This window comes from Odocoileus virginianus, unplaced genomic scaffold (assembly GCF_023699985.2).
Source record: "Odocoileus virginianus isolate 20LAN1187 ecotype Illinois unplaced genomic scaffold, Ovbor_1.2 Unplaced_Scaffold_5, whole genome shotgun sequence".
Taxonomy (NCBI): Eukaryota; Metazoa; Chordata; class Mammalia; order Artiodactyla; family Cervidae; genus Odocoileus; species Odocoileus virginianus.
In genome coordinates, this window is record NW_027224267.1 from 897 (window position 1) to 69,794 (window position 68,898).

General features: G+C 56.7%; 2 protein-coding genes across 2 annotated transcripts; both read left to right on the forward strand.

Annotated features, from left to right (window-relative positions):
- Window positions 1–2,512: 2,512 nt before the first annotated feature.
- On the forward strand, window positions 2,513–33,922 carry LOC110152652 (huntingtin-like; the record flags this gene model as incomplete). The annotated part of the gene is made up of 28 exons (XM_070462540.1): window positions 2,513–2,610; window positions 3,337–3,541; window positions 10,121–10,262; window positions 12,031–12,210; window positions 12,573–12,749; window positions 13,038–13,114; window positions 14,159–14,297; window positions 15,152–15,274; window positions 17,017–17,230; window positions 17,602–17,747; window positions 19,029–19,206; window positions 20,130–20,225; window positions 20,618–20,805; window positions 22,085–22,211; window positions 23,994–24,094; window positions 24,907–25,061; window positions 25,336–25,475; window positions 25,995–26,077; window positions 26,511–26,641; window positions 26,743–26,872; window positions 28,238–28,393; window positions 29,359–29,549; window positions 29,791–29,905; window positions 30,035–30,248; window positions 30,504–30,609; window positions 32,011–32,173; window positions 32,274–32,434; window positions 33,193–33,922. Coding segments are annotated over 28 exons (4,150 nt in total), but the record flags the coding sequence as incomplete, so codon positions are not given.
- An 8,676-nt stretch (window positions 33,923–42,598) lies between these two features.
- On the forward strand, window positions 42,599–49,418 carry MSANTD1 (Myb/SANT DNA binding domain containing 1). Its single transcript, XM_020916435.2, has 3 exons — window positions 42,599–43,184; window positions 46,701–46,976; window positions 48,497–49,418. Exons 1-3 carry the CDS (start codon window positions 42,931–42,933, stop codon window positions 48,735–48,737), a joined length of 771 nt encoding a protein of 256 aa, XP_020772094.2. The 5' UTR covers window positions 42,599–42,930; the 3' UTR covers window positions 48,738–49,418.
- The last annotated feature ends 19,480 nt before the right edge of the window (window positions 49,419–68,898 follow it).

Genomic DNA, 68,898 nt, shown 5'->3' on the forward strand with positions numbered 1-68,898 from the left:
GTTGGGAGGTTAATTAAGCCATGTGAAGATCCGTTGTTTTTAGCACGTTGGTCACTTTCGTACTTGGCCATCGTTTGGTGTGGATCTGACCCCAGTTTACATCGGGGGCTGCTCTCCACCTTCTTTGGTAAGAGCGGTGCATTCCGCGGCCTTCGCCACACCCAGGGTTTTCTGTGCCAGTCAGGGTGTTCACTCCCCTGTTGTTCTAACCTTCTTCCTTTTCTCAGAAGCCAGGAAGGATATTTTTATCGTCCGCCGCAGTGCCGTCCAGCCCAGCTCCCTGCGGTGTGCAGGTGTCTGTGTCTGCATGAACCCAGCCGCTTCTGGTTGCACGTGGCCCGTGGGCTCTGGAAGCGTGACTGCTGTGGCTGAAGTGCTTTTGTTTGGTCTAATTTCGGTTAAATTGGAACAGCCATGTGTGGACTGGAGTGTGAGCGGCTGTGCCCTGCTCAGGAGCCCCGGCCGGGCATTGGGGCACCTGGGTTTTGCAGCTCATGTCTTTGGAGATTGTTCGGTTGGTCCTTATTGTTCCTTATTCAGTCACTCAGTCACGTCTGACTCTGTGACCCCATGGACTGCAGCACGCCCGGCCTCCCTGTCCATCACCATCTACCGGAGCTTGTTCAAACAAGTCCATGGAGTCGGTGATGCCATCCAACCATCTCGTCCTCTGTCGTCCCCTTTTCCTCCTGCCCTCAATCTTTCCTGGCATCAGGGTCTTTTCCAATGAGTCAGTTCTTCACATCAGGTGGCCAAAGTATTGGAGCTTCAACTTCAGTATCAGTCCTTCTAATGAACTGGTTGGATCTCCTTGCTGTCCAATGGACTCTCAAGAGTCTTCTCCAACACCACAGTTCAAAAGCATCAATTCTTTGGCGCTCTGCCTTCTTTATGGTCCAGCTCTCACATCCATACATGACTATTAGAAAAACCATAGCTTTGACTAGACAGATCTTTGTCAGCAAAGTAATGTCTCTGCTTTTTAATATGCTCTCTAGGTTTGTCATAGTTTTTCTTCCAAGGGGCAAATGTCTTTTAATTCATGGCTGTAGTCACCATCTGCAGTTATTTTGGAACCCAAGAAAATAAAGTCTTTTTTCCATTTTTTCCCCGTCTATTTGCCATGAAGTGATGGGACTGGATGCCATGATCTTAGATTTTTGAATGCTGAGTTTTAAGCCAGCTTTTTCACTCTCCTCTTTCACCTTCATCAAGATGCTCTTTAGTTCCTCTTCGCTTTCTGCCATTAGAGTGGTGTCATTTGTGTATCTGAGGTAATTGATATTTCTCCAGGCAATCTTGATTCTGGCTATGCTTTCTCCAGCCCAGTGTTTCCCATGATGTGCTCTGCATCGTCATTTACGACTTGAAATAGCTCGCTCGAATTCCATCCCCTCCACTAGCTTTGTTCGTCGTGATGCTTCCTAAGGCCCCCTTGACTTTGCATTCCAGGATGTCTGGCTCTAGGTGAGTGATCACACCGTCATGGTTATTTGGTTCTTCAGGATCTTTTTCGTACAGTTTTTCTGTGTATTCTTGCCACCTCTTCTTAGTATCTTTTTTTTTCTTAGTATCTTTTGTTTTCATTAGGTTCATATCGATTCTGTTCTTCATTGTGCCCGTCTTTACATGAAATGTTCCCTTGGTATCTCTAATTTTCTTGAGGAGACTCTAGTCTTTCCCATTCTGTTGTTTTCCTCTATTTCTTTGCACTGATCACTGAGGAAGGCTTTCTTATCTCTCCTTGCTATTCTTTGGAACTCTGCATTCAGATGGGTATATCTTTCCTTTTCTCCTTTGCTTTTTGCTTCTCTTCTTTTCTCAGCTATTTGTAAGGCCTTCTCAGACAACCATTTTGCCTTTTTGCATTTTTTTTCTTGGGGATGGTTTTGATCACCGTGTACTGTCAGTATTTGTAAATAAAGGTGATGGGTGTGTATAAACGCCTTGTTTCTAGCTCCTTGTGTATTTTGACACCATTTCTTTTAAGCACACTAGGGGGCAGAATTACTGTGTTAATTGGTTTTGAGATAAAATTACATCTTGTACTTTTATATAAATAAGGTGTCTTTAGCATCTAAAGTTGGTAATTTTTGTTTTTGCGTTGGTTAAACAGTGACGATAATTTCACCCCTGCCCTGAAAATTGAAACCTTTGAATTTGCCCATTTCAGGTGTTATTTCTTAAAATAGGAACCAGTCTCAGTAAGGGCCTTGTGTTCTCGCTGTTACCCCTCGTGTTGGAGGAGGGCTATGAGCCCCACAGTCATTGGCCTGTGTTGGATTCCATCTGGCGCAAACAGACAAGAAAGCACCTGCTCTCCACTTTACAAACGCTGGGAAACCAGCTCCCCACATGGAAGTGGGGGGCGGGGGGGGCGGCAGCGGGCTGACAGTGTGCATCGCTTTGCCGCGGGCAGGGCTGGGTCTGGCCTGTGGCCACCGTGAGGCTCCCTGCTGCTCGCCGAGTTGTCCAGTCGCCCCGTTGCCTGCCCTTCCCCACCGCCCTCCAGATGCCTGCCCAGCTGCGGGCAGCACTCCTGGCCCCCTCGCTGCCTTCCTGCAAGCAGAGCTCGCTTCCCGGTGTTCCCAGAAGGGCCTGTGTTCCGCTGTATGTGTGCGCCCAAGTGGCATTTCTACTTTGTGGAGAAAGTCATGTCCTCACGTCCCTGGGGTGGGTGCGTCTGGGACGGGGCAGGGAGATGGCTTGTGGAGCTGGCTTCGTGTCCATCCAGAGGTGGGCTAGCAGAGAGCGTGAATCCACTCTCCCCTGGGGGGATCTTCCGGGCCCTAAGGAGGATGCTGTGGGGAAGCTGGAGCAGAGCCTGCCTGGGTCTGCCGCTGACGTGCAGGGCTGAGCGTGGGTGCCTGCCTGCCTGGCCACCCAGGTGGGTGTGCCATGGTGGGCGTGGGGGCCACCTGGCCCTCAGCTTGCTGAAGCCTGCAGACGGCCGTGCCCTGCCCGCCTGCAGGGCTGTGGCTCGGGCTGTCCTGGCTGCGGTGACCTGACTGCAGGCTGCATAGGGGCTGCTGCTCTTTTGTGGGGCCGCGTCCACTGTCGGCACCAGCGAGGCTTCCTGCTCAGAGCCTGTGGAGAGCCTGGTCTCTCTGGGGAGGAGGGGACGGTGGGGCGCCTGCTTCCATGGCCGCTCGGTTAAGGAAGCGAGTTGTCGGGCTGGAGTTTCCTGAGTGCCAGGTGCCATGAACGTGTGAACGTAGGAAGGAGCGCTGCGTGCACCCCTCTGGTGTAAAAGCTTCTCGTGACTGTGAAGCGTTGGGCCGCGGCGAGCAGCGCAAACGTGTCCCGGTAATCCGCTCTATTCCGGGTTGTTTCCAGGGACGTTCCGGAGGATCACCGCGGCGGCCTCGAGGCTGCTGACGGACAGCGCGGACGGCGGCTTCTACAGCCTGGAGAGCCTGAACGCGCGGGTGCGCTCCATGGTCCCCACGCACCCGGCACTGGTGCTGCTCTGGTGTCAGGTCCTGCTGCTCGTCAGCCACACCGACTACGGCTGGTGGGCGGAGCTGCAGCAGACCCCCAGGTACGTGCGTGCTCTCCCCGGCAGGCCCGCCCGGCTCCTGCGCCTGGCTCGCGGCAGCCGGAGCTCGGCTGGTCTTCCCCAGGCGTTGAAAGGTTCTGCTGCCCATTCCTCTTTCTTTCCTGGACACCATTGCAGGGAAATGTGGTTTGACTGCAGGCATTCAAAGCAGCCGCTGCTTTTCACATGTGATTTCCTCCACAAGCTTTTGACACTGTTCCGTCTTATGGGCCATTCTTGCCATGCTGTGTCCCTCCTGCTGGGTTCTTGTTCTTAAATTGGTTCCACAGCCAGACATGTTGCAACGTCCTAACTTTGTTATAAGTTAAATGTGGTTCTGCTTATTCTTAGATAATGCAGTCATTATTTAGCAGCGTTTCAAAACTACCTTATTTTTTGTCGTTCAGAACGACTTACAAAGTATGTGATTATGGGTGGCCCTTTCTTTGTAAAAAGTTTTCAGGTCTGACTCTCTTGCCCAGCCACGAGTGCCTATGTGGAGATAAAAGCTTTGATCTCCACCCCTCCCCGCCCCCACCCAAAACTGAGTCCCCAGGGCAGTGTTTCTGGAAGACTCTGGAGGCCCCCCCGCCCTCAAGGAGAGAAAGCTCTGGGAACAGAAGGCTGCAGGGCCAAGGTTAGCCCCTCTCCGCTCGGCCTGTGAGACAAGCCCTGTGCAAGCACACCGCCCTGTGCTGTGAACCGCGGGGTGTGCGGAGGAGGAGTCAGGTTTCCGGCCTCCGCGTGCTCACGGCGAGCTGGGGGAGCAGAGCCCTGCGTGTCTGACCTGCTTAGAGGACAGTGTAAGCCCGCCACGATGGCTTCATGCCATCAGAGTGAGGAACAGAGAGTCAGAGTCCTTCCTTGAGAGCTTCGCCAGGGGGGCTCGTTCAGATCAGGTTCGATTCACCCCAAGAGCGGGGGCCCGGGACTCTGCATTTCTGCCCTGCTCCTGGGGTGGCCGGTGTCTGGTCTGAGGGGCCTGCTCTGTACCGAGGCCGTATGTCCTTCTGAAGATTGTGCCTCAAGAGTAACGAGGGCTTGTTCCAAGGACCAGGCCCACTGTTGGACCTGATGGCCGGGTACTCAGGAATTGGGGTGCTGGCCTCTTGTGTTCTTGCCACCTGCCCAGAACGAGTCTGGGGAGTCTCACCACGACCTCCCCGTCATACCAGGCAGACCTAGGTGGGGCGGGCCCTGAGCTAGCTGTGAGTACCCATGGGTGCTGGGCGGGCGGACAGAAGTGAAACGGCACCCACCACCGTAATGGACCCGTCTGCCCCTCTGCAGAGCTTCTCAGCCCCCCGACTCTCTACCTCGTCTTCTGCCTCCTCTTGACCTGTGGGGCGTGGTGAGGGCAGAGGCGGACCCAGAGCGGCTTCCGGAGGAGATGGGAGGGCTGACCCCGGCCTGGTGACATGGACAGCCTTCCACAGAAGGCTCATGTGGGCTCTCCAGCAGTGTGGGACAGTGTCGTGGGCTGTGTGGAACTGAGTGTTTGGGTGAAAAGACATAAGGATGTGGGACAGACAAGTGCAATTCTGTGATCCTCAGTTGCGTTCCAGATCTGGGGGATGAAACCACGAGAAAGGACAGTATTGGGACAACAGAGTGCATTCGAATGTGAGCTCTACATAACCTGCTGTTGCTTTGGGTTTTGAGTAGTTCTTACACCTGCCGAGGCATTTAGGGGCGCAGTCTCTTGACCTGCAGATGACTCTTGAATGGTGCAGGCCCCAGAACTGCATGTATGTGGAGTGTACATGTGTGTGTGTAGAGCATGTGCACGTGTAAAGTGAGTATGTGTGTGTGTGCGTGTGCCTGAGCACAAAAGTGGTGACTTACTAGTAGTTGAATCTAGGTGAAGAGTATGTGACTGTTAATTGAATTTTTCTTTCAGTTTTTCTGTTGGCTTGAAAGTTTTCAAAATAGAAGTGAAGGAAGAAAGATGGGCCAGGGCCTTTAGAGAGCAGCTCCAAACAGTGGTGGGGAGGAGGTCTGCTCTAGAGGGAAGTAGAATAACAGGAAATGGGGACACAAGAGTTTCCGGGTGAGAGGTTGAAGGTCGTGGGCCACCCCTTATGAAACAGCATTACCGAGAATTAGCGAGAGTGGATGGGCTTTGAGGCACAGACCTCAGCTTTGTGATGCTGATTTGGTTTTTGCAAGATTTTTACAGTCGAACTTACGTTTTCCTGGTTTCTCTCCATATGTTAGCAGATACAGGAAGCTAGTCCATCCTTGGTTCTTAGCTCAGTCACTGCTTCCTTGGGCAAGCTTCCTGATTTCTCTTCGGTTGCTGAAGTCTCACACTGTCTGCTCTCACCGCAGCCTTTGCCTCTGTTTTTAGTATATGTGCTGCCGAAGCGAGCACCCTTTGCCTCTTTTTTGTGGCATGTGTTGAGACTGTCATTTGATATTTATTTGAGTGGCAATTTGGTTTCCATCTCTCTCTCTCTCCCCCTTAGAATATAATCCCCACAAGGGCCCTTATTGTATTCCCAGCACTAACATGAGTTAGTGATTTAATTACCCTGATAATAGAAGCAATAATAATATGTTGGTAAAACCCTTTTATGTATAGATCACAAGCACTTATATAGCACCAAGTGTCAGCCAGGTATTGTTTTAAGGGCTTCCTGTTATAATAAGTTATTAAAACTCTAGTAATGTGCGTATATTACAGACAAGATAACTTCTTTTCCCAGAGAAGTTAGGTAACTTGCCGACAGTCACAAGTTAACATGCATGTGTGCATATGTGGTCCCCCCCTTGTTTATTTCACCTGTTACAGCTTAAACTGTCGTCTTAGTGTGCATTCATTTCTGGACTCTGTGTGCTGTTTCATTGGTCTGTGCGTCTGGGTTTAGGTCAGTGCCGTATTGTTTTGATTACTGTAGGTTGTGTAGTTTGAAATCAGGGAGCACGATACCTCCAGTTTTGTTCTTATTTCTCAAGCTTGCGTTGGCTCTTCAGAGTCTTTTATAGGTTCTGTGTGAATTTTAGAATTTTTGGTTTAAGTTCTGTGAAAAATGCCACTGGAATTTGGATAGGGATTGCAGTGAATTTATAGGTTGCTTTGTGTGTTGTGGGCATTTTAACAATATTGTTGTTTAGTCATTCAGTTGTGTCCGACTCTGTGGGACCCCCATGGACTGTAGCCTGTCATGCTCCTCTGTCCATGGCATTTCCCAGGCAGGAATACTAGAGTGGGTGGCCATTTCCTTTTCTAGGGGGTCTTTCTGACTTAGGGATTGAACCTGCATCTCCTACCTTGCAGGTGGGTCTGAGCCACCTGGAAGTTCTTTAACAGGATTAATTCTTCTAATCCATGAGCAAGGAATATCTTTCCACTTTTAGTTTCTTTCATCAGTGTCTCAAAGTTTCACCTCCTTGGTTAAATTTATTCCTATTTTATTATTTTTGATGAAGTTGTTAATGGGATTTCATTAATTTCTCTTTGTGATAGTTTGTTATTAGTGTATAAAAGTGCCACAGATTTCTGCATACAATAAGTCCCCTACATACGAGCCCTCAAGTTGTGAGCTTTCAAAGACGCAAATGTGCGTTCACGTGTTCAGTCCTATAAGGGTCATGTGTCTGGTGTACATTGTCACACATATGCATCGTCTACAAACGGCTGTGCTTTTGTGTGCTTGACAGTACTGTGTAGGGTCCAGTAGTATAGGATCTTTATTTCAAGACCAGGATATCATCTGTGATGAGAGGGGAAAGCTACTACCCAGACATCACTGGATCATTTTTTTCAAAGGAGTAGATAGAATTGAATCCAGCAAGGAACCAGAACCTGTGCCATCAATATCAGGCATGAGTGAAACTGCATCTCCCCCTCCATCTCCTCTTGCTGACGATCCTTCTGCTCTCCCATCTCCCACCCTCTCTCCCTCTCCAGTCAGTAACTTTTCTTGTCTGTTCACTCAGGGCCAACCCCTGTGTGTCTGCTGTTGTACTGTACTTTTCAAGGTACTATACTTTTAAGATTTCTTCATTTTTTGTATGTATTTCAATGTGTTATTTGTGTGAAAGGTATTTATAAACCCATTATATTACAGTGAGCTTACAGAGCTGATTGCGTTAGTTGAGTACTTAGGCCAACTTTGTTGGACTTGGGAATGCACCTTAGAACAGAACTCACTCGTACATAGGGGACTTACTGTATTGATTATGTATGCTGAAGTTTTACTGAACTGATTATTTCTAACAGGTCTATAGTGGACTCCTTAGGTTTTCTATGTATAGTATCATCTCACTTGCAAGCAGTGAAAGTTATACATCTTTCTGACTTGAATGCCTTTTATTTTTTTTTCTTGCCTTCTGTTATGGTTAGGACGTCCAACACTGTGTTGAATTAAAGTTGTGAAAACGGGCACCCTTGTCTTATTCCTGATCTTAGAGGAAGAGCTTTCAACTTTTCACCACTGAGTATAATGTTAGCTGTGGGCTTGCCATATACGGCCTTTATTATGTTGACGTATGTTCTCTCTGTACCCGTTTTACTGAGAGTTTTTTTTTTAATCATAAGTAAATGTAGAACTTTCTTAAATGCTTCTTCCACATCCATTGAGATGATCATATATTTTTTATTCTTCATTTTGTTAATATGATGTATTTCATTGGTTGATTTACAGATGTTGAACCATCCTTGGCATCCCTAGAATAAATGCCACTTATCATGATACGTGATCTTTTTAATGTTCCGTTGCGTTCGCTTTGCTGGTGTCTTGTTGAGCTGTTTGCATCTGTCTTCATCAAGAATGCTGTGCTGTAATTTTCCTTTCTTTGGTGTCCTTATCTGTTTGTTATGACGCATGTCCATTTCCAAAAGGCGAACGTGAATTACTAGGATTTGGGATACAGAGTAGTACAAGTCATTATAATTTTTTTTTAATCTGTATACTCTGCAGATATAGAACTGCTTCATCAAACTGTTACCGAGGTTCTGTACCCAGCCCAGCCTGTACCCAGGCTCTCAGATGAGCCTGGGCTCCCAGGCCACGCGTCCTGGAAGTACCCATGGCTGCCACAGTGGGGTCTGCTCTGCTCTGCTCCTTATTTGGGGGTCTGCATCATCATGGGCTTATCCTTTGCTTTCTACTGTCACGTGGACGGTTAAGGTCCTGCATATGCAGCCATCTTTTATTTGAGAAGATTGTTTGCTATCAATAGCTGGCAGCATCTGTCTTGGGGCCTCGCCTTCCTACAAACTGGGACCAAATTTGGGTTGACATTGGACCTTCTTTGTGTCCACCGCTAATATTTTTGAATTGCACATTCTCTCGTCCATCTTCAGAGGCTCTTTCCCGTACGGCTATACCATGGCAGAACACAGAATTACAGCTTGAATGCAGGTCGTGTTGGGGCTGGCAGGAGGGCTGACTGAGAAAGGAAAGGTTTCTGTTGACGTATAATTTGCGGTGCAGTGAGTGCTGTCTTCTGTGCCCAGTGAGGTCAGGTCGCCCACCACAAGCAAGGTTCAGAACAGTACCGTCACAACAGGCGCTCCCATTCCGGGTGCCATCACCCCTCCCCCGCGCGCCCTCGGGAACCGTCACCCCGCGTTCTGTCTCCATGTGTAGCCTCTTGCAGAACGCCCTGTGGATGGAAGCCCGTGTCTGTACCCTCCTGAGTCTGGCTTCTGTCACTTAGCTCAGTGTGTTTAAGGTTCATTCACTATGTTGCACATGATATGTCAGAACTGGTTTCTTGTGATTGTTGCATCGTATCGCATTGTGTGCACGTCCGCTTATCCATTCTCTCGTTGAAAAACAGAAATGGTAATTAAAGTTTTTTTTAACCTGTAGAATTTTTTATGCCAGTTATCCTCCAAATGCTGAGATGTTAGTAGAGAAAACTGACACATTTCAGAATATCCTAGTCCTGATGTCATCTCCATCTCTGCTAAGCCTTGGCTGATGAGGTGAGGGGCTTGTCTTACTGACCCTCGAGTCAGTTTGCGAGAACGGCAGCTGCTGTGTTTTAAAGTGGTGGCCAGCATTGAGAATCTCAGAGTTCATAATTCCCATGTCCTTAGGGGAAAAAAAAAGGTGAAAAGTAAACGTGAACTGAAGTGACCTTCACTGGTGAAGGGTTAATTTTGCAGAAATGCTTTTAATTGGGATTTCCATGATAACACGGACACTGCGGGCATGTTCAGGGCTGGCCACTGAAGAGTGAAACGTGGACGTGGGGAGGTTTTCTCCTGGCTCCTGGCAGCTTTCAGGGCGTTCCAGAAGCTATAGCTGTGCGATCAGGTGCCGCCGATGAGATAGGAGCACCGACCGAGCGTGCCGCTTCAGGGTGGACTTGGCCTTTCAGTCGAGCAGTTTAGTTTTCTGCCTGTTAAGTCTTCTCTTTTCTCTAGTTTTCCACGTGTGCTTTATCCCATAGCTCAGGAGTAGATCACTAAGAGTGGGTCTTACACACATCATTCTGGTGTGGCTGTTTGTAAAAGTAAATTGACTGCTTTAGAACTGGGACAGAGCAATAATCGTCTTCATTGTTTTGAAAATAAGCTCGCTGCCATCTCAGAAACACCATCAGAGCTTCTGTTGCTCCTTCTAGACGACGCAGCTTGTCCAGCACGAAGTCGCTGAGCCCAGAGATGTCTGGAGAGGACGAGGATCCCGACATGGCTTCCAAGCTGGGGATGTGCAATAGAGAAATTGTGCGAAGAGGCGCCCTCATTCTCTTCTGTGACTATGTCGTAAGTGTGCAAATGCCGGTAGTGGCGGGGTCCAGGGTTCGTGTGGGTGACGCCGCTACAGACTGACTTCCGCTGTTCCAGCGTCCCGCCAGTGAAAAGCCAAATTTGAATCCCGCTCCTAATTAGAACTAGAAATCAGACTTGGAGTCTGGTCCCAGGAGTAAGTTTGTCTGTAAAAGGCTGGGTCAGCTATCACTTGGAAAAGGAATTGGCAACCCACTCCAGTACTCTTGCCTAGAGAACCCGAGGACAGAGGAGCCTGGTGGGCTGCCGTCCATGGGGTTGCACAGAGTCGGACACGACTGAAGCGACTTAGCATGCATGCATGCATTGGAGAAGGAAATGGCAACCCACTCCAGTATTCTTGCCTGGAGAATCCCAGGGACGGAGGAGCCTGGTGGGCTGCCGTCCACGGGGTCGCAGAGTCGGACACGAGCAGCAGCAGCAGCCATCACTCACTCGGGGCACTGGCAGCACTGGCAGCGCTGGCACCTTTGTTGTCTTCAGCAACAGGAATAATGGGAAGAAACTACAAATTTGACTGAGTGGGGTTCTGATTAAAAATTATTTTAGTCTGTGGAAAAGGTTTTCAGAAGTTAATTGCCATGTTTTAAATCGATTCCTGTTGGAATGGCATTCTTTTAAAATATGACTCTTGTAGTATTTTTGACCATAAAACTACAGTCCTCTCTTGTTTAACACAGTAAGTTTGCAAAAACCAAATAAGCAAACAGAAGAAAATCAAACCTTGATGGTTGTTACGCAGAGAGAACCCGATGTTCCACCTCGTTGAGGTTTGATACTTTCTCCAGGTGCATGGAGAACCTCCACCTGCCTCCGGAGCAGACATGAGGTGCTTCCCTCCGCCCACACCCAGCAGAGCTCTTTTCTGCCGAGAGAGCAGTTTGTTAATACTTGCAGTTTGTTAATACTTACACTTTGCTTTACATTCTTGTTGTTGAAGTAGTTTTTCTATCTTGTTCTTGCTTTCTATCCTTGTTCTACTTTTTAAAATAATTTGGTATAATTATATAATGCTGTTTTCACAGAAAAGTAAGAAAAATATAAGTTAATACTATCAGATTATCCCACATGAAAAGTATTAATCATTAACGCGATGGCAGAAAATTTAGCTTTTACAATTTCTGCCTAGAATCAGGAATTATAATGAAAAGGCAACATACATATTTAAAAATGTGTATTTTTTATCTCCTTATAAATCTTATATGAAATATCTTCCCTTAAGGTCCATCGAATATGTGGACTCATTCATATTGTAGATTCAGAAACTCTATCAAAAAACTGACAATGAACAGGGAATTCCTTTTTTCCACTGACTTGTCACAAAGCTGGAGCAAGTGTAATTGGAGCGCTCCCGTCGGGAGGCCAGACCGAGGCCTGGAGGATGCAGGGTGCACCCTGGCTGGATGCCACCTGCCCTGGAGTCTCACATGGTCATCACTGCCCTGGGTGCCCCACACCCCCGCGCTCCTTAGTCCTGGGGGCTGTGCTGCTGGAGTGCACGTCCCTGGGTCCTGATGGAATGTCACGGCCACGGTGTTTGGTTGCTGGGGGTGGGGGTCAGGCTCCATGAAGTGTGTTTCGAACTCGTTGGTATCGCTGTTCAGACAGTAGGTATTTTCAGTGAGGGCTGTAGTTTGGAACCGGTTCTCTCCTTCCTGCCCCTCCTGGCCTCTTCTGTGGCGTCGCCAAGTGCTGCCGCCGTGTCCACTAGATGGTGGCCTCTCATTGCTGGCTTTGTCCTCAGTGCCAGAACCTGCATGATTCAGAGCACTTAACGTGGCTCATCGTGAACCACATTCAAGACCTGATCAGCCTGTCGCACGAGCCTCCTGTTCAGGACTTCATCAGCGCCATCCATCGGAATTCCGCCGCGAGTGGCCTTTTCATCCAGGCAATTCAGTCTCGCTGTGAAAACCTTGCAGCTGTGAGTCTCCCGGGTGCCGGCTGTGCTGGGTGCTGGTGCTGTGTGGTTGCTGTGAGTGTGGGCGACCCTTGGTTGTGGCGCGCGGCCGTCTTGCGGTGGCTTCTTGCGCTGCGGGAGGCGGGCCCGGGGGCGCGCGGGCTGCAGTAGTTGCAGCTCCTGGACTGGAGCAGAGGCCCCAACGTTTCGGGCACGGGCTGTGTTGCCCCTCCCGCATCAGGGGTCGAACCCGTGTCTCCTGCGTTGACAGATGGATTCTTTACCACCGAGCTACTGGGGAAGCCCCTATTGGTTTTTTTCCCTAACCCATTCTTTGCACTGGGCAAACCCGCTACCCTCGTCTCTCTCCTCCTCTCGCTCCGCAGCCCACCATGCTGAAGAGAACTCTCCAGTGCCTGGAAGGGATCCACCTGAGCCAGTCGGGCGCCGTGCTGACGCTGTACGTGGACAAGCTTTTGTGCACGCCGTTCCGTGTGCTGGCTCGCATGGTCGACACCCTTGCTTGTCGCCGGGTGGAAATGCTTTTGGCTGCGAATTTACAGGTACTAGGAAATAACACTGAGGGTTGACTTTTACTGGAAACTTAGCAGGGCAGGTGGAATGGCGGGCTGGTCCCCCCCCCCCCCCCGACAGGCGGCGTCTTCACGGCCCCAGGGACGTGGGCAGCGTGGCTGCGTTGGTCCTTCTTATGTGTCCAACGTTGGTGCTTCTGTGCTTCCAGTCCCCCTCTGCTCCCGGGAGTTGGATGCAGCGTTTGTGTTTTGTAGACGAGTATGGTGGTTCTGACCTCCCCTGCGTTGCGCACACTGACGCGGTCTTGTCTCCTCTAGAGCAGCACGGCCCAGCTGCCGGTGGAGGAGCTGATCCGGATCCAGGAGCACCTGCAGGGCAGCGGATTAGCACAGAGGTAACTCAGGGCCGGGCTCCTCGCCGCGGGTGCAGAGGCGCGGGTTCGCGAGGGCGTGGAGGGACGTGCGTTCTAGGCGGGAGACGGGCCTCGAGAGAGCCTTCGAAATAACCCAGTGTCTGTGTCCAGAGAGCAGGCCCGCTGGGCCGTGTTAGTGCCCGTGGCTGAGAAGGCGCGTGTTCGTGCAGCCTCACTTACTGTGTGCTCTGAGTGCAGAGCCAGTGGCCACCTCTGTCTCAGTGAGGGTCAGAACCTGTGATCTGATCACTGAGTCAGATGGCAGAGCTGAGACACGTTGCCTGGAAGTATGTCTGCAGCTCATCAGCGTTCTCTCTCCAGAGCAATCACCTCATTTTGTCTGCAGAGCCTTAGAGGCCTTTATCAGAAATCCTGGTATCTGTCACATGAGTGTTTCCATCACTGCAGGATAAACAAAAGGGAGCTTTACGTTCTCTCTGCACAGTGGGGAAGGTGTGCGCAAGAGCGCTGGGTCCGTGTGCTGTGCTGCAGTCTCTGGAGCAGCAGTGGATGGTTTAACTCAGGGGGACAGGACTTGATGGGCAGTGTGTGGCCTTAGGTGACTTGTCAGTACGCAGTGACTTACATTGTAGTCTGCGTCAGGACGTTGTTCTCAAAACAAGTGATGGGAGGTCAAACTTCCTCTTTTCATCCCTAGACGAGGAAGAATAAAGATACCCTGTGCCAGATGAGGTGATTGTTTATGAAATGGGTGTAGATGGGTATGAATTGTGTATTGTGTGGAGATGAAGTGGATTCTGAGCACTGGGGTCTCACCTGGTCTGTTGTGCTTTATGTATGTGCTGTTATGCTGTGTGTTCCCTGCGGCGCTGTTTAGTGTTAAGTGAGGTTTCTGAAGAATGCTGACGGGCCATGTCTCTGTGGCTGTTAGCCGTCAGCTGAGCCTGACTTTGCATCGTGACTTGTGTGAGCGTTGATGAGAAACAGCTCTGCACAGTTTCAGGCATGTCTCACCTCGCTGGACGAGCCCGTGTGGCTTCTAACCTGCGTGCGATTGGCTTCCAGGCACCAGAGGCTCTACTCCCTGCTGGACAGGCTTCGTCTCGCCACCGCACCGGGCTCGCGTGGCCCCATGCCCCCGGTCACATCCCACCCCCTGGACGGGGACGGGCCCCTGGCACTGGAGGCAGTGAATCCTGACAAAGTAAGTGTCTCTGTGTGACCCCGGGCCCTCGGGTGGCTGAGGACCGCTGTCTGCCTTGGCCGCGGGGTGGCTCAGGTGGCAGGCCGTCTGGCGCCCAGCGCGGCCCCCGAGGGTGCTCAGCCGGCCTTGTTTCTTGCCAGTGATGGGCACAGCTGCATCAGTGACAGGGCCGTGCACTCCAGCCCTGGCCTTTAGCAGGGCCTGAGGGTCAGGTGGTCAATGGGAGAATCAGAACACGGTGTCTGCGGCCCACCCACCGGAGCTGTCTCCTCTGCTTAGGCCTGCTGACCTGTGCGTATCCACGCCCAACCCGCGGGCCCCGGTATCACCCTCCCCACTCACCTCAGAGCTGGGGCCCATTCAGAGCCCTGGTAGAGTGGACCCCAGAATCCAGCAGCCCAAGCAGAGACTAGCGAGGCCCGGGCTGCAGTTCTCAGGCATGACTTGTCCTCACATCCATGGCACTGGCCCTGGGGAGAAGGAGCAGAGCAGACCTCTGGAGGCGATAGGTGCAATGCCCAGCAGGGTGGGCAGAGGTGGGCCCGCTGCCCTCGGGGCACGGCTGAGGCTCAGGGACAGTGGCGCCTTCAGCAGATGAGGGGAGGCAGTGCAGACAGGTGACAAGCCCTCGTCACCGCCCTCGTGGCCGTTCCCATAGGAAGGCCTGCGGGGTGGAGAATGGCCGGTATCCGGCTTTGCTGAGGGTGTAGTCACGGCCTGGGGACGGCCCGGTGTCCTTGGGTTGGGCCGTGGGACGTGAGGGTTGGTCAGCCTGGAAACACGGTGGTGGTCAGGTTGAAGCCTCTTGAGAGCCCTGCGCAATCCAGCCTGCCGTCTCCCCCTCTTCTGCCCAGGACTGGTACGTGCGGCTGGTGAAGTCCCAGTGCTGGACTCGGTCAGACTCTGCCCTGCTGGAAGGCGCAGAGCTGGTGAGCCGGATCCCCGCGGGTGACCTGGGCGCCTTCATGATGCACTCGGTACGGCGGGGCCGGGACGCCAGGGCCCCGTGTCGCTTGGGTTGCGCACTCGGGCCTGCTTTGTTCCACTGCCGCGTGACTTGCTCGTGGCGTGTACCCCTCACCTTGTGCCTTAAAGGCAGAGAACCTGATCCAGGCAGGGCAGCGTGTGATCCCAGCCCCCTGAGAGTCCTGAAGGGGGGAGTTGTGTTTGACTCACCCTTTCACGCAATTAAAGGAAGAAAGTTTAAGTGTTAGTCACTCAGTCGTGTCCAACTTTTGCGACCCCATGGACTGTAGCCCGCCAGGCTCCTCTGCCCATGGCATTCTCCAGGCCAAGAATACTGGAATGGGTTGCCATTTCCTTCTCCAGGGGATCTTCCCAGCCCAGGGATCAAACTTCATCTCTTGCGTCTCCTGTGTTGGCAGGTAGATTCTTTGCTACTAGTGCCGCCTGGGAATCTGAAGGAAGCAGGTTCCCTTGAATTGTAATGAGTTCTGACTGCTTGTCTCGTGCTCATGAGAGGCGGTATCAGGATGGTGTTGTGGTGCGTGATTTAATAGACTCCTTGATGATGTTCTGGCAGTTAGGAAGCCCCTCCCTGCATGGAATGGGGGCCCCTCGCTGCACCCAGTGCATGCAGGGAAGCCCCCGCCCTCCCGAGGCGTCCCGCAGGCTGCTGTGTGGCGCGGCTGCAGTCTTGGCGGGTCCCTTCTCAGACCTCCTGGGACCAGCAGCTGATAAACCTTTCTGTGTCGTGGTGCTGCCTTGAATAGACCAAGTGGGAGTGAAGCAGGGGTCCGGGGACAGTCCAGGCGCGACATGGAGAGCCTCAGGGTGCAGCCACGGAGCCGCGTACTGATCCTCCATCAGTGCAGAAACAAACGCTCCGTGGAAAAAGAACAGGAGAATCAGTGTGCTAAAATCATTTTAAGAGCCGTTCAGTGAAAGCTGATTTGCTGGTAAATGACAAGCTTGCTTAATAACCGATTTAATTTTCCAAATTTGCTAACTAGACTTTTAACAGCTTTAAAGAAAGGCTCAGCTGTAACGGCTGTACCAGAGGTCGCTGGTGATGACGCGTTTCTGAACGTTAACTAAAGATCGGCCAGAAGGGTCCTTAAGTGGCTTTCAAAAGCTGGCAGAGCGCAATACAAATTGAAGCATTATTGAATGAATGCCGTTTTTCCAATCAAACTTGCCACATTTCCATGCCTGCTTTGATTTCTTTCAGCTGCTTTTGAAACGTCACTTGTCTTTTTCAAACATTGGAGACGTTTGGTATTCCACTGATTTCCTGGGTGGCACATCAACTTGATTTTGTATCTGTATCAGTTAAAATTCCATCATATTAAATTTTTGACTTTAGATAAATATGAAGGCAGAAACACCTCTTGAAAATTAAAGTACCAGGACCTCCCTGGCTGTCGAATGGTTAGGATTCTGCGCTTCCCTTCGGGAGCGTGGGTTCCACCCTTGGTTGGGGAGCTGAGATCACACATGCCTCATGGCTCAGCCAAAATAAGTAAATAAAAATTGAAGGACCCAGTAGAGTCCAGAAACAAACTCACTGGTCGGATGTTGGACGGGGGTATTCGGTTATCTGTGAAAGAAGTGGGAGAATACACTTGTTAACACGTCTCTGACGCCCTGCTTATCTGCCGTCTCCTAATGTCTGTGTTCTTCCCTCCTCTGCTGTGTGTCTCTTGCCCAACTGAACATGTGTCACAGTCATTGTTCAACCTCTAATGCCCCAATTCAGGAGTTCAACCTGAGCCTGTTGGCTCCGTGCCTGGGCCTGGGCCTGCGTGAGATCTCAGGGGGCCAGCGGAGCCCGCTCTTTGAAGCAGCTCGCACGGCGACTCTGGACCGTGTGCGCGTTGTGGTCCAGCAGCTCCCCGCTGTGCACCAAGCTTTCCAGCCGTTCCTTCCTGTGCAGCCCACCGCCTACTGGAGCAAGCTGGGTGAGCTCTTTGGTAAGTAAGCTGAAAGCTCCTCTTCCTTTCATAAAGGGCGGCAGAGCCAGTGCCAGGCTTTGCACCGTGTGGAGGTACAGTGGGTGCTGTGCGTTAATCCGCCGCTGCATTTACAGAGGCGCCGGGAGCCCGCTCCGGGTCCGGGCTTTGCGTGTCCTTGGTGTGTTTCCCGCTTTGCCTTTCTTTGACGTGGCACAAATTCCAGGCCCCGAGGAGTGCAGTCTCGGCCTTGGGAGCACGGGGCCTGGGCGCGTGGGATGGCGGGGTGTGTGCGGTGTGCTCCGGGAGCCGTGTCTCCAGCCGCCATCACATTTGCAGGGAAGGTCAGGCCTCTGCTGGGGCTCGTCCACCCACGGGGCCTTCTGTTTCAGGGGATGCTGCACTGTATCGGACTCTGACCACCCTGGCCCGGGCCCTGGGCCAGTACCTGCTGGTGTTCCCCAGGCTGCCCAGCCATTTGCACCTTCCTCCTGAGAAGGAGAGGGATACCGTGAAGTTTGTGGTCACGACTCTCGAGGTAAGCCGCAGCTCGGGAACTCAGGCCCAGAGCGGCAGGAAGTCTGAGGGCGCCGCCCATGGAGGGAGGAGGCCCCTCTGTCTGAATCCCAGAGCGGTGCTGGCCTGACGCCTGAGGCCCGTCCTTTCCGCAGTGACCGTGTCCTGCAGCACGCCCATCCCCGCTCTGCTGAGTGCGGTCACACCTCCTGTTGCCCCGTTGTGCAGTTTGCCTCGTGAGGTTGGCAGCAGCCCCCCTCGTCTCTGCCTCTGGGTTGTGGGGGTGTGGGGTGGGTGGGCTCTTAGTCAGACCTGGACCTGGCCTCCTGCCCGGGGTCTCCCAGGTACCAGGTGGGGAGGCCTTGTTCACTTATTTGTGAATCTGTTTCCTTGATGCCAAGATAGTTTTTTCATTTAGTACAAACCATCCATTTAATATTTTTTCCAGGGAGAAAAAGTCGTGTGTATTCTAATTTTAGATACTTAAAAAGTAATGATCTGAGAAATTTGTTATTTTAAATTGAGCAATAAGCCTGCTATTTCAGCTGTGGGGAATTGACCATTCTATTGGTGTTAACACTTATAAATACCCCCAAAATGTGTGCACACGGTGGGGCACGGTCCTTTCATACGCCTTCTGGAGAAGGGTCCGTCCGGCCTGCATCCGGGGAGACAGACACCTGAAGGGTGCCCACACCGCTGCCGCCTGACAGCGGGGGCCACCAGCGTGCCGAGGGCACTCGCACGCATGTTCCTGGGGTGAGCAGCCAGGCCCTGCTCGAGCCAGAGTGCTGTGGCCGCAGCCGTCAGGAGTGGGGGCCGCAGGAAGGCTGGCACACAGGCCCCTGGTGACGCACAGAGGCCGCTGCCGTTGTCATGGGCAGGGCGGCCCTCCCTGCTGCGTCCGGTTCAGGACTCAGTCCAGCCCTGTGAGAGCTGTTGGTCCCGTTTCACAGACGCGGGAAGCCGGGCTGAGAGGCTCTACCCGCTGGGAAGCAGCCCACCCAGCCTCGCTGTCAGGTCCAGCCTCCATGACTGTGGCCGAGGCCAGACCCCGGGCTGTGGGAGCCCCCAGGCTGTGGGCTGGGGGCTAGGGGAGGGCCTGGCCCGCGGCCTGAGTGGTCAGCACCAGAGGCCGGAGGCTGAAGACAGGGCAGCCAGGTGAGGCGGGCGTCCCCCAGTGAGCAGGCGGATCAGGGCTGGACAGGAGGGGCTGGGAGTGGTGGCCCCAGAGCCGTGGCTCCTGAGGGAGGTCTGGACGTGCCCGCCAGCGGGGCCTTCCTTCACACGAGCCGCCCCGCAGGCGCTGTCGTGGCATCTGATCCACGCGCGGGTTCCGCTGAGCCTGGACCTGCAGGCAGGCCTGGACTGCTGCTGCCTGGCCCTGCAGCTGCCTGGCCTCTGGAGCCTGCTGGCCGCGCCCGACATGGTGACCCACGCCTGCTCCCTCATCCACTGTGTGCGGTTCATCCTGGAGGCCAGTGAGTCTGAGACCGGGGCGTGCTGTCCTTTGGCCCTTGAAGCAGTAATCAGTGCCGTGGGGCTAGTCGCAGCGGTTATTTGCCACCTGTTCTCCAGGTGCTGAGTTGGGAATCGGGAGTGAAGAGGTGGAGGAATTCTGGGCCTTGCCTTCATCTCCAGTCTCCTGGAGTCTGCACTAGAATTTAACTTGGATTTGCTTTTGTGTAGATTTGGAATTTCAGCTTACATTAAAAAAAAAATGCGTCTAATTTACGGCCCTTTGATTTCTGGTCCTAGTTGACTGTTTCATTCTTTTAGTCCTAAATCATCATAAGACTAATAAGATTACATTAAAAAAATTACTTGTTTTGTGTTATAGTCAAAATGCTTGTTTCTCTACTGCATTAGTTTTTGAAATAAAAGTGTCTTTTCAAGGGACAGTGTCCTTAATGAGGGTCATTCGCCAAAATGTTTTTAAAATTGGATGTTATAGTTTACATGTGAGAGGGTGTCTTGATGTTTTGTAGTTTTAAATTAAATATTACAGAGTGGTGTTTTGAAGATTCATTGTTTAAATTGTTTTCATCTGTGCATTTGTAGTAACATGAAAATGAATATCCAGGGAGTGATTCATCAAAGCCAGGCTTCTTGGGGGCTCCAGGCATGCTGTTAACAGTAATGGTTCATGAGCTGTCTGATAAAAGCCCTCAGGGTCAGAGGTGGCAGAGAGCAGAAGGACTGAGGAATCCAAGTGTAGAAGTTCAGATCCTGGTGCATTTCGGATTAACCTAGAGATTGATACCTAAGTCTAGTGGGTCTAAAATTGTCCCAAGTTGATTCACTTGGGAAACGTTCATAAGGCTGCATGAATGTGAAAATCTGAATTAGAAAGGAACGGTTGACATACTTTGGAATTCTTCTGTCTGTTCTGTTGTGATTTTAGTTGTGGTGCAGCCTGGGGACCAGCTTCTTAGTCCAGAAAGAAGGATGAGCACCCCCAAGGCTGCCAGGGAGGACGACGTGGATTCAGACACACAGAGTAAGTCTCAGGGTCGTCTCCCTTACCTCGAGCCTTTGGGGGCTTGAGATTCATTCCCGGAAGAGGCCTCCTACCTGCTTGCTGTGGACGCTTGAGTGTCCTGCTCATCCTGGAGCTGGGGGCAGTGCCTTCTGCGCCCCGCTGCAGGCGTGCCCTGCCGTCTGGCTCTCCATGACCCCGCACCCGGCAGGCTGTCCTGCTCAGCTGATTGGGCTGCAGGAGGGTGAAGTGAATGCATCCACGTGAGGCGCCCATGAGCAGTCACGGCTCTGGCATGTGTGGCTGGTGGTGGTCTGTGCCTCCCACTCTGTGGGCCGAGCAGGTTGGGGGCAGGCGGCGGTTTGGGGTGTGTTTTGACAGAAGGATCCTCTCTCACGGGGGTGTCTGTTCAGACCCTCAGTACATCGCTGCAGCCTGTGGGATGGTGGCTGAGATGGTGGAGTGCCTGCCGTCCGTGTTGGCCTTGGGCCACAAGAGGAACAGCCACACACCTGCGTTCCTCACCCCGGTGCTCAGGAACATCATCATCAGCTTGGCCCGCTTGCCCCTCGTCAACAGCTACACACGCGTCCCGCCCCTGGTGAGTCAGGCCCCTGACTCGGGGATCCCTGAGCAGGAAGCCAGGTTGTGACCGCTCTGGTGTCCGCTGACGGGGGCCGGTGCGCCCCTGTGTGCAGTCAAGACGCCCGTTTGGATTCCTCGGGCGCGATGTGGCTCGTCCGTTAGTAGAAATACTCTGAGACAGGGTGAGTGATTACATGACAAAATAAGGTGATTTCTCCCACAGACGCGATTGTAAGGTCATCAGACCCGTCTGTTTTGTGGGAGAGCAGAGACTACACCCCCTCACGTGCCTCCCTGTCAGCAGGCACCCCAGGGTGGCCTGGGGGTTTGGCACAGTCGCAGCTCAGCTGCTCGTCCAAAGCTGGCTTCAGAACTGGAACCAGGGTCCAGTGAACCTTGTTAAAGGGACCTGGCTCCAGATAGCTGGCAGGGCCTGGGCGAGCAGCATGCGGGCTGCTTCACTGCCCTTGCACCCCTGAAGAGAGAGAGGGGCCGCGGGCTGCAGCCAGCTGGAGGACGGTGGGCCGGGACCTGCGGCAGGCGCTTGCTGCTGCCTGGGGAGGGCGCGTGCCAGCTGGTGGGGCACAGCCTCTGTGCGCGCGAGCTTCTGCAGTGGTTGCTCGGAGGAGACGGTGGCCCTTGGCCTGAGGAGGATCTTGCTGTGGGAGGGGAAGGAGTCCCACGCAGGGGCCCCTTCTGAGGAGAAGCCCAGTAGCTGCTGTCCCGACGTCACCGTGGAACTGGGAGTTGCGGGCAGTGCTGGCCCCCGGCGCCCCAGAGAAGAGCTGGGGAGCTGGCGCTGCCTTCTGGCCGTCACTACAGGTGTAGAGCCGGCTCGCCTCTGGGCAGGCGTGGGGAGCAGATACAGAAAGTCATGGTCCAGAGGCCCCGATGTCTGGCCTGCACAGACCATGCCCCGCAGATGAGGCTCCTTGCGTGAGCGCTCCACCCCACGTGGCTCCTCGGCCTGTGTCTGGACGTGCAGGAGGGTCTGGGGGGCACGTGAGGGGCCTCGAGAGCGTCTGCCAGAGGCCAGGGCGCTGGAGCTGCTGGGCCAGGTGGCTGGCCTTATGAGTCCAGCGCAAGCCCTGGCCAGAGGCTTGCATCCTCCAGGGTCCGGCTGGGAGCTGGGCTTCTGCTGCTGGAGCAGCGCTGGCCCCCCCGGTGCTGCGAGCGGAGAGCTCCCCGCCTCCACCGTGTCTGCAGCCAGGGAGCCTCAGGGAGGGAGGGCGCGCTTCCGGGTGCCCTCCCCGTCTGGCCACCCTGCCTTCACATTTTCTCTCGCTCCCTTTCAGGTGTGGAAACTCGGATGGTCACCTAAACCCGGAGGGGATTTTGGCACAGTGTTCCCTGAGATCCCCGTGGAGTTCCTCCAGGAGAAGGAGGTCTTCAAAGAGTTCATCTACCGCATCAACACACTGGGTAGGCCGGGAGCCGGGGCGGCAGTGGGGTCTGCCTTCTTTTATTCCAGGGAGGAGTTGAGGCAGGACACAGTCGCGTGCATGTGTTCTGTGATATATACAAACCTGTCACAATGACAAGTCTGTGTGCACGTGTGTGTGTGAGAGCGTTTCTTCCCACGCGTTCGCATCAGGTCAGGTGGTGCCCTCGTGATGGGTGGTGCTGAGCGGGTTCAGCCGTGTCTCAGCGCCTCAGCTGGAGGGAGCAGTGGTTGTCTGTGGGAGCCGCCTGTGACCGCTGCCGCCCCAGTTCCAGTCTGCCAGACGGAGCAGTGTGCTCACTGAGGCGGGGCACTCAGCAGACCCCAAGGGGACAGCGTTGGGCTGCGAGGCAGGCCACGTTGACCCCCAGGACTGCGGTTCTGCCGTCCATGACGTGGGGATCGTGGCTGTTGACACAGTTGCTGCAGCCTTAGGAACGGAAAGGGGCCCCTGCCGCACAGCATCTCTGTCAGCAGCAGGGTCCCAGGCTTCCCTCAGGACGCCACGCAGCATAGCGGCCGTTCACCCTCTCGTCCCCGTGTCGTGGCTGGGGGTAGCCCTGGTGCATGAGGGCTGTCTTCAGCAGAGCCTGCGAGGCTGCGCCTGGCAGGGCGACTCCACCCTGGCCCCAGCCGCACGTCGGGCCCCTCCGCCCAGCACCCCACCTCTTGGCCTCCACGGGGTCTGTGCTGCTGTGACGCTGGGCCGGCGTCCTCGCTGCCTCCTCCCCTCCCTGAAGCGAGCGGTGACCCCTCACCCTGTCCACAGTGAGTTCTGAGCAGCAGTCTCAGGCCGCTGCCTTCGGAACTTCTGTGGCCTCTTCCCCGGCGGCCCCCTGCCCCCCCGCAGCCCGGCCGGACACCCGCTCCTCTGTGTCTCAGGTGCTGTCCTATCTGAATTGTCAGTCACTGTGCAGGACTGGACATGGCCTGCAGCTTCTCCTGATGGCTGCTGACCATTGTCCTTTGTCCCTTCTCTTTTTCTCCCGCCTGAGTCAGCACATCTATCTGGACCTCCCGTCTCAGCTTGTCTGTGTGTCTGATCCAGACCTGAGTCAGCTGGTCTGTCTGTCCACATGCAGGTTACCAGCGAGCTCCTGACGTTTGAGGCTTTGGTTTTCTGTCCTCGGCACCCAGCTCTTGTCCCTTGCAGCCCTGATTCAAGTGGCACGGCCCCCTCCCCTCTAGGGTCATGGCCCCCGGGATACCCGCTCACCCAGCAGCATCTTGAGAGCGGCCCCTCCGGGACGCCCTCCTCATGGCCTGGACTTCCCTGCAGATTACACCCTGTCTCCACCTACCGTCCTTCCTGAGGGGCTCAGGGCAGCCATTGCTCTGAGCTTTTATGCCTCTGCCCTGGGGTAGAGTTCACATGCCAGCCTGTCCATCCGCTCAGGTGTGGTTCCACGGTTGAGGCTGGACACACCCGCACAGTCTGGGGGTTTGACTCTTAAGTAAGGATGTCCCAGCCTCTGCTGAGCCGGGCAGAGGGCACTCTGACCCCATCCGAGCGTCGCCCGTTCGGACATCCACACAGGGCCCAGAGGGCGCTTCGCGTCAGGCCGCCTGGGCTGAACTCAGCCGCGTTGGTCCTCACCACTGGGCTCGGCCGGCAGTGAGGCTGCATCACAGCACCGTCCTGAGGCTCTGGGCAGTGGCTGTGTGGGCATCTGGCCAGCGAGAGCCGGAGTGCCCACTGCCCCGTCTCACAGAGAAGGCGGAGCAGTGGGGACCCTCTGCCTAAAGCAACACTCGCGTTTCAGGGTGGACCAGCCGCACCCAGTTTGAGGAGACGTGGGCCACCCTCCTCGGCGTTCTGGTGACTCAGCCACTCGTGATGGAGCAGGAGGAGAGCCCCCCGGAAGTAAGGCCACTCGAGGGCTTGTTCGGCAGCACCCCGTGCGTGGGGGCTGGGGCAGCAGGTCCTGACTGGTGTTCCAAGGTCTGGGTGCTCTAGATTCATGACCAGGAGGTGTTTACCACAGCGTGCTGCCTCCAGGTCATGGGATTGTGTCCTTCCTTAAATATTTCTTGTGTCTGTTTCTCAGTATTCAGGTATAGTGTGTAGCAACATTTCATCAAAAAGAAAAGACACGTCTTAAAGGCCACACATGATTGCCAGTGTTCATTTCTCTTGACTTGTTTTGCAAAAACTTTATCGGGCTTGGAGTGTTAATGCGTATTATAGTACTTTAATGTTAATAGAAGACATATTCTGAAAGCCTGAAATGTTAAAAGTCCTCAGATACACGTTCTTTAGGTAGAAAGTGTGGTATGAAGCAGCAGAAATGGCAGTTCAGAGAGAATATATGTCAGACGTCACCAGGGGTGACTTTTGCCAGAGTGGAGCCAGCAGCTTGTCGTATGCAGGGCTCCTCAAATTGGTAAGGAAATTGAGGACAGTTTCTTAAAAAGTAATTCCTATTTGGAGGTTTGTGCTTGGAGGAAACCTGGCTTTGAAAAGCAAGCCATTTGCCCATCAGATTTATCTCAAATCACAAATGCATGTGGATTCTGGTGAATTTAGGCAGATGCACTGGGACCCCGGCCGGGAAGGCAACGTCTGTCTGTCCCGCTCGGGGCCCATGCCCGCAAGGCCGCCTGGCTGGGCAACCACAGGGGAGGTAGCGTGCTGCCGGCGCGCGCCGTGGTGACCTGGAGCTCTCCTCCTTCCAGGAGGACACGGAGAGGACGCAGATCCACGTCCTAGCCGTGCAGGCCATCACCTCCCTGGTGCTGAGTGCGATGACCGTGCCTGTGGCCGGCAACCCGGCCGTGAGCTGCCTGGAGCAGCAGCCCCGGAACAAGCCCCTGAAAGCCCTTGACACCAGGTGGGCCTGAGAACCGCGTCTCCGGGCACGGCCGCGTGGGAGCAGGGAGGCGCCAGGGCACCCTTTGCTTTGCTCCCAGGGTGGTTTGCTGGCTGAGGCTGATGACCTGGCCTCCAGGGTCTGGGGCCGGCTCTGGCAGAGCTAAGGGTGCACTTGGGTGGGACCCGGGGGCCTTGGCTGTGCCGTGTTTGCTGGAGGCGAAGTTGGGAGCCTAGGGGTTCACTCTGAAGATTCTGGAGGAACCCGGTCGCAGTAACCTTTGCTCTGAACTTAGGTTTGGGAGGAAGCTGAGTGTCATCAGAGGGATTGTCGAGCAAGAGATCCAGGCGATGGTTTCCAGGAGAGAGAACGCTGCCACTCACCACCTGTACCAGGCGTGGGACCCCGTCCCGTCTCTGGCCCCGGCCACCACAGGTTCCAGGGGGCTCATGGGGAGGTTGGGTCGTGCGGGGGTGTCAGCCTGCACCCTGCACCCGTGAGCACTGCTGGACTGTCCCAGCGCCAGGGTGGGGGCTCGGGAGGGCCCACCCTCCAGAGAGTCGTCAGGGCTGCCAGCTGGGTGGGCGCCTTGTCAGCGGCCACTGATGCTCCAACTTTTGAGCTCAGCCCGTTCCCATTCAGTCTGGTTTGTTATGGAGAACAAGTGATAATTCCGCATCAGCCTGCCGGCCCTGCCAGCTTCATATGCTCTGTGGAGACAGGACTCCCCACCGCGGGGACGCTCAGGGCTGTGGGGGGCCAGGACTCCCCACTGCGGGGACGCTCAGGGCTGTGTGGGGCAGGAATCCCTACTGCGGGGGGACGCTCAGGGCTGTGTGGGGCAGGACTCCCCACTGTGCGGGGGGACGCTCAGGGCTGTGTGGGGGCAGGACTCCCCACTACGGGGGGACGCTCAGGGCTGTGGGGGGACACTCACGCATCCTTGCCCCGCAGGTGCTCTCATCAGCCATGACAAGCTCCTGCTGCAGCTCAACCCTGAGCGTGAGCTGGGGGACATGAGCTACAAGCTTGGCCAGGTCAGTGCCCAGCGGGTGGCCAGTGGAGCTGGTTCCTCCCCATCCCGCCCTCTCCGTAACAAGCTGGCTGTCCTCTGTGTGTGTAGGGGGCTTTGTTAAATAATTCAGAAACACGGGCCCACAAGTGTTTTCTGGTGAGAGGACCAGTTTTGAGTCGAGAGCCCACCTCCTGGTTCCATTTGGTGCCGGGACCTCACCCTGACGTCCTCAGCAGCCCGATTCCCTTTCTTCTCTTTCACTGTCCCCTTTCTTAGAGGCGCTCTTCTTGCCCCTCCTCAGCTGCTCCTGTGGGCCTCATTGGGGTCTTCAGCCCTGAACCCCTGGGGGTCTGACCAGCCCTGCCCGGGGACGGGGGGCAGTGCTCACCTCGGGGACCCCCAGGCGGGGCCTGTGGCCCGGCGCCTGAGCCCCGGCCTGCGCGTGTCCCCTGCAGGTGTCCATCCACTCGGTGTGGCTGGGGAACAGCATCACGCCGCTGCGAGAGGAGGAGTGGGACGAGGAGGAGGAGGAGGGGGCTGAGGCCCCGGCGCCGCCGTCCCCGCCCACGTCTCCCATCAGCTCCAGGTTCCCTCTGCCTTCTGTCCAAGCGAACGGGAGCTCCGATGAGTCCCTTGTTTGGGGGCCTCTTGAAATGAACCTCTCATCTCTTTTGGGGGAAATTGCAGGAAACACCGGGCTGGAGTCGACATCCACTCCTGTTCGCAGTTTTTGCTTGAGTTGTACAGTCGCTGGATCCTGCCGTCGAGTTCCGCCAGGAGGACCCCCGTCATCCTGATCAGCGAGGTGGTGCGCTCGGTGAGTGCTCTCCCCGCCCCTGCAGTGCCCGGCGCTCCTGCGGGCTCATATCACCCGCCCGGGGCCGTGCAGTGACGTGGGGGAGGTTGTAGTGCGTTTTAGGCCAAGGGAGGAGCCATTTGCACGGTGCAGTCCGGGCAGACACGCCCCAGCCCAGCAGCTGCGTCGTGGAGCCAGCACGTGTCCCCTGTCCAGCAGCCAAGCACCTATTCGGGCGGTGGTTGTCCAGGGGTTGCCCAGCAGAGTCCTCCGCGTCCGGGAGACCGGAGGGGACGCGGGGAGTGTAGACTCCTGTGGGCAACACCCGCCAGTCCTCGCAGTGTTGAAGTCACACTGACGGGTTTTCAAAGTCACTTACTCGTTGCCGGCTGATCACCCGGGTTACCGCCCAGGAGGAGGGATGCCCAGTGACCACGTCCGTCATGTCAGCTGCTTCTGTTCTTTTTACCTAAAGGTGTCTTCTTTCGGTAATGACTATTTTTTGAAGCCTGTTTTTTTCAGTATTCCTTTAAAGGTTTCTAGATTGTTTCGTATTTGGTCAAGTTGATATTTTTAAGAACCTCATTTCTAATTTGTAATGTAAGTTGCAAATTGACTTTTATCAAAAAAGTCAGCAAACTACAAGGAATACTAAAGATCTTAAAAAACGCAAGTTACTAGAAATTCTTGGTGGTCCAGTGGGTAGGACGCAGCACTTCTACTGCTGTGGGCCCAGATTTGATCCCACAAACCACGTGGCATGACAAAAAAAATAATTGTTTAAAAATAGCAATGATAATACAAAGTTTTTAGTTACTTTGCATCTAAAGTCGGGCTCATCAGCAGTCTCTGGGTTCTCTCATACTTCCTGTGTGTTCAGTCAGTTAACTTCCAGTAACTTCTGGAAAACGCCACCGTGCCAGTGGGAGGGCCCAGGAGAGAGAGGCAGGTCGGGTCAGCACTGTTACAAAAACGTATTTGACCTCATGACCCCAAGAAGCGTGGGTGCCTCCGCGGGTGGCCTGAAGTCCTGCTGGCTGAGTTGTTCAGCTGCCAGGGGCCCCTGAAGACCAGCCAGCCCCCGCCTCCAACACTCCCAGTGATCGGGGTCTTCCGTCTGGTCAGAGCCTATCTTCAGATGTAGTGTGAGAAACTGGGCACTGTGGGGAGATGGAAGGAGTCATGGCCAAAGCACCGATTTCTGAGCCAGTCACCCGTTCCTCCTTCGCGGCTTTGGGAGCTGGGCTGGCAGTGGCCGCAGCGTGTGGGGCCCCAGGGAGACGGCGGGCACCCTTCCCTCCTGGGCCCAGGCTCCAGTGCAGGTTCGGCTCCAGGGTTTGGGACCCGGAGTGACCTGCCCCCTCCCGTCCACGTGTCCGCGTCCAGCTCCTCGTAGTCTCGGACTTGTTCACGGAGCGCAACCAGTTTGAGATGATGTACCTGACGCTGACGGAGCTGCGGAAGGTGCACCCCCAGGAAGACGAGATCCTTCTCCAGTACCTGGTGCCCGCCACCTGCAAGGCGGCCGCCGTCCTCGGGATGGTGAGCGGAGGGTGCCCCACAGTGCTGCGGAGCGTGGGGTGCCGGCCGAGCCTCCGGTGGGGCTCCCGAGGCCCTGGTTCCTGAGGTGGCAGGGTGCCTCCTCCAGGGGCTGGGCTGTGCCTGTGGGGGTTGAGGCCAAGTCCTCCCGCCGTTGCCTGTGGCCCTCTGGGTGTGGCGCGGGAGGTGGAGGCGCCAGACTCCGGGCTGAGGGGCCCTTTTGTCTCTGTGGGAAGTTTCGCTGCTGGGCTTATTCGCATGGTAATTGTGCTCAGGCCTGGATCCCCGAGGCTAAAGCTGTGTTGTCTGTAAATGGAATGAGTAATGCTTTCAAGAAGAGGCTTAGACAGGCCGGCCTGGGGTGAACCCCGCTGGTGTGGAGGACAGCGCTGGTTCCCTCAGGACAGGGATGCAGGCCCCTCGGGATGGGACCCTGTCCTCTGTGGCTGTTCCCATGCGGCCCAGCCCTGGAGTTCTCAAGCCCGCTTTTCTCCAGACTTCCCCAGGTTGTGAAAGCTGTCCCCGCGGGCCCTGCTGGTGGTTGGTGGCCTTGGGTGTGGGTGGGAGGAGGGGAGTCCTCTGCAGTGTCAGCGTTGTCTGGACCACAGGGCAGAGTCCCCCCGGGGCTGGGCGGGGGGTAGTCGCAGGGCCAGACAGCCTCTGAGGCTTTTGCAGAGTGAGACAAGGCCCTCGGCCAGCAGTGCTTGCTTGTCCCTGGGCAGGGTGGTTTGTCCCCAGGGAAGTCCCTCACAGACTCAGAGCTGGGTTCTTCCCGGGGCCGGCCCCCAGGACCCCCGTGCACACACACACCAAACTCAGCCCAGGAGAAGGGTGTGAGCACAGACAGGGCAGGGAGCCCCCACGACACCCCAGACCCGCACGCAGGCGCCCCGCGGTGTGAGGCCAGCCTCCCTGGGCGCCCCTGGGGTGTGTGGGGCCAGCCTAGCCCGCCGTGTGCCTGTGCGCAGGACAAGGCCGTGGCGGAACCGGTGAGCCGGCTGCTGGAGAGCGCACTGAGGAGCAGCCACCTGCCCAGCGCGCTGGGCGCCCTGCACGGCGTCCTGTACGTGCTGGAGTGCGACCTCCTGGACGACACCGCCAAGCAGCTCGTCCCCGTCGTCAGCGACTACCTCCTCTCCCAGCTCCAGGGCAGAGCCCAGTGAGTGGGCGCGGCCGGCCCCGCCTCGGTCTCCCGCCTCCCGCCCGGGTTTGTCCGGCGGGGCGGGGGGTGGGGGTGCCTGTGAGAAGTGCACAGTCTCCGCGCGTGCAGCAGACCCCGGCTGAGGCGCAGGCAGGGGCCCACGTGGTCGCCCTCCTTACAGGGACTGGAGGACAGTGCGCGGGGCCGGCAGACAGCACGGCGGCCGTGTCACTGATCCTGGCTGACGTCTCGGTTTCAGCTGCGTGAACGTGCACAGCCAGCAGCACGTGCTGGTGATGTGTGCCACAGCCTTCTACCTGATCGAGAACTACCCGCTGGATGTGGGACCCGAGTTCTCAGCCTCCATCATACAGGTGAGCCGGCCTGGCTTGGGCTGTGCTCTGCGACCGGGCGCTGGGCCGGCCGAGGCTCCCACCTGGGAGGAGGCGGGGCGCCCGGAGGCCCAGAGCGGCCCTTTGACCAGAAGCCTTCCCCATGCACAGCTGTGTGGGGTGATGCTGTCCGGAAGTGAGGAGGCCACCCCGTCCGTCGTCTACCACTGCGTCCTGAGGGGCCTGGAGCGCCTCCTGCTGTCCGAGCAGCTGTCCCGCCTGGACGCGGAGTCCCTGGTCAAGCTGAGCGTGGACCGGGTGAACGTGCACAGCCCGCACCGCGCCATGGCGGCCCTGGGCCTCATGCTCACCTGCATGTACACAGGTGAGCAGGGCGCCCCGGCCTGGCACGCATGCACTGCTGAGCTCCAGGCGCAGGGCTTCTGGAGGCGCCTCCAGTTCTGTGGGCCACGCAGCAGCTCTCAGACTGACCCCTGTGCCCTGCGGGTCTCGGCTGGGCCCCGTCCTTCTAGTGTCAGACCATCAGCAGGAGTTCAGTAAACTCCTGTGTGAGCGCCAGGACCCCTTCCCAGAACCGTCCAGTTTTACAAACTAGCGGCACGAAACGGCACTGTTCCAGGAAAGGAGAAAGTCAGTCCGGGCCGAACGTCCGAGCCCAGCCCCGCTGCCCCTGACAGCGAGTCCGTGATTGTGGCGATGGAGCGCGTGTCCGTCCTCTTTGACAGGTGAGCGCGAGCCCGCCTGCCCGCAGCCAGTAGCCTGCTTCCTGCCCCTGCCCTGGCTCCACGCTGCGTGCAGTCCCAGCACCCAGCGCCCGGGTTTGGACACAGGGGGGGCCCCAGGGCTGTCCTGAGCGCTGACCCAGGTCCTCGTGGCGAGGGGCACTGTGGCAGTGTCGGGGGCCTGTGAGGAGACGGCCTGGAGCCTGCTCGGGGACGGAAGTGGCCGTCCGAGCTGTCACCATGTAGAGAAGGGCCTGGGGGCCGCGCCAGCAGCGGCTCGGGGGGAGGCTGCTCTTGTGGCCCTTGGACATCCTTGCCAGCAGGCAGCATCCTTGAGAGCCTGGGATGAAGGCCCGCCTCCATGTCTGTGCCCTGGTGTGTGTCCAGGACGGGGTGGGCGCCTCGTCCGGCTCTGCCCCGGGCCTCAGCCTGTGTCTGTGGTCTCGGGGAAGCTGGCTCTGCTCTGCGCCCCTCAGCTCTGGTCAGCTTGGTCAGCAGGCGGCCACCCGGGTGATCACGAGAGCACACTCCGCAGAACGTTCTCCAGGTCCACTCTGGCCGGGTGAGGCACTCTGGAGAGCTGGGCGTACAGGCTGTGCCCACGTCGCCTACTTCAGTGAGCGTCCGCAGTCCCGCGCTCACCCCACCAAGCCCGTGGAGGCAGGCAGGGCGCCATGCTCCCGTGGGGCTCACGCTCGTCTTCCTGTGAGATGAGTGCCTGCACCGAGGCAGGGCCGACATTCAGCCTGACTGCACGCTCGTGTGTGGGGGACTCTGGGTTGACGACGCTGACTCTCCTGTGTGGGTCTCGCGTCTGGGGGTCGCGGCTGGCGTCTGCAGGCAGGTGGAGCAGGCTCACCCAGGTGGTTTCCAGGTCCCTTCCGGTGCTTTTCAGTCACACACTGCTTTTTGATTGGTTCTGGGGAGCCCACCCCCACGGGCTCCAGAGTCTGCTGACGTGCAGGCCCCTCGTGTGCTGCTGCAGGGGGCCCGCCTCCATACCCCCGAGGCCTGCGTGCACTCAGTTTCCTGCAGATGGGGCTTGCACCCGGAACACACGGACGTGGAGGGCTGGTGGCGGAGGTGTGCTGATGGCCAGTAGGCCTAGTAGCCCGCTGGCTGCCTCTTGGCTCTGGGAGGACCCTGTGCACGGGCCCAGCCGCGGGTGTGCTGAGGGCAGGCGGCCAGGAGTGCTGGGGCAGGGCTGCTGACAGGTTCCAGGAGCGTGCACGCACCTGAGGGCCTCACGAGGACGTGGGTCTGTCACGAGAGACTGTGCAGTGATGTCACCGCCCCAGCCGTCCGTGCTGTTACTTCAGGACGCCGGCTGGGTCGGGAGCCCCCCGGGCTGGGGAGCGCGGGCGGGACGGGCTCTGAAGCGGGCTCCCCCCTGCACCACCACAGGATCCGGAAGGGGTTCCCCTGCGAAGCCCGCGTGGTGGCGCGTGTCCTCCCCCAGTTCCTCGACGACTTCTTCCCACCCCAGGACGTCATGAACAAGGTCATCGGCGAGTTCCTATCCAGCCAGCAGCCGTACCCGCAGTTCATGGCCACTGTCGTGTACCAGGTGAGGGGCCGGGGCGGGGCGCCCAGGGCAGGCGCCAGGCCCTCAGCTCCTCCCCTGCCAGCGCTGACGGGGCCTCCTCGGGCCCGCGGCCTCCTCGCAGGTGTTCCAGACGCTGCACAGCGCGGGGCAGTCGTCCATGGTGCGCGACTGGGTCATGCTGTCCCTGTCCAACTTCACACAGCGGAGCCCGGTTGCCATGGCCATGTGGAGTCTCTCCTGCTTCTTCGTCAGCGCGTCCACCAGCCCGTGGGTCTCAGCGATGTATCCTTGCCTGGTCCTGGGCCCCGGGGCAGCCCCGCCGTCCCGTCAGCATCCTGCTTGATGTTTGCGTCAGTGTTTTGGAAGCCTGAGTTCTGTAGGAAGCCCAGGTGTCTGGGTGACATTTCTTCTAAGCCCCGAGAGTGAGTCACGGACCAGCAAACAGGAGCCCGTGTGTTCCCTGCGCTGAGCAGGGCTCCAGGAGGGGCCGTGGAGCGGGGAGGCCCTCAGAGGACCCCCCACGTCTGCCTGCGGTCCGTGCAGCTGGGCGGGTCGCTCATGCTGCTTCTCATTAGCCCTTGTCACGTGCTGTGTCTCACCCTCCTGGGTAAACGCTGAAGTTAGTGAAGATCCAGTTCCCACCCCCGAGATGCTGGCTGCCAAAAGGGGACGGCCCCTCCCGTCAGCCTTCCCCAGACAGACCGCAGGGCCTCGGAGCAGACAGCCGTCCAGGCGCTGAGAGTGGCCCGGGCAGGCGGCATGGTTCTGCGCTGGGTGTGTGGGAGCCAGGCCAGGTAAGCGTGACGCGAGGGGTGGCCCCGCAGGGAGGGTGCTCCTGCTTCCCAGGCGGAGCCTCTGGCTGGAGAGGCTGGACCCAGGTGGGAGGCAGCTGCTCCTATAGCTTAGGGGAGCCTCCCGGTGCCCCCCGCTGTCCGCAGGCCTGTGTCAGGGCCAGAGCCCCAGGGGAGGCAGGAACCCCTGGGAGGACAGGAGCAGGTCTCCCCGAGCTTGCCGCCTTGTGCCCTTGACTGACCGGCCAGCCTCCCACACGTCGTGAGCCGGATGGGCAAGCTGGAGCAGGTGGACGTGAGCCTCTTCTGCCTGGTGGCCGCGGACTTCTACCGACACCAGATAGAGGAGGAGCTTGACCGCAGGGCCTTCCAGTCCGTGTTCGAGGTGGTTGCTGCACCCGGAAACCCATACCACCGCCTGTTGGCGTGTCTGCGGAGCGTCCACAAGGCCGCCGCGTGCTGAGTGCCCACGCGGCTGGCGACGAGGTGGTCTCTGGACCGCAGGACCTGGCCTGTGCCAGGCAGCAGGCGGCACGGGCTTCCCGCCGCATGGTGGCGAGGCTGCACGCAGGGCACACGCAGTAACGTTTGGGGTTGAGCCTGAGTCCTCTCGGGGCAGGAGCTGCTGTGGTGGGCCTCGCACCGGAGCTGGTGTGGAAGCCAGCTGCCCGGGTGTTGACGTGCTCCTCCCGTCCCGCCCTCGGCTGTCACCAGGTCCCAGCTGCTCCCGCCTGGGGGGCAGGATTCCTCTGCTCTTGCCGGCGAGCCATCAGCCCTCCGTTGTCCCGCAGGCGGGAGGGGACGCCACAGGCTCTGAGGCACAGGGTCCTGGGGTGTCTTGGGCTCCTGCAGGGCACGCATGCCGGGTCTGGCCAGGCGGGGGGGCTGGGAGCGTGACAGCTTCCGCTGTCCTCCCCGTCGCTGTCTTCTCAGGATTTAAAGTTTAATTCTATCAGTAAAGAGATTAATTTTAAGGTAACTTTCTACACCCGTGTACAGTCTGTGCATCACCAGGTCAGCGCTGCATGTCACGGCCTCCAAGTGGGTGGACGGGGTTTGTGTCCCCCCCCGCCGCGGGGCTCGCTGTCTGGCAGCCCCTTCCCCTAACGCCAAGCTCCCGCCATGCTGCCCTCTGTTATGAGCTCCCGTTTGGCATTCAGGGCAGCGCCGGCATCCGGTCAGGAGCCCTGGTCCTGCTGAGGGCGGGGAAGGTGCCGGCCTGGCTGTCCTGGCTGTGGGCAGTCAGCTCCAAGCAGGGGCAGCTCTCTGGTGGTGACAGGCAGCTTGCGGGCAGTTAGCCAGCCAGGCCGGCCCCCCGCGCCTGCCCTGGCCTGGGCTCCGGCCTGCCCGGGCCTGGCAGGTGTCGGCGTCCAGGCCCGTGCCCCTCCTGCGTCGTGGGCCCAGCCGCTCGCTGGCCGGCAGCCCTGAGGGCGCAGCAGCTTGATGTGTCAGGAGCAGAGCTCGGTGTCCCGGCGACTGGTCGAGGAAGGCCCCAGCACCGCCTCGCCTGTCTCTGTCCATCGGCGGGGCCTCCTTCCAGCTCAGGAGAGTGCAGGTCTGTGCCCGCAGGGCCAGTGCTGGGCAGGGGGCGCCGGGCACGGGGCGCCGGGCACAGCCGCCACTCCCACCCCAGGCCCTGGCCCTGGCCCAGCTCGTTTCTGGACCCAGAGCAGCCTGGTCATCCTGCTCCCACGAGGCCTGTCAGTGGGGTGCGCATGATGGGGGGCTGGCAGAGCCCTTCCGGGCGGCTCTGCAGGGCCCCAGGACAGCAGGGCCTCTGGTCAGCGGCACGCCACCCAGCTTGGTCAGGAGCTCAGGCGCATCAGGTTGGGTGTCTCCTCGGCAAGTGGGGATGACCTGCCCCCATCGTCCAGGGTCTGTAGGGGCAGGAGGCTTGGGCGCCCCCTCACGTGTCTGGCTGACATACTGCCCACTGCACACACCCCCTGCAGGCCCCCCACTCCCGCCCACGTGTTGGGGGCCAGCCAGGGTCAGAGTGCGCAGGGAGCCCCTCAGAGCTGCCCTAGGCGCCCGGGCACCCCGCAGAGGGCCTGGCAGTGTGAGCGGTGGACACGGGTCAGAAGTTGGAGCCGGGGCCTTGAGGGCAGGGCTATGACCTCCCCACCCTCCTGCCTCTTGTTTGTGCTCACCCTGGCCTTTGCAGCCACACGCCTGCCGGAGTGACTGAACATGGGAAAGCTCTAGAACCGCGGCCCTCGCCCCAGGGTCCCTTCAGCAGCTCCAAGGGAGACATGTCGCAGGCCGGTGTTGTCCGCGCTTAGGTGTTTGCCCTTGTTAGGGAGAACACTGTGAGCGTGAAGCCGGGACCTGTCCCCTCCGGAGTCAGAGCGCTGGGCCCAGCTGAGCAGGGGCCCACCCTGGTTCCCACGTGACCGTCGGTGCGCAGCGAGGGGCTGCAGCCAGCTCTGGCTATTGGCGCCATCCAGAGACGCGCTGGCATGCCCTCCGGGAGCGTGCGAGTGCTCGGGAAGGTCACTTCATCCGTGGAGGAGTGTACGTGTGTGTGGGCGTGCACCTGTGTCTCCGTCAGGGTCTCTGAGGGTGGCCAGCAGGTCTCTGCAGAAGCCCACCTTTCTCAGACCTGCCCCGTGGGGTCGGCTGCGTGCCTGAGACGTCTGAGGGTGGGGTGGGGTTGCTCATCAAAGTCCCACTGAGGAGACGGGCCCCCTCATCAGCTGTCTGCAGAAGGGACCAACCTGAGGAAAGTCTGTGTCCGGCAGCAGTCACCTTGCCACCCCAGACTGTGTTGAGAGGATTGTTAGGGGGCGGGGAGGACAGGGTTTGTTTTCCTGCTGGTGACGCAGGGAAGATTTGAGTGAAGCCAGGGTAGTTGGTGGGCGAGGCACTCATGCGTCTTACTGTCTCTGTGTCCTGTTGCGGCCCCACTGAGCTGGGCAGGGGAGGGGGCATTTCTAGGTGCCCTCCCCCACTGTCCGCTCGCCCTCCTGCAGCACACGCGTCCTTCCGGGAGGCGAGGATGGCACTGGGACTCCCCGGGCACCCAGCCCCCCTTGTGGCTGGGCGTCACTGCCGAGCCCGGGAGTGCAGACAGCTCCCTGCGCGGGTCAGCGGGGCTGCCTGCGACCGTCTGGGGAAGCCCCTCTGGGCCGTGCAGCGTGGTGGCTCTTGTGTGGTTTGGCGGAGTGGACTCGCCCCCTCTTGGTGCCGTGGGCGTCTCTTCCTGGCACACGAGCTCGCTTGGCCTTTTTGTCCCCCTCTGCTCTGTGCCTGAAACGGGGTGACACGCGGTGGTCCTGCACGCTGGAGTGATGGTGGGGGTGTGAGAACCACCTCCAAGGTCGCTGACGCCCCCCGGAGAGCTTGGGGTGGCCTCACTTGGAGGGGACCGCCCCCCGCTGCCTGGTGCCACAGGCCTCCGCTCGCGGGGGAGCCGGGGGGTGGGCTCAGGCGGGGGTGACCACGGAGGGGGCCTGTGCGTGTGGCACTCAGTCGTGCTGCCGAAAGAGCCCCCTCCCCCGAGTGCTTGTGGAGCCCCTGGCCCCGGACAGTCGCTGCAGGCGTCCTGCTGCAGCCAGGTGGCCGCTGGCCTGGAGGACTGTGGCATCATGGACCTGCCTTGGGGGGCTGGGCTCTGAGCATGCTCCACAGCTGACCGTCCTTCGGCAGATTTGAGCTCACGCTGTCCACCGCCGCGGTCCCCGCTGTGCGCCTGCAGGGCTGTGATGGGTGCGTCCCGGAGCCTGGCCCAGGCCCGTCTGTGAGAGGAGAGCAAAGGTCTGACATGAGATGTATATTTTAATTTTTTAAACCACTACAAATATTGTACATATGAATTAAAAGGAAAAAAAAGGTGAATTACCGTGTGAGGCCTGCTTTGCTTATGGGGAACCTCGCCCCCCTGGGGGGGCAGACCACACCAGCAGGAGCCCAGCACCGTGGGACTCGGGGGACGGGGTGACCCCCCGCCAGTGCCCGAGGCTGCGGTGGTGACGGCAAGTCCCCACAGGGCCCATGCGGTTTCGTGCCGGGCCCCAGGCGGGAGGGGTGGTCGCGGTGGGCACAGGTCCTGGCGTCTCATGCAGGGCCCGTGGCCTGACCTCGGAGCCCGTGATGGCCCCTGCCCCTTTCGCCCCGTTGGCCACTGGCCGCCATGCCCTGGGGCCAAGGGGTGAGGCTGCCCTGTCCATCTGGGCTGGTGTGTCCTTCCCGCCCGAAATGCCAGCTCCTCTGGGAATCCTCTCTACTCAGCTGCATGGGCGCTGAGGGAGCGCTGGCTGTGAGGGATTACTCCGCTCTATGCCACGGTGCTTGCCCACCAACCTGCGGAGGCGGAGACCCTGGGCCACGGGCTGCCCGGGGCGGTGCTCCACAGAGTCTGCTGAAGGCGTCCCTGGTCCCAGGGCGTTGGTGGGAGTGGGCGGCCCCCAGTCTGACCACAGCGGGTGCCTGGAGAGATGGCCAGCAGGCTTAGGAAGCCCGGCCTCTGCCCTGGTCGCGGCACGTGTGGGCGCTGCCCTCGTGGTGCTGCAGGAACCTACTCGGAGAGGGTCTGGCTGCTCGTTCCGGTGGCCGGGCCATGCAGGTGTTGTGTGCACCCGCTCTGCGTGTGGGAAGAGGTCAGCTCGTGTTCCCAGGCCCGTCTCCCCTGACATGCTGCAGGCCCCGGCAGCCTCCCCTTAGGAGGAGCAGTGACCCCCGCAGTCCGGGGGGCCATGCCCTGCCTCTGTGTTTAGACGAGGGCCCCAGACGCCCTGGTAGGAAGTGACAGTGTCCCACTCACCCTCTCACCCAGCTGCCCAGCACAGGTGCCCTTGGCAGAGGGCAGCCCACCCCCCACTGCCTGACCTGAACCTGTGAGCCCCTCTGGGCCCCGGGGGTTCTCGGTCCCGCGTCGCGCTCAGGGCTGCCCAGACGTCGCTGGATGGGGCATCCTGCCAGGGGCCCGCAGGGACAGAGGCGGCCTGGCTTTGTGGAGTCACCAAGGCTCCTGGCAAACCACGGAGGTGCCCTGGGTCCCCGTGAGCCTGGGGGCCTTGCAGTCTGGCCTCTCGCTCGGGAAGGCCCATCCCCACTGACCTTCCGAGCAGGAACCTGGGGGGCCACCCAGATGCCGTCCCCCTATCGCAGCCATGTCCTCTGGGGCAGGCGTTGCCAAGCCTCTGTCCCAGGCTGTGAGCAGACGAACCGCCAGCAGGGCCTCCACTCATCCTGGCCCTGGGGTGCTTAGGGCATGGGCGACCCCGTGTGGTGGAGCCCTGGACTCAGGGTCGGGCGTGCCCGCTGAGGACAGAGAGTTAAGGGTCTGGGCTCCCACACACATGGGAAAGGACGGTGCTGCCCCGCGGGTCACTGCGCCCAGCAGCGTCCACCCTCCTGCCCCGCTCGCCCCTGGCCTGGACTCGCCACCACGCTCCCTGTGCTTGCCCGCCTCCGCCTGGCTGGGGGTCTTAGACTGCTGTCAGGACTCCCAGCTCCCGGGATGGGCCCGGCTCCCTGCTGTCTGCCCCCTCCCTGGAGGTGCTGGAGGCGCCTGAGGGATGCCCCTTCCTGTCTGGAGGGCGCCGGCCTCCTCTGCGTGCCCAGGACTCGCTCGCTAAGGCCTGACCGCCCTTCTCTCCGCAGGTGCCGCCGGACGCCCGGCCCCAGGCGCTCTGCCTCCCGGGCCCGCAGAGCCTGAGGGTCCCCACAAGCCATGCAGTTGTGCCAAGGTACGCAGCCCCTGTCCGCCCCCCGCCGAGGGCAGATAGGGCCTTCCCACGGGCCACCGGGAACTGGGCCTGCCTCCGTCTTGTCCTTGAGTCCAAAGCAAGCGTCCCCCCCTGCCCCACACCCGGGGCTTTCCAGCGGCCCTGAAACCTGAGCGGAGACGTTGGAGCCCAGCCATTTCTCTGCGGGACCCGTCGGCTGGGGGCCAGCAGGGGTGGTCACCGGCCCCTGCACACCAGCAGTGCTGCCCCAGGCCCACAGCCTCCCCGGCAGAGGCACTGGGACCTGCTGCCCAGGGGCTGCCCAGGCCGGGCACCTAGGGCGGCAGCACCTCCTGATGACCACACCCCACCCCAACCAGGCCAGCACGCTGGTCTGCACCCTCTCCAAATGCCCCAAGAGGGTGGGGGGCAGGGAAAGGCCTCGGAGCTGCAGCCGTGCCCTCTGCACCAGCCCACGTCCGGTGGGGTCACCTGTCCAGACAGGTGTCGGTGAGGACAGGGCTGGGGGTGGCATGACCGAGTTATGTCTGTAGTTGGCTGAGCCAGGTTGAAATCCTGAGCTTGGCCTGCCTCCCCTCGCTGGGGAGTGCTGTGAGGCAGACCTGCTCGGCTCTGGGGGTTGGGTTGAGAGACCGTCCACCTGGAGGACAGTCAGGGCTAGCCCAGGCTCTGGGGGCAGAGAGTCAGCTCTCAGGCCACCTGGTTGGTTAAATCCTTTACCTAAGAGGGGCATGGGGAGGACTTCCTGGAGGAGGGGGCCTTCCCATCCCTCATGCACTCTGCAAACACTACTGAGTGTGCCAGGTGCCCAGTCGAGGGGCGTAGCAGCTGTCAGCCTCCCCAGGAGGTGCTAGTTGGCCAGGCTGCAGTGTCCCTGTGTCCCCAGGCAGTTTCGGAAACCCCAACAGGGAGGGGCTTCCACCAGGAGCTGAGGGGCAGGGTCAGGTGCCGGCCCAGAACACCCTGCTGCCTCTGCGCCCCAAGTTCTGACTGCAGGGACGAAGGAGCCCCAACCAACCCACCCCATCCTGAACCCTCCCATCCTTCCAGCTGGGCTTCGGCCCCCTCTCAGGGTGAGAGGGCGAGCTCTGGACACTGGAGGTGCAGGGTGAGAGCACCTGGCCAGAGACCCCGCCCCAGTCCCAGGCTCAGCGTCCCTGCCCTGGGCAGCTCAGGCAGGACTCCCCTGTCCACAGCAGGCCTAAGGAGGGCCCTCTGTGCCTGGGGAGGTTTTCAGCTTGCACTCTGTGAGCCCTTCCCCCAAGTTCAGGTCTCCCCAGAACCCTACAGGTGCCAGGGGGCTCGCGGATGGCACCCTGGCCTGAGGGCAGGGCAGGGGCTCCGTGTGGCCATCACAGCCCAGCTTGCAGGTGTGAGGTGGAGGTCTGCCCCCAAGGCCTTGGGACTGAGCCTCAGCTGAGTGCTGGTGGAGGCCTGAGGGGGGGGTGGCCAGGGACCCCAGCCCATGCCAGTGGCCACTTTGTCCGAGGTCAGCACTAGGGGACCTCCCCAGAGCCCCCAGGAAACAATGGGGGCATTTACCCAGGCAGGCAGCAGTTTGCACTAGGTTGTGTGCCCTTGCCCAGGACCGTGGCAGAGAACGCATGACCTGTGCTTCCCGGGGAGAACAGGTCAGACCCAGCCCCAAGCCAGCCTGCTTGGGTTCAGAGCCCAGCTTGGCCCCTTGCCCACAGGGAGACCTCACCTCTGTCCCTCAGGCTACTTATCTGTAGAATGGGAATAACAGCAGCCGCCAGCCTCGCTCACGAGAGTACCATGAGGGTCAAAGTTGAAAACAGCCATACTGTGCTTAGAACAGGACCCAGCAGTCATCAGAGCTTGGATTCTTCAGACTGCTGCGTTTGCAAGCTTTCTTAACCCAGAGCCACACGATGGAGGGCAGACAGGAAACCGCTGGCTCAAGGGAGGCCCGGTTTGCAGGAGGGAAAACCAGAAGAAGGACCAAAGTGGAACAGGAAGAGAGAAAGTGGTGCCAGAACAGGGTTTTGAAAAACGAGTAAGAGTTTGCCAGGAAGCCCGAAGGCAAAATCCAAGAGACCTACAGGGAAGGGAGGGGAGTTCCTTGAGGTCAGTCTTTCAGAGTTCATACCTGTGCTCAGCAAGGCTTCACCAAGTCCTTTTTGTGGGTGTTCTGGGGCTACAGGGGACTCCCCACCCTGCCCCGTGCACAAGGCAGGTCTGGGTCCAGGTGGTCCTGCTGCAGGACGGGTGGGAATACGCTGTTGTCAAAATCTCGGCTCTCTGTGCACCAACGCCAAACAGAAACATGGAGACAGAGTCACGGAGGAGAAGGAAAGAGTGGCTTCACTCTGCCAGGCAAAGCAGGACCGCAGCAGGCTAGTGAAACAGGAGGGAGGGGGGCAGGGCACAGCCTCTGAAAGAATGACACAGCCCAGGGGCACAACGTAAGCCGATTAGAATCAAGAGAGAGAAGGGGATGACAAAGGATGAGATGATTGGATGGCATCACTGACTCAATGGACATGAGTTTGAGCAAGCTCTGGGAGTTGGTGATGGACAGGGAGGCCTGGTGTGCTGCAGTCCATGGGGTCGCAAAGAGTCGGACACGACTGAGCGACTGAACAACATTAGCCTGTGAAATTACCCAGCTCATAAAAATTAATGTGGGAGTGTTAGTCGCTCAGTCATATCTGACTCTTTGCGACCCCGTGGACTGTAGTCCTCATGCTCCTCTTTCCATGGGATTCTCCAGGCAAGAATACTGAATTCGGTTGCCATTTCTTTCTCTAGGGAATCTTCCTAACTCAGGAAAAGCTAACCCCACACCACATTGCAAGGCTGTACTTGGCCTCTGTGACAGTCCACACTCTTGTCTGTGGAGTGTGTTTCTCTCTAAATAAATCCACTTCTTACCTATCACTTTGTCTCTCACTGAATTCTTTCTGCGATGAGACATCAGAGGACCTGAGCTTCATCAGGTTCTGACACCAGGTCTGTGATCTCAGTTGGCAGACTACGCGTTTTGGCCGAGTTCAAATCCCAGCCACTTGGGTTTGAGTCTGCAGCAGGGTTTTGGCCAGGTTTACATTCCCGGCCATGTGGGTTTAAGCCCCAAACTGAGATCAGCGGTTTCACCAGCACCCCAAGGGTGTGTAGGGAGAGGTTATAGTCAGGCAGGGGTCTGTGATAAGCATCAAAGCAGTAGCAAGTCTTCATTTCTGCTTCTGCAAGTTTTCTAAAAGGTGGGGTTGCTGGCGAGTTCAGAGTGTGTGCAGGGTGGTCTATCTCCTGCTCATTGTGACGGGCCTGTCCTGTCCCTCCTCCTCCGATCAGCAACCTCTCTGCCCTTCGGAACTCAGAGCAGGCCACGGAGGCTGGAGTCTTGCTCATAAGGCATTGGGGACAAAAAGGCTTCTGTGCCGGGAACCCCACGGGGCCCTGCTGCTCATTAGCACCGCCTGCCCCCAGCTGCCCTCCACCTCGAGCCCTGCACCGGCTCCTCGGCCTGTGCCAAGTCACCCAGGCCGTCAGCCGCGCCCCGTGAGGGAGGGGACAGTCGGACAGTGACCGAGCCAGGGGTCTGCTACAGCTGCTGGTGCCCAGCCTGGGGGTGGTGGCGTTTGTATTGTTAAGTGTGAGCCGTTGGCCGGAGGATGGCCATGCGTGGGGCAGGCGGGCGGGTGGGCGTTGCACACGTATGCCTCTGCGGGTCACCAAGTGTGTGTTCCCATGCCAGTCTCCTGTCTGTCCTTCCCACCCCTCTGTCCTCCCTTCTCTGGGTCTCCCTCTCCGCCTCTTATCTCATTCTACTGCACCCCAGCCCCACATCTTGGGCCCTCCCTGGGCCCCCAGCACTGTGGGCCCGGGGCGGGGGCGGAGGCCAGGGCTGTGGCCTGGATCCGACCTGGCCCCCCGAGCCCAGTCTTTCCAGCGGAGGGGCCTTGCTCAGTGGCCCCTGGGCCGGCCAGCCTGGCAGCCAGGCTGGGGCGGGAGGCAGGGCCGGGCGCCTGGGCCGCCAGTTCTGGGCCTGGCCCACTCACTGCAGTATTGATGGCCCGTCAGGGCGGCCCTGATTCCTGCGCTTTCAGTTAAAAGGTTTCTGTTGTTGTAGCTTATGCAGTTGCTCTGTTGCTATGGAAACGTGACATCAAAATGACGTTTCCCGTTTAAAAGCTTTTAACTAAATTCCTGCCTGTCAGATGTAGGCCCCATTTTGAGCGAGGAGCTGCTTTCCAGGAGCGGGGCTCCCGCCGCGGTGCGCAGGCCTCAGCGGCCCGCCCCGAGCGCGCTCTTTAACCCCGCAGGTGCCCCGGGCATGGCCACGGCCGAGGTGCCCGGCTACCTCGTGTCCCCGCAGGCCGAGAAGCACCGGCGGGCCCGCAACTGGACGGACGCCGAGATGCGCGGCCTCATGCTCGTCTGGGAGGAGTTCTTCGACGAGCTCAAGCAGACCAAGCGCAACGCCAAGGTGTACGAGAAGATGGCCAGCAAGCTGCTGGAGATGACGGGCGAGCGCCGGCTGGGCGAGGAGATCAAGATCAAGATCACCAACATGACCTTCCAGTACAGGTAGGCCCGCGGGTGGCGGGCGGGTGGACAGGCCACGATGGCAGGGGCGGGCGGGGGAGTCCCAGCTTTGTGTCGGCAAGAGGGGACCTGCGGGCCCCGTGAGGGGGGCGCGGGGAGACCCCCAAGGTCCCACAGGGTGAAGGATACTGCTGGTGGCCAGGGGGGGCAGGAAGACCGAGGCTGGACCGCTAGGCCCGTGAGCCCGCGGGCTGCTGTCTCCGGCGTCCACTGAGCCCACTGCGGGCACAGCGCTGGCCTCAGGGCTGGGTGTGGGGGGTGTGGAGGCCCTGAGCACCCAGGAGGGTCCGCACCTCTGCCCCCTCCCCACCCCACGCTGGGCCCCTGCCCTGGCTGCCTCAGGAAGGGCTGGGTCACGGCCAGGCACATGGCCCTGGGCGGGGGCAGCTCCAGGACTGCCCCGCGTGCCCGGCACCTCAGAGGGCGGGGCCCAGGTTTATCTGCCGGGGGTCCCAGGGAGGAGAGGGTCACGGGCAGGTGAGAGGTCACAGGTGTGGAGGGGGCCACGGGCAGGGTGAAGTTTGAGCAGGAGCTGGGCTATAGGCGGAGAGGCACAGAGAGTGGGCCCTGTGGGCGGGCTGGGCCCACGCAACCCCCGTGAGCCTGTCCGTGTTGGGGGGTCTGCCGTCCCAGGAGGACGCTCGAGGACCCCGCTGGTCCCAGCCAGGCTGCCTCCTCGCCCTCCCCGTGGACCCCCGGGCAGGGGAGCAGAGGTGTGGACAGGGGGGCGTGGACAGGGGAACAGAGGTGTGGCTGAGGCGGGGTGGGGGGGGGCGTGGACGGGACTCTGCAGGTTGGCTTGGGCACCTTGAGCCAACTCTGGGTGAGCGGACCCCCGGCCTGTGGCTCCCAGCCTGTCTGGGGCCTGGGGGTGTGCAGAGGCTCCCAGGGCCCTGAGCAACCGAAGGCCTCTTCAGTTGCATCAGTTTAACTTTCTCCGCCTTGGAGGAGCCAGTCCTGAGCCTGGCCCGTCCAGAGGCTCATTTCTGACCTGCAGCCCGGCCCCCAGACAGGTCTCAGAGCAGAGCAGAGGCCGCCGGCCGCTGGGGTCCAGGGGCCTCAGAGGCACTTGGGTAAAGGTGGTCCGAGGTCAGGGCCGAGCCGTGTGCCCCCCACCCCACCCCACCCCACCCCCACCCCCGCCACCAGCCCCTCAGCGCCTAGGGGGGTGGGGCAGGGAGGCGGCTGCTGGGCTGAGGCAGGCGGCTTTAGGGCCTGCTGTCTGACACCGTGACTCATGGCTCTGATTGGCGTCTGGCCGGGTTATTCATTATTTATCCTGAAGGCCGCCTCCTGAGCCCCAGGGAGGTATCCTCTTCCATTCCTGGAGGGGAGGTGGGCTGAGGAGGCCACAGGAGAGGAGGGGGTGGCCTGCGGGGTGGGGCCAGGCCGCACGTGCACAGCGTGTCACACTTTATGAAGCACTTCCACGCAGCGGTACCTCTCAGCTCCCGTCGCCCACAGGGACACCAAGGTCCAGAGCAGGAAGGGACTTCCCCAGGGGCTCAGCGGTGAAGAATCCGCCTGCTGTGCAGGAGATGCAAGAGACGTGGGTTTGATCCCCGGGTCGGGAAGATCCCCTGGAGGAGGGCATGGCAACCACTCCAGTGTTCTTGCCTGGAGAATCCCATGGACAGAGGAGCCTGGCAGGCTGCAGTCCACGGGGTCACAGAGTCAGAGCACGCGTGCACACAGGACCTTACAAACCGACACTCTGGCTGGGGGACTGGGTCTTCATCTCTCCCAACACCTCCCCTGACCCCCACCACCCAGAGCCGCCCAAAGCAGAGGCTTCAGTTATTTTTTCACAACTTTTGGTTTTCTTAAAAAAAGAAAACAAAGCCAATCTTCATTCATTTATTGAATGCACCGCCAGCTTGTGGGATCTTAGTTCTTCAACCAGGGATCGAACTTGGGCACTCGTCTGTGGAAGCGAGGAGTCCCAACCACAGGACCCCCCGGGGATTCCGGAGACAGTTCATATGAAGGTGGTTGGTGGAATTCCCTGGAGGTCCAGTGGTTAGGACTTGATGCTCTCACTGCCAAGGGCCCAGGTTCAGTCCTGGCTGGGGAGTTAAGATCCCACCAGCTGCTCTGCATGGCTAAAGTATAAAAGCAGATTGTCCATGAAGGAAGCTTGGGGGTAGCCTGTTTCCGGGGAGTGTGTGCAGGGGCCCCCTGCAGTGGGGCGGGCCTTGTCTCGGGCGGGCAGAGCGGGACCTGGGGGCTTCCAGAGGGGCTGGAAAGGGGCCCGGGCCCCAGCACAGCCCTCCGCCCTCCTGTGGTCAGGGAGGCGGGGCAGCCCGTCCGGGCTCCCTGCTGAGGACCCCATGTCCCTCGGCCTCTGCCCCAAGTTGCACACTCCCAGCAGGGCAATGCTTTCAGATGGTCACCACATCTCCAGGGACCGGGGTGACCAATGGCCACACCCCGGCAGGGATTTGATCTCGAGGCACCCTGTAGGGAGATAGGAGCCACTTTGCTGTGGGGGACCCTGTCATCAGAGTCCTCCCCAGAGCAGGAGGAGCAAGGGCCAGGAATATGGAGGGGCTGCCAGTGGTGGCCGGGGTCTCAGGACCCTGGGTTTCGGGAGGCAGAGAGCCGACGCCCACCCCACCGTGACCCCTTTGGTCGCCTGGCCGGGGCCTGCACTGTGGCCGCATTTCCCCTTCCCTCACCTCCCAGGGGACAGCCGAGTCCCAGGGACCACAGGGCCTGTCTGCAGGGGAGGGCAGGACTCAGGGCCTGGGAGGGGCGCGGGCCCACCATAGGCACACGCAGACCCTCGCTGGGGGCGTCAGGCGCCCCCCCCCCCCCCCGTACCAAGAATGTCATCTGGACAGCTCGCTGTTCGCCAGGCACCGGGTGTTGTCTGCTCCAGTCTTCCCAGCATGACTTGGATCATCCCCATTTTACTGACACGAGGCTCAGAGAGGTTAATGGACCCGCCCAGACTCACACAGCGCAGCGGCAGAGAGGAGCCGCAGACAGAGCCGTGACCGCCGAGGCCTGCGCTCGTCCGCCTGAGCTCCTGCTGCAGGGCGTCCTCTTCAGAGGGACACGCTTGTTACCTGACCTCATCTGACGTTCGTGTTACACGTTACATCACATCTTACTCCTATGGTGGCATTATACCACATATGTTCTTATTGCTGATTGAGTTATTAAAAAGCAGCGTTTGTTCATTGCAGAGAGTTTAGAAACCCCAGAAAAGCAGAGAGGACTCATAGGGGTCAGCTCAAGATGCCAACCTGACACTGGGGCCTGTGGGGCCTGTCGACACCCACAGCCATGTAGGGTCCCGAGCCTGACCTCTTTCTGACCCAGTCTCATCTGGCCCACTTTTCCGGGGAGGCCTGTCTGGCTGGGAGTGGCCCACACCCGTGCCACGTGGCTCCCTGGGTCCGGTGCCCCTGAGCGCCCCTCTGCAGAGGGGCCGGGCAGGCAGGGCCAGGAGCAGCCTTTTCTCACCCTTGGCTCTTGTGTCTCTCGTTTCAGGAAATTAAAATGCATGACAGATAGCGAGTCCGTCCCGCCCGACTGGCCCTATTACCTAGCCATTGATAGGATTCTGGCCAAGGTCCCCGAGTCCTGTGATGGCAAACTGCCGGACGGCCAGCAGCCGGGGCCCTCCACGTCCCAGACCGAGGCGTCCTTGTCGCCGTCTGCTAAGTCCACCCCTCTGTACTTACCGTATAACCAGTGCTCCTACGAAGGCCGCTTCCAGGACGACGGCTCCGACAGCTCCTCCAGCTTACTGTCCCTTAAGTTCAGGTGTGTGCGCGCCCCCCTCCCGCCCCACCGCCCGCCCCCGAGACGGCTCAGGCGGCCATCCTGGCGGTGGCCACCTCTGCCACCCAGGGCCGGCTGCAAAGGCCTAGGCAGCACACACACCTCCGGGACAGGGAGGCCAGACAGGAAGGCAGGTGGGCCCGAGGCCTGGGCCGTCGTGTTCACCGCCCAAGCACGCCTCCTGCGCCCTCGCTGCTCAGCTGTGTGCAAAGTCCGTGATCTCTCTGGGCCTCGGTCTCCGTCTGTAAAATGGGGATAAATCAAGACCTTCTCTGGTGAAGGCTGGGGGTCAGAGGCGAGCCTCCTGCCCTCTCCTCGGTGTCTGGCTCTCGAGCTCCCCCACCCCAAGCAGACCATGCCCTGGGGCCCCCTTCTCCCTGGCCTTGCCGGGCTGGCTGGTCTCTCAAAACCAGGGAGGGGGCGTCAGGCTGAGCCTGCATGGTGTCCTTGGAGCCTGGCTGCAGTGGGGGCCCAGCCCCCCTGCCATCCATGGCATCTTGACAGCCCTGAGCTGACCGCGCCTCAAGACCCCCCTCAGATAGGAGTGGTGTGGGGCCGGGGAGCCAGAGGAGGTCACATTGGGCTGGGCTTTCACGGGTGAATAGGAGTTGACCAGTGGAGAAGGGACCAGGAAGAGTGTACATTTGCGCTTTGGCCCTGCCTCCCCCAAGCTCAGTCTCACGTCTGTCGGGGATGGGGTGAGGAAGGCATCTCAGGGGCCCCTCCGGTCTGACACCCACAATCTGAGGGCTGCTGCCCGGTTGTCCAGCGCCCCTTCCCTGGGTGGGGGTGGTTTCTCAGTGAAGACCCCCGACAGAATCGCCTTTGCTGGTGGCCGGGCTGGGGTGCAGGGGATCTGCCACTGGCGGACAGTTGCTTCCGTGGGCTGAAACTACTTCCCAGACTGATGGCTGCCCAGGTGCTGTGCCAGGCTGGGCTGCGGGGCCCCTCTCCCTCCAGAGTCCAGGCTCTGCTCTCTGCCCCCGAGGGTGGCTGGGCCACAATCCTGCACAGAAGCAGAGGGCCTAGGCTGGGGACAGGCAGGGCCTAGGGGCGTCTGGCAGCTCCCTGCCACCCCTGGGGGCCCCACTCACAGCAGAGAGCCGGGCTGCCTTCAGCCCTGACCCTGGAGAGATTCCTGTCCTGGAGGGGAGCCCGGCCTCTAAGGCCCCGCCCTTGGCCTGCAGTCCCAGTCTTCTCACCCCCAGGTGTGCTGGCCCCTTCCAGGCTGCCAGGAGGCAGGGGTTCCCCTATCTGCTGGAGGCAGGCCCAAACTGGTGGGGTCTGCCCTGTAGGCCCTCCCACCCACCGTTTTCCTCATCCCTCTCTGGGTGTCCTCTCCCCCCGCCATGAGCACCCCTTGCCCACCCAGGTCAGTGGGTGTGGGAATGCTGTCATGACAGGGAAAGCCCGGCCCCCTGAGTGTCCGGGGAAGGCCGGGAGGGTCAGGCAGGGCCCGAGGTCCCGTGCCCAGCCGTCCCCACACTGCACTGTCCTTCCAGGTCGGAGGAGCGGCCCGTGAAGAAGCGCAAGGGGCAGGGCGGCCATCTGCAGAGGAAGAAGCTGCGGCTGCTGGAGGCCCTGCTGGAGGAGCAGCGCCGGCTGAGCCGCGCCCTGGAGGAGACGTGCCGCGAGGTGCGCCGCGCGCTGGACCAGCACAGCGTCTTGCAGGCCCAGAGCCTGCAGCTGCAGGAGCGAATGATGAGTCTGCTCGAGCGCATCATCGCCAAGTCCGGCGTCTAGGCCGCCCGGGCCCCGCCCCCGGAATGGCCTGGGCCACGCCCCCAGCCTGGGCCCCGCCCCTGACCCGGTCCTCGCGCTGGAAAGGCCCAGGCCTGGGCCCCGGCCCCGGAACGGGCCCGCCCCCAGCCTGGGCCACGCCCCGGAACGGCCCCGCCCCCGGGACAGCTACGACCTGGACCACGCCCCCAGCCTGGGACACGCCCCCTGGACAGCCATGCCCCTGCGGCCGCTCCTGGCCCAGACTAACCTGCCTCGGGCGGGGTACCCCGGCATAAAGGCCCTCCCTGGACATCCGGCCCCGGGACTCCGGGTCACTGCAGGGCGGCCCCTCTGGAACGCCTGGAATCTGCCCTCCGGTATTGTCAGTGTCGACGGTACTGGAAGCGACTTTTGACGTTAATCGTGTGCTTTTCACAACTTCCTGGGAGCAGGGCTCACGACTGGGCGTGGAGGGAGGTGGCCGGCCGTCCCTCCAAAGACGACGCAGGTAGAGGCGGCTCCGTGGCAGGTGTGTGTGCAGGTGCCCGCTCGCTGGGCCTGCATTGGCCCTGAGACCCCAGGGGGCCGGACGCCCTCCAGTGGCCTCTTATCTACCACCCCATCCCCACTCCGGGATGTGGGGCCTCTGGACCCCCATCAGCAACAGCTCAATAAAAACGATGATCCTGCCCATGCACCCCACCCTGTGACATCTATCAACTCGGGACAGGTGGGAGAGCCCGCTGACCTCAGGAGCAGACATGTGGAGGGGCAGACTAGCAGCAGGTGTGAGAGCGCTGGGAAGGCAGGACTTCCTGCAGGCCTCGAGGGCCCGGAGGGGCTGGACACACAGCTGGGGCACACAGGGAGCCGGCTGCCTTCCCAGGAGGGAGAGGGGCTGGGGTGGGGTGCAGGGCCTACAGGTGAGAGAGCCCGTCCAGAGCGCCGCACCCCCCCCCAGTTCCTCCTGAGTCACTGGGCCCAGGTGGCCGGTGAAGGGAGGCCCCCAGGGGAGCTGAGAACCGAGCTTCGTTCAGAGTCCCACTCGGGACATGGCTGGGGTCGTAGCCATTCCGTAGCTCTGAGGACGCCATGCAAACGGTGGAGAGGAAACACTTCCATGTGACTTTCAGCTCAGGCAGGCATCTAGTGAGAGGCCGGCAAGTCACGAAGAACAGGCGGCTCGGCCGCTGGCTGTGGCTTCTACCTGTAGGGACAGTGGGGTCATTCACGCTCTTGCCTAGAGAAAACCTGGGCAAGAAAACCTGTCTGAGGGCCTGCTTGTTTGCACAGAGCATCCGTCACTGTCCTTGGTCCCATGGCCCTGATTCTGTCTCGGGGTCCCTGTGGCTCTGCTCGGTGGAGGGGACCTTTCACGGAATGTCTGCTCCGCCCGGGACAGGCAAGTCGCTGAGCTGATCAGCAGGGTTGAGAGGACGCGGCGGGTGGGGGCGAGTGGCAGGTGACTGTCTAGACATGCTCCCTCTGGTGTTTCGTGGGTGGGGGTGGAAGTTGGGCCCTGCCGTGAGGTTGCTGCAGACCCCCTGGTGTGATGGCCACCAGCGCACCCGACCCTCCCTCGACCTTTGAGGGCAGCCAGGTAGTGACCAGGACTCAGCTGATGTCAGACTCCAGGTCCCCCCCCCCCCAGGGGTGCGGAGGCCAGCCCGAAGCCTGCCCCCAGGAGGGAGGGGCTGGGTGGAGCTGGGCTGGCAGGACGGCCCCCCGGGCCCCCCCCCACCCCCAGAGAGCACAAGCTGGACTCTGGACCCTCCTGCCTGGGGCTGGACTGTGCTGCGGAGTGAAGAGGGTGGAGCCCTGCCATGTGAACCAGCTGCCCTGGGGGCACGGTGGTGCCTGCGCCTGCTTCCCGCGCCCACGCGCTGTAGAGGTCAGCCTGGAGGCGCCCCGGGTCCAGGGCTGCCATCTGGGGCTGCCCGATGAATTTCTAGCTCTTAGACAAGACACCAGCGTGAGAACTCACTGGTTCAACCAACACAGGGCCCTGGCCCGGTGGAACTCGAGGCTCTGGCCCGAACCCTGACAGGCATGCAACCCTTCAGGGCTGTCACACCCTGAAACCCCCAGGAAGGACGGATGGAATCACGCAGCAGGGACTTTCCTGTGGTCCGGTGGCTAAGACTGTGCTCCCAACGCAGGGAGCACGGGTTCGATCCCTGGCCAGGGAGCTAGATCCCAGACGCTGCAACTGAGACCCGGTGCAGCCAAATAAAAATACTTATTTTAAAAAGTAGAAATTAAGAAATTAAACCGAAGATTTAGAAATGTTTGTTTCAAGATAGCAGTAAACTCATTACAGTGGTAACACAAGTGCCACTTGCATGGAAAACATGTTTTCCTAAACAAGGAGTTTTAGCGAGAAGAGTGGCATTGTGTCATGTTTCCTCAAATCTCTGGCCTGAGAGCAGTCAGCGGCCGCTATGGGACATGGCTTGGTTGGAAAGTGAGGGAATCTGGGAAATCGCGCCTCATGTGGATACGTGTTTGGAAAAGAAGGGGAGGTTTCAACAACACCTGCGGGTCACAGGTGTTCTTCCTTCTGACGACACCCAGACTCGACCACGGTGGTTCCTGGTGGGCTGGTTACCGCGTAGAAGCTGAAAACCTATCAGTGAGCGTTCACCAGTGTCTCCTGGGAATCCATCTGTCCATCCTCCACCTGGACCAGTCTTTTCCACACTTGTGGCTATGACGTCACAGGCTGGGCATTTGGAAGATAACGGTCACCAAGCACCCAGGTCTGCCCCAAGTCGATGGTCCTGTGTCAAAGTGTCCCCGTGTGAATTCACTGTCAGTCTCAGCTAAAACATCTGTGGTTTGGTGAGTTGGCAAGCTCCTGGTGGTGGGTGCAAGTTTTCTCAAAACCCCGGTCTTTGATGAAAGCTTGAAGTTGGTCACAAGCACCATCAGTTTTCCTTGGAGGGACAGGCTCACTTTGTCATCTTCAAGGAGGCGTCTCCGAGGCACACAGGTCTGAATAATCAGACCTGCCGTCAGCCCTCCTTTCAAAGACACTGTTCCACAGCTTCCCTGGGGGTCCAAAGGCTGGGAATCTGCCCACCAGTGCAGGGGACTCAGGTTCGATGCCTGGTCTAGGCCATCCCACAGGCTGCAAGGGAGCTAAGCCCACGCGCCGCTGAGCCTCTGAACCCTGGAGCCCGTGGGAGCCTGCCCACCCCAGCGGGAGAGTAGCCCCCACGCGCCACAACTAGAGAAAGCCCCCTCATAGCAATGAAGGCCCAGTACAGCCGAAATCAAAGCTGTTCCCTTAAAGTATATATATGTATATTTCAGCCCGCGACTCAAACAATGGCACATGTGCTCTTCCTGACACAGCCTTCCCACTCAGGTCTGGAACGGAAGGGCTTTGGGTGTGCTTGCATTTTGTCTCATGGAAGGGAGACTCAGGGGATTCCTGAGTGGACTCAGGGGCCAAGAGTTCGTAGGATGAATGGTTTGTTCTGCTTGTCGAGGACACTCCGAAGGGAAAGGAGCGCTCTCGCTGCTGGCCTGTGACCGGAGGGGAGGATGCAGGGCCGTCACCGAGGCGGGTGGCCAGGGCTGCAGCGGGAACCAGGGCACACAGGGCCCCGGGGGCCAGGCATGCAGTAGCGTCTGGCACGGGGACCAGGGGGGCCTAGGCCTCAGGCCCTCGTGGGGCCCCTGGGAGCTGCCACCCTTCCCACAGACCCCTTCCTTCCTGACCCCATGGGTGTGTGCTGCCTGGCCTGCAGTGAAGACCTTCCCGCCAGCCTTCCTGGGGTGGGGTTTGCCTCATAGACTGGGCCGGGGCCACCCCTCCCAACCCCACCCCCACGCATCACGGGGCCTGTTTCCTGCTCTCAAGGCCCTGTGGGTGGCAAGGTTGTGCCGGCCTCTTCGGTCACCGCGGTGCTGATGGCCAGCGCTCCCAGAGCATGGCGGGTCCCTGCCAGCGCTGTGCCCGCTCAGCCAAGGACAAAGCGATCAGTGTAGAAATCGGGATCGCGAGATGCAATACTTTCTCTCTTTGCCAGATGGTGTGGTTGTAAGACCAGGAAACCTAAAAGAAAACCCGACTAGATGAACAGAGAACATAAGTGTATAAAATTTCCTTTTTCTATAGTCTTGTAATACAGACATGCGGGAGATCCTGTTCCTAACAAGTGTATAATTGTGTAACGCTCCGAGTGCTTCTAAATGGATGACAACGGATAGGAAAGGTGAGCACAGTCATTAAAGGCAGGAAAGGGCCTGGACCGAGGTGTCGCGGGGGCCACTGCCCTCGGGTCCCCCAGGGCCCCCTCCCACACCCCGAGAAGGAGCCAGGCGGCACCCCGGCCACCGTGGGGATGCCCGTGCTCCATCTCCTGCCCGGCCCGCCCGCCAGCCCGCCCTCCGGGAGCCCCTGGGGACCCTTCTCTGAGACGGATTCCGGACACTGCGTTCTCGATGTTCCATCAGAACCATGCGTGCCATAGACCCTTGCCCCATCCAGGGTCCAGGGTCCAGGGTCCAGGGTGAGGCTGTGAGAGAGCGGGGAGGGTTACTTAGGGTTAGTGAAGTGAAGGGGCGGCCGGGATGCTCTGAGGGCCACCGGGGTCAGAGGTGACCAGGGTCGGGGCCGTGGCGCAGCAGGAGAGATGCGGCCGGCTCAGCTGTTCCAGTCTGTCTGGCACAGTGTAACCGGCCATGTGAGCCATCAGGGAACCGCTTCCACAGCCTGTCTTGGGCCCCTGCTCAGGCTCAGATGCTGCAGTGCTGTGCCCCTGCCCTGGAGGAGCTCAGGACCGACCTTGGTTTTTTATCCCAATCTCTGATGTTTGGTGTCGAGCTTGATTCAGGTTTTCTTTTTCCCTGTTACAACAAACCGAAGACCTTCCCTTGTGTCAGAGCCTGCTAAAGGCCCATCAGTACCCACTCTTCCCTTCCCGGGAACAAAACGCTTATATTTTTCTGGGCAGCAATGTTCCCACTAAACTTGACCAAAGTCCCTTGCAATTTAGGGTGACAAGGCATCTGAGGAAGTTGGGTGCAAATTCTGGGAAACCTCCCTAAGAAAGGAACAGGCAGATATGTGGGTTTTTTCCTCACATTTTCCCCACTTTCTTGTGCTTCTGGCCCCACCATAGGGGACATGGAAAAGATGTCTGGCTCTCCAGCAGCCCTCCAGGACCGTGAGGCCCCCTGAGGATGAGAATCACAGCCCAACAGAGGAGGGAGACTGTGGGCCCTGGGGCCCGCCAGCCCTGTGCCGCTGCTGTTGGGCCTGGCTTCTCTTGTGAGAGAGAAATAGAATTCCATCCCACGCCAGTGTCGTCTCTAGCCTTGTTACTGGCCAATCACTCAGTCATGTCTGACTCTGTGACCCTGTGGGCTGTAGCCCACCAGGCTCCTCTGTCCATGGGATTTCCCAGGCAAGAATACTGGAGTGGGTTGCCATTTCCTCCTCCAGGGGATCTTCCCGACCCAGGGATCGAACCCGAGTCTCCTGCATTGGCAGGCGGGTTCTTTACCACTGAGCCACCAGGGAAGCCCCATTTCTATCCTAGCTCAACTTTTAGCAAATTTAGTATCAGAAAGGGAAAGGGGTTCTGGCCACGGCTGCCCCTAGAACAGTGCACTGGCCGAGTGGGGGCAGCTGAGTAGGGGTGGAGGGGTCACCAGGGTCTGCCCCCTGCGGACTGGAAAGCCAGTGACCCGGGTCATGTCGTGGGGATAGTGGGGCCACCTGTCATCCGGCCACCTTGGCGGGCAGACCACACATGGGCGGAATAGCAGCCCTGGGGGGTGGGGGTGGGGGCGGCGAGGAAGACGGCAGAGCCCTGGGGAGAGGCGAGTGAGTCCCAGGAGGAAGATGGAGTCGGCTACGCCTCCAGCCTGTGGCACAGACGGTGCAAAGTGGCTGGTCACCCAGGCTGACGCGGGCCTCCTCGTGGGTGCTGCGGTCCCCAGACCGCAGTGATGCGCTGGGCTGTCCTGCCCCGGGTCACAGGCCCTCCGTTTCCCACAGCTCCCTGGGCACCCGCCGCGGGGACCCTCGTGGGGACCCAGTGTAATCCGGCACAGTCCTGCCCTCGGAGTGGCCGGCGTGGGAGGGGCTGACACACGGTAGGGCCAGCCGGTGGGCACAGGGGTGTGGGGGCCAGGGCGGGAGGGGTAGCCCCATCCCGGAGCCCAGGGACTCGCAGGGTCCTCGGGCTGAGGCCCCCTCAGTGCAGGTGGTCCCTGGCCAGGATGCGGGGCAGGCCCTGGGGAGCCCGGCTGGGCCTCTTGGCTGAGAGGGCCTCACTCGTGGGGGTGGGGGGGTGGCGGGAACACAGACGCTGCCCCCTCCTGCTCCAGCTGCCGCTTCATGTCACGTGCATAGAACGCCCTCAAGGCAGGCCTCGCTCCGAGAGCTTTCCACCAGCTTCTAAAAAGTTCCCAGCCTGTCCCTGCTCAGCCACTCAGCAGTGTCCAACGCTTTGCCACCCCACGGACTTCAGCCCACCAGGCTCCCCTGTCCTCCGCCGCCCCCCAAGTTGGCTCGAGTTCACGTCCACCGAGTCGATGATGCCCTCTCACCCTCTGCCGCCCCCTTCTCCTCTGACACCTTCTCCCCCCTTCCCCGCGGCTGATTTTTCACTCACCACGGCTCCATCCTCCTCCCAACAAACCCCCAGCTCCAGCTGCCTGGGGTCTGGGGGCCACAACCCCCCAGCCACTTGCCCCCACCCACCTCCAGGTCACGAGCTCACGGCCGCCTGTTACTGTTGAAATTTAGATTCCAGCTTCATGCCTGACCCCCTCCATCCCCCGCCTCATCTCCCCAAACGCCTTGGTCTTTCCGTGTTCAGAGAACTTTCACCAGACTTTCCAAGCTCTCTGGGAACAGTATGCCTCCCCAGGGTGCCAGCTGGCATCTCCTGCAATTATCCTTAAATTATAGGGACAATTTTAATTTCACAATAATTAGAAATATCAACTGCAGCTCAGGCCTTCGAAACTAATGGAATTTTAATGGGCAGCTGCTTAGGTTACAGCCAAGAATAGTAACGCTCCCCAGCTGGAGGTGGGGGCTGTGGGCCTCTGTGCAGGGTGGGTGGGGGGCGGCCGATGGGCAGCTGGGCACAGTGGGCGTGCCCAGTCGGGGTGGAGCCTGCGCCCCGGCCTTTGGGCCCCAAGCTCACGGTATCTCCCCCCTGAAAGTGCCGTCCGGGCCTGGTCAGCCCAGCCCACAGCCGCCACGCTTGCCTCTGAGCTCCTTTCCACCCCAGGCAGAGCCCACCACCCCAACCCCGCAGCCCGGACCATAGAGAGAGCTTCCTCAGAAGGCCTGCGTGCCCTGTGCTCACCCGCGCGTGTCTCCTCTCAGCACTGCCGCCCAGGGTCCCACAGTCTTCTCCCGCGTGGGGTCAGCGTTTAGTCATCTCCGGAGCGGAGGGCTGGTGTGGGTCCGCTCAGACCTGCAACCCCACCGTCCTGGAGAGTGTGAGTTAGTGGTGCCCGTGGAGGGGGGCAGAGAATTTGTTTTGACTCGATGGACATGAGTTTGAGCAAACTCCAGGAGATGGTGAAGGACAGGGAAGCTGGGCATGCTACACTCCATGGGGTCACAAAGAGTTGGACATGAGTGACTCGACAACAAAATCAAAATTATCTGCCATTCTTGTTGTATAGCCAGAGCTCTTGTGGCCTAAGAACTCTTCACTGAAGCCATGAATTTCTTTTCCCAGATCGTATTCTAGCAGCTGTGATGATGTTTGGATCGTTGACCTAACTCAAATCAATTATTGTGCGTGATGTGATGAAGAGATCAAGGTTTATTTTTTTCTCATGATTATTGAGTTATTCCAGCACCATTTATTAAAAGTCTTTTTCTTCCCCCATTGAAGTTTTCTGGTGTTTTGTCAAAAGTCAATTCACTGAGCATGAGTGTTTCTAGACCCCATTCACTTCTGCCGGCCGAGTGTCTACATTATCTTGATTACTGGCTGTGATTTATAGAAAGTCTTGAGGTCCGACAGTGTGACTCTCCCCGCTGTGTTCTTCCTTTCTAAAGTTGTTTTGGTTGCTATAGGTCTCTAGTATCTCTATATACATTTTAACTCAGCTTGTCTATTTGTTCCCCAAAGGAGCCTGCTGAAACTTTTTATTGAGACAGCATTGATCTATTGATCTCAGTGACTTGTTACCAGTCAATCCTGAATCTGGCCACTTCTGAACAGGGTCTAGCTCTCCCTTCGGGGAAAGTTTAGGGCTCTTCCCACGGCTCAGATGGTAAAGGATCCGCCTGCAACGCAGGAGACTCAGGTCCGATCCCTGGTCGGGAAGGCCCCCTGGAGAAGCAACGGGAACCCACCGCAGTCTCGGCGCCCCCCTTCTCCTCCTGCCCTCAATCCTTCCCAGCATCAGGGTCTTTTCCAGTGAGTCAGTTCTCATCAGGTGGCCAAAATCTGGAGCTTCAGCTTCAGCATCAGTCCTTCCAATGAATATTCAGGGTTGATTTCCTTTAGGATGGACTGGTTGGAGCTCCTTGCAGTCTAAGTGTGGGCTTTTTGCCAGTATGAAGGCAAAAAGCAGGAAACCCCTACTCTATTAAATTGAGGAAATTCCCTTCTATTTTTAGTTTTTTAGAGTTTTAAATCACAGACGGGTATTGAATTTTGACAAATCTTTTTCTGCATTTACTAAGATAATTGCAAGATTTTTTCCCCTTTATTTTGATAATGTGGTGAATCACAAGGGTTGAGTTTCAAATATTAAACCAACTACTTTCTTTCTCTCTACTAGCTATCTGTGGGCTCTGTAATGATATTCATTGTGTTAGTAGTTTACGTTTCCCTCTGTCTTTCATTAATCTTACTAAGGTTTGATAAATTGCATTAATCTTTTCAAAAAATCAAGTTGTGGCTCTCTTGTTTGTTTTCCCTGCGGTTTGGCTCTTTTCTATTTCATTAATTTCTACTCTTATTTTTATTACTTCCTTCCTCCATTTAATCCATTTCCTTTGCTTATTTTTGGTTTAGTTTGTTCTTTATTTTTCGCCTCTTTGCCTTAATTGAGGCTTAGATCGGCTTCCCTGGTGACCCAGCTGGTGAAGAACCCACCTTCCAGTGCAGGAGATGCAACGGGTGCAGGTTTGATCCCGGGGTGAGGAAGGTCCCGTGGAGAAGGACATGGCAATCTGCTTCAGTGTTCTTGCCTGGGAAATGCCATGGACAAAGGAGCCTGGCGGCTGCAGTCCATGGGGTCACGATGGAGCACGTGTGGGCACACACACACACACACACAGAGGCTGAGATCATGACTTTCAAATCACTTTTTCCTATTATAAACCCTTAAAATTGAAACCACAATTTTTAGTATATTGAGATTTTAACAGTTCAGTTAAAATATTTTTTATAATTCCCCTGTGATTTCTTTTTTGACCTTTGGGTTATTTAGAAGTGTGTTACCTAATTGTCAAAAACTGAGTGATTTTCTAGGCATCACTATTGATTTCTGCTGTCAGAGAATGTATGCTGTATTACGTCAATCCTTTAAAATTAACAAGATCTATCTTATGGCCCAGCATATGTTCTCTCTTGGAAAATGTTCAGTGTACACTTGAAAACAATCTATTCTGTAGCGGATGGGGTAGTCTTCTACTCACATTAATTAGGTTAGATTGATGATGTTGTTCAAATCTTTTATATACTCCCTGATTTTTTTTATTTTTCATCAATTTATGATAGACAAATGTTGAAATATTAAATTGTAAATTAATATTTGTCTATTATTATTGTCTCCTCTTCTCACAGTTCTGCTTCAAATATTTGAATATACAGCTACTCCACCTTTCTCATGACTATTTTCCCATGGTATTCCTTTTTCTATCTCTTCATTTTCAATCTAAATGTGTTTTTCTACTTAAAGTGTGTCTCTGCTAAACTAGAATATAGCATTTTTTTTCTAAATCCACTGTGACATGTTCTGCCTTTTAGTTGGAATGTTTAGCCAATTTATATTTGATGTAATTAGGGATATTGTAGATTTAAGTCTACCTATAATCTTACAAATTGTTTTCTATTTGTCCTATTGTTCTTTGCTTTTTTTTTTCTTCCTTTTCTGCCTTCTTCTGGATTAACTGATTTAAAATGAAAAAAAAAAATTTGTCTCCTCCATTGAGTTTTTGTTTTTTAAGACTTTTTTTTTTTACTGTGGACCATTTTTAAATTCTTTATTGAATTTGTTACAATATTGCTTCTGTTTTATGTTTTGGTTTTTTTGGCCTTAAGGCATGTGGGATCTTAGCTCCCCAACCAGGAATCAAATCCACACCACTGGCATTAAAAGCCAAAGCCTTAACCACTGGACTGCCAGGGAAGTCCATCCCATTGTTTGCTTTTTAAAAAAATATTTATTTCTTTGGCTGCACGTAGTCTTAGTCGCAGAATGCAGGATCTTCGATTGTCATTGCAACATTCGAACTCTTAGTTGCAGCCTGTTGGATCTAGTTCCCTGACCTGGGGATGGAACCCTGGCCCCCTGCGTTGGGAGCTTAGAGCCTTAGCCTCTGGACCACCAGGAAGTCTCTTCCATTGGGTTTTTAGCTACAATATTCTGAATTATGTTTTTAGAGTTTGCTCTAGGGATTCCAATATGTATCCTTAATTTACCTCATTCTACTTTGAAATCATATTATACTACTTCATGTATAATGTAAAGACCTTTCAACATAAAATTCCATTTCCTTTCCCATTCTTTCTGTGACTGTTTTGCATAACTTACATGTATATTTCCTGTAAACCTCATAAAGCATTGTCATTATATTTGCTTTAAATGTTCAGCTCTCCTTTAAAGAAATGAAAAAAGGAGGGGAAATAGATCTTTTCTCTTTATGCATGTATTTACCATTGCTGCTCTTTTGTGTGAATCCAAATTTCTGTCTGGCATCATTTCCCTTCAACCAGAGAACGTCTTTGAGCATTTCTTACAACATGTGTTTAGAGTCACTTCTGTTTACCTGAAAATGCCTTTTACTGTGCCTTTATTTCTCAAGGCTGTTTTCACTGGACTTAGACCTATCAGTTGACAGCTTTTGTGCCTAGTCTTTTTAAAATGTTGCTTTCTTTTTGTCTTAGGGTTTCCGTTGTTTCTGGTAAGAACTCACTCATTTTTCTTGTGGTGGTAATGTATGTATTCTTTTTTTTCCCTTCTAGATGTTTCTAATGTTTTAGGGTTTGTTGTTGTTTTCAACAGTTTGTGTCTAGGTGTGTTGAATTTGGCGGTCTGTGGATTGATTTTCTAAAAATCAAATTTGAGAAAAATCTGGCTGCTATTTCTTCTAAGATGTTTCCCCATTTTATCTTTCTGTGACTCCAGTTACAGACTCGTCCTGCCACTTGGTATCATCCCATAGGCTACAGTACGCTTTTTCGTTTTACTCAGTCTCTTTTCCTTCTTTGTCATTTAGTTTGGATTATCCATACTGATCTGTTTTCAAATTGACTGAAATGTTCTTTTTCAGTGTCTAGAAGCCTAGCCGATAGTTTTTCATTTCAGATACTGTGATATTGTAGTTTTCAGTGATTGAGTTTCTTTTGAGATTTTAGTTTCCATTTGTCTTCCCAAATACCCTATGTCTATTATTTCTCCTTGTCTGTAATTCTTCTGCATACTCATAAATATCTTTTACATGATGTGTCTGTTAAGTTCAGTTCCTGGATCATTTGGGGTCTATATCTTTTGACTGTGTTTTCTTTTGATTTTTGGCCAAATTTTTCTGCTGCTTCACACTTTTTGTAATTTTTAACTCCACTCCGGACACTGTATGTGGGTGAACAGGGGTGACTGATACATAATGTTTTGTTTTGATTTCGTCCTGCTTGTTTCCCACAGAAGGCGATCCGTTCCACAGTTTGGGTTTGGAGCTACCGTTCGGATTCCTCCAGGAGTCAAGCTGTTCCTGGAGCTGGGACAAGGCTTTAATTACATTGTTTGCTTACATTCAGCCCAGCCCTCCACCTCCTGTTCCCCTGCTGCCTTTTTTTAAAAACTTATTTTTATTATTTATTTCTTTGGTTGAGCCGGGTCTTAGCTGCAGAATGCAAGACCTAGTTCTCTGACCAGGGACTGAGCCTGGACCGTCAGCAGTGAGACAGAGTCCTTACCACTGGACTAGCAGGGGATTCGCTAAAGATTTTTTAAAGTACGTTTACTGAGTGGTGTAACCATCACCATTAAATCACTTTTGGTTTTCTTTTTTAATTGAAGTCTTGTCAAATTATAATCTTTCAGGTCTACAGCAAAGTGATTCAGAGTTGTATATTTGTGAATATATATAATCGTGAATGTCTGTTCTTGATTAAGAGCTGTCTTTCTCAAGAATTCAGTTCATAAATGTTATCTTGTATCTGCTGGTCTACTTGTACCTACCGGATGATGACCACAGCCATGAAATTAAAAGACGCTCCTTGGAAGGAAAGCTATGACAAACCTAGACAGTGTATTAAAAAGCAGAGATATCACTTTGCTGACAAAGGTCCGTATAATCAAAGCTATGGTTTTTCTAGTAGTCATGGACGGATGTAAGTTGGGCCATAAAGAAGGCTGAGCGCTGAAAGACTGATGTTTTTGAACTGTGGTAATGGATAAGACTCTTGAGAGTCCCTTGGACTGCAAGGAGATCAAATAGTCAATCCTAAAGGAAATCAACCCTGAATACTCATTGGAAGGACTGATGCTGAAGCTCCAATATTTTGGCCACCTGATGTGAAGAGCCGACTCATTAGAAAAGACCCCAGTGCTGGGAAAGATTGAGGGCAAGAGGAGAAGGGGGCAACAGAGGATGAGATGGTTGGATGGCATCACCAACTTGATGGACATGAGTTTGAGCAAACTCAGGGAGATGGTGAAGGACAGAGAAGCCTGATGTGCTGCAGTCCATGGGGTCACAAAGAGTCAGACACGACTGACTTAGTGACTGACCAACAACAATAACAACAACTGGCCTACTATCCTCATGCATGCTTGCTAAGTCGCTCAGTCATGTCTGACTCTTTGCAGCTTCATGGACTGTAGCCCGCCAGGCTCCTCTGTCCATGGGATTCTCCAGGTAAGAACACTGGAGTGGGTTGCCATGTCCTCCTCCAGGGGATCTCCCTGACCCAGGGATCTAATCCTGCGGTTCTTGTCCTGCAGGAAGATTATTTACCACGGAGCCATCAGGGTGTAATTTTTTCCCTAGGATTTTCTTGTTGTTACTTTGAGAGTGGAAGCCTTTGCCTCCTTCTGAACTGAACTGAACTGAACACCCCAGGTAGAGGAAGCCCCATTTTCTTTCCTCCTTATGCTCCACATTGAAAGAGCTTCAACAAATGTAAAAGACAAAGTAACATGGAGAAGGAAATGGCAACCCACTCCAGTATTCTTGCCTGGAGAATCCCATGGACAGAGAAGCCTGGTGGGCTACAGTCCTTGGGGTTGCAAAGAGTTGGACATGACTGAGTGTGCATGCAAAGTAGCAAGCTTGTCAAACCCTCCCTTGCAGACAGAGTGGGCGCCTGGATTCTCGGATGATAAACAGCGTGTTCAGACAGTGCTGACAGCCATGTGTCCTGCTTTCCTCCCTGTTTCCATCCCCGCTTCTTCTGGAGGGTCTGAGAGGTCAGCAGAGTGTCACTGCAGCTTCCCCGGGAGCTGAGGAGCACCTGCCACGTGGGGCGCCCACGTCCTTCCACACGTACGTGCAGGTGGGCTGGACCTGACCTCCACGTGGGACCCTCACTGCACGCCCGCAGCAGGGTGCAGCTTGAACACAGAGCGTTTCTTTAAGAAGATCCCATTAAGTTTTCAGCAATCAAATAAAGCAACTTTGCCCTCATTTAAATAATTTTAAAGATTGCCAGGGGAAGACCATGAATCACGATGTACAAAAGAAAAAGTAAACAAGACAGAACTGTGGCCTGAAACCCAGAAGGCTCTTTGTGCCAGCTCCGGCCTGGAGTCCGAATTCACTACTCAGAGGCGTGGCTTCCTGGAGGCCGACAGGGACGCCGTGCTTCAGAATAAGGCAAAAACCATACTTGATGGATTTTGAGCCTGCCCCTAGATGGAACATCTCCATGAAACGTGTATCACATTTGACCTTAAAATCACCCTCAACAACACAAGAAGAACATCAATTAAGCGCTGTTAAAGCAATTAGATTTAATTTACACAAGATTCAGCTGCATTAGAAGAGCTAAGTGAAATAGCAGGATATCCTCAGGTAGAGATGGCCACGGTCCTCAGAGGAAAACGAAGCTGACTTCAGATTTGCCCTGTTCAGTCATCTGGGGCATTGACGCTATTGATAACATGAGGAAATGCTTACTGAAAAATAATTAAAGAAGATTGACTATTTCATGTTTAAAAAATTAAAAAATTTTTTTGATTACAGAGAAAATAGCTTTTCCTCATCAAAGGAAACTGCACATGATCCAAGCAACAAAAAAATAGCGTCCTAGTAAAATGCAAGGAAATTAGAAAAAGGAAATAAAAACATTTGCATGATGGCGATGATTCACATAAAAATAACTTTGACTCCACAGAGATTATCTTATTTCATTTTAGATTAAGAAATAATCTCAATTGAAGAGAGATTTGAATAAATTGAGTACGTTTTGGTATTTTAAAAATAATACCTGAACATGGAAAATTCAAAGTATTAATAAAAACTTTAAAAATACTACATGAAGCTAGATATAGTTTTAAGAGATGGTGAAAATCCTGCTATTGTTGTAGCCGCACGTTCCGGGAAACAAACTCACTCAGGACAATGCAGATAGTGGAGTGCAGTTTATCACACTGGCGGGCCCAAGGCAGGGTCTCCTCTTAGCCAAGGACCCCGACCAGTTTTGGTGAAAACCTTATATACCCTAAGTGTACTTGCTCAAACCCACCTCCCCAAATTCCTTGAAACTAGTCTGGACAAGGTAAAAGAGAGATATGATCAAAGTTAACCCATGATTCATGTGTCACAAGACTAGATAAACAGTGGATATTTATCAATAGGCCTGTGGTCATATCCCGATAAACATAATGGAATTTACCGCTTTGCTCTGTTACAGAGATAATTAGCATGTTCTTTTAGGCAACGGAGAGTCCAAGTCCAAGTCCTGAGGCTCTTGCGTCCGGGGGTCTGGTTTCCCATTGGTGTGCCCTTTCCATAGACCCCGGGCACAGAGCTCAGAGTCCGCTGGGAGGGTGACCATGTGTGTGGCCTAGTGTTCGCAGCCCGGCCGAAGATGGAGCCCAGCTCTGTCTGTTTCCCCTTAACTATCTTACAGTGATTTCTACGATGAAACTCAGTTCAGTTCAGTTCACTCAGTCGTGTCCGACTGCTTGCGACCCCATGGACTGCGGCACGCCAGGCCTCCCTGTCCATCACCATCTCCAGGAGCTTGCTCAAACTCATGTCTATCAAGTCAGTGATGCTGTTAGGTAGTTAGAATAGGAAACAGGAGTCCAGAATGGTGGTGGTTGAAAGGCAAGGAAGGGAAAAGCCCACGAAAATAGCACAAAGGAAGGTCAAAGGAATGTGCGAGGGCCGGAGTGAGGACCTCAGGTGGGACAGACAGCGCTCCTGGCTGAGGCCAGTTTGCGTAGCGCAGGCCCGGGGGAGGAGAAGACAGACAAAAAGAGGAGCCGAAGCGCTGGCTCCCTCTCTGCCCCCCCCCGCCCCCCCACGCGCTGGTTCGTGTCTTTGGGTCGGCATGCCCTCACGCCTGGAGGATGGATTCTCCTGCTATTTTCTAAATAAAATAGAGCTGTAACACGGAGCTGTAACACTGATTTGTCTAAGAGCTATAACACGGTCTGTCCAAGACCCGAGAGCTGTGCGCCGAGGGCTTTAATGTCCGTCACTTCAAATCTTTGTTGTGACGAGACAGAACCGAGGAACATAGACTCGCCTGACAATACTGTCCAACCAGCTCATCCTCTGTCGCCCTCTCCTCCTGCCCTCAGTCTTTCCCAGCATCAGGGTCTTTTCCAGTGAGTCAGCTCTTCATATCAGGTGGCCAAAGGATTGGAGCTTCAGCTTCAGCACCAGTCCTTCCAATGAATATGATGAAATTAGTTTGCAATATTTTCTTTGATAACAATAGTGTCATATGCAGCCCCGTAACATATGAACATGATCTGTAAAATCTGTGGTTCTTTTCAACTTTAAATATTTGCTCTAAGAATTTTACTGACAGTTATGTTTGCTTTTGCCTCAGCAGAGCAAAGTTTCTTCAAATTGAAAATACAACAGCGGGAGTTTCCTGGGGACCTAGTGGTTAGGATTCTGGGCTTTTGCTGCTGTGGCCTGAGTTCAGTCCCTAGGAAGGGGAACTGACATCCTGCAGTGCATCAGAAAAAATACAAAACCCACACAAATATTCTGGAAATCTGAATTATAAAAACATAATTACAGATTTTGCTGAAATGAATGCGGGAAAAGTTATTTTTCTAATAACTATCTTTTAGGATATTTATCATAAATAACATAAGTCATTCATGAATAGTGCATTTTTTTTTTCTGTTATCCAGTCATAGTTGACCCATCAAGGCTTCTCGACATAAGCAAAAACACACAGTTTTGGTATTTTGCTATTGGGTGGTCATATAAAAATCACAGCTTTAGAAGATATACAAATGACCAATATGTACATGAAAAGATGCTGAACGTCATTAAATATCTGAGAAATGCAAATCAAACTCACCGTGGGATACCACCTCACACACATCAGAATGGCCATCAAAAAATTAAAAACAGGACTTCCCTGGTGGTCCAGTGGATAAGAATCTGCCTTGCAATGCAGGGGACACAGGTTCGACCCCAGGAAGATTCCACATGCCATGGGGCTGACTGCTGAAGCCTGAGAATTCTGGCACCCACGCTCCGAGACAAGAGAAGCCACCATGATAAGAAGGGCACAGACCACAACTAGGAGTAGCCCCTGCTCCCCGCAACGAGAGAAAGCCTGCACGCAGCAACGGAGACCTGATGCAACCAAAAATAAATACATTTCAAAAGTCTTAAAAAAAATACAACCAAACAGAAAAGAAAATAATGTGTTGATGAAGATGTGGAGAAACTGGAATCTGTGTGCTCCGTTTGTTGGATGTAAAATGCCGCAGTGGAAAACAGTACGGTGATTCTTCAAAAAATTAAACACAGAGTTACCATATGACCCAGAAATTCCACTTCTGGATACAAACCCAAAAGAACTGAAAGCAGCTGCTGGGATAGATAGCTGCCCTCCCATGTCCATAGCAGCCTGATCCACAACAGCCAGAGGATGGGAGCAGCCAAGCGGCCATGGATGGAGGGATGGATGGATGGAGGGATGGAGGGATGGAGGGAGGGATGGAGGGATGGAGGGAGGGAGGGATGGAGGGAGGGATGGAGGGATGGAGGGATGGAGGGAGGGATGGAGGGAGGGATGGAGGGATGGATGGAGGGATGGATGGATGGAGGGATGGAGGGATGGATGGATGAATGGATGGAGGGATGGAGGGATGGATGGAGGGATGGAGGGATGGATGGAGGGATGGAGGGATGGAGGGAGGGAGGGATGGAGGGAGGGAGGGAGGGATGGATGGAGGGATGGATGGATGGAGGGATGGAGGGATGGATGGAGGGATGGACACAATGTGGACAATCCCATTCTACAACAGGTATTACTCAGCCTCAAAGAGGAAGGAGATTCTGACACCAGCTAAACATGGATGAACCTTGAGATCTTCAGTCACTTCCGTTGCTCAGTCACATCCTATTCTTTGTGACCCCATGGATGCAGCACACCAAGCCTCCCTGTCCATCCCAGAGCTTGCTCAAACTCATGTCCATTGAGTTGGTGATGCCATCCAACCATCTCATCCTCTGTCGTCCCCTTCTCCCGCCTTCAATCTTTCCCAGCATCAGGGTCTTTTCCAATGAGTCGGCTCTTCACATCAGGTGACCAAAGTATTAGAGCTTCAGCTTCAGCATCAGCATCAGTCCTTCCAATGAATATTCAGGGTTGATTTCCTTTAGGATGGACTGGTTGGATCTCCTTGCAGTTCAAGGGACTCTCAAGAGTCTTCTCCAACACCACAGTTCAAAAGCATCAATTCTTCGGTGCTCAGCTTTCTTTATAGTCCAACTCTCACATCCATACGTGACTACTGGGAAAAACCATAGCTTTGACTAGACAGAACTTTGTCGGCAAAGTAATGTCTCTGCTTTTTAATATGCTGTCTAGGTTGGTCACAACTTTTCTTCCAAGGAGCAAGTGTCTTTTAATTTCATGGCTGCAGTCACCATCTGCAGTGATTCTGGAGCCCAAGAAAATAAAATCTGTCACTGTTTCCATTGTTTCCCCATCTATTTGCCATGAAGTGTTGGGACCAGATGAGACATTATGCTCAGTGAAATAAACCAGACATGCTGTATTGTTCCACTAATATGAGGGTCCCTAGAGGAGTCAAATTCCTGGAGACAAAAGGTATAAGGGCGGGTGCCAGGGGAGGAGGGCTGGGGAGTGAGTGTCTCAAGGGGACAGAGTTTTAGTTCAGGGAGTTCTGTGGACCGACAGTGGTGACAGCTGCCAAACAGCTGAATTCCACCCTGAGAAATGGTTACGAGGTGATTTTTTTGGCCACGCCATGTGGTTTGCGGTACCCTAGTGGCTCAGATGATAAAGAATTCGCCTTCAATTCGGGAGTCCTGGGCTCGACCCCTGGATTGGGAAGATCCCCTGGAGGAGAGCATGGCAACCCACTCCAGTATTCTTGCCTGGAGAATCCCCAAGGACAGAGGAGCCTGGTGGGCTACAGTCTATGGGGTCTCAAAGAGTCGGACACGACTGAGTGACTAAGTGTGAATACAAATTCCTTGACCAGGGATTGGATCCAGACCCCTGGCAATGAAAGCATGGTGTCCTAACCACTGGGCCACCAGAGAATCCCGTGTTTGTTTATTTCACCAAAAAAAAAAAAAAAGGGAAAAGTCCACAGTTTTTGCTCTGTTTCAATTTTGTTGCTTTATGGGAATTTTGTCAAGGCAGAAGGACAGAAGGCATTTTATTGAACATTTTACTGGCTTCACTTATTAGTATTCGGGCAAATGGGGTGTGGGGTGCCCATCCGCACTGTGGCCCGGGGACCTGAGTATCCAGGGTCCTGTGGAGGGGCTGAAGGATGGCAGGGACTGGCCAGAGGGGCTCCAGAGGGCCGTGGAGGAACCTGGTGGCAGGCGAACGAGGCCCGCGGCCCCTGGGCCTCCGGTGAGAGTCTCCCCTTGTGCCTGCACAGATGGGAGCACAGGCCCCCAGGAGGGGCCTGCAGGCCTGAATGGGAACCTGGGTGGGCGGGGCGGTCGTCTGATAGGCGGGGACAGGGTGGGTTCTAAGGTGAAGGAAGCATGGCAGCCTCCCAGGAGGCTGATGCCATCCAACCCTCTCATCCTGAGACTGAAAAGCGTGTGAAAACTGCAGCGTGTAGACGCGGCTTTGTGGAGTTGCCTACTCCTTCTCCCGATCCAGCACACTGGTGGTGGAGACCCCCTACAGCCCCAGGCTGGGGCACCGCTGGGGTGACCCAGGACATCCCCTCCCAGCACCAACTGGGAAATGTGATTCCTTGAGGCGTGAGAGGCAATGCCTGTGTCCAGCCTGGGCGTCCCCCGGTTATCGCTGACATCCATCAGAGGTGGCGGGGCTGAGGGCTGCGGGGGTTCAGGGACAGAGGACTTGTGATGCGAAAGCCTAGAGGGGCCCAGGTGAACTGGGCCAGCCCCCAGAAGGCCAAGGTCAGACCTTCCCCTGTGGTCTGCAACGTTTGCGCCTACGCAGTCAGTGGGTGGGAAAGCATTTCTAGACTAGATTCAGAAAGGCATCTTTTGCTGTCCCCCTCTTTCTCATGGCAGCCCAGGCGGGGGGCGGGGGGCAAACTTCCTCCAGCCCTACAACTTCCGGGTGGCGTCGGGGCTCTCTGCTCACTCTTACATAACAGGCAGCTTTCCATCTGTGAACCGGCAAATGCAGTCTCAACTCAGAATCAGTGCACATCAACGACATCAGGTCCGGGACACCGCCTCCCGGAGCCTGCGTGGCACAGCTGTGCGCGGGCAGGAGCGGGGCTGCGGAAGGGGAGGCCAGGCCGGGGAGCACCCACCCGCCGGCACCCAGGGGCGCCTGCTCGAGGG

Excerpts from the sequence above, each read along its gene's own strand:
- MSANTD1 (XM_020916435.2), top strand. The coding sequence starts at position 42,931 with ATGGCCACGGCCGAGGTGCCCGGCTACCTCGTGTCCCCGCAGGCCGAG. Across the intron at positions 43,185-46,700 it reads AACATGACCTTCCAGTACAG|GAAATTAAAATGCATGACAG; the intron begins GTAGGCCCGCGG and ends CTCTCGTTTCAG. Across the intron at positions 46,977-48,496 it reads TTACTGTCCCTTAAGTTCAG|GTCGGAGGAGCGGCCCGTGA; the intron begins GTGTGTGCGCGC and ends CTGTCCTTCCAG.